This window comes from Bubalus bubalis, chromosome 4, assembly GCF_019923935.1.
Source record: "Bubalus bubalis isolate 160015118507 breed Murrah chromosome 4, NDDB_SH_1, whole genome shotgun sequence".
NCBI lineage: Eukaryota > Metazoa > Chordata > Mammalia > Artiodactyla > Bovidae > Bubalus > Bubalus bubalis.
In genome coordinates, this window is record NC_059160.1 from 75,733,543 (window position 1) to 75,805,631 (window position 72,089).

At 42.6% G+C, this 72,089-nt stretch overlaps 1 protein-coding gene and 2 long non-coding RNA genes across 4 annotated transcripts; 1 reads left to right on the forward strand and 2 right to left on the reverse strand.

The window, feature by feature from the left end:
* Positions 1–13,625: 13,625 nt before the first annotated feature.
* Positions 13,626–34,997, reverse strand: LOC123333276. 2 transcript variants are annotated; one of them, XR_006550535.2, is made up of 3 exons: positions 34,869–34,997; positions 34,027–34,138; positions 13,626–15,215 (listed from the first exon to the last, which is right to left on the reverse strand). It is a non-coding gene; the product is annotated as an uncharacterized LOC123333276 (long non-coding RNA). The 2 variants fall into 2 exon arrangements; XR_006550536.1 differs by lacking the exons at positions 34,027–34,138; positions 34,869–34,997 and adding an exon at positions 31,122–31,184.
* Positions 34,998–36,425: 1,428 nt separating this feature from the next.
* On the forward strand, positions 36,426–41,654 carry LOC123333277. Its single transcript, XR_006550537.1, has 3 exons — positions 36,426–36,573; positions 37,242–37,398; positions 41,287–41,654. It is a non-coding gene; the product is annotated as an uncharacterized LOC123333277 (long non-coding RNA).
* A 6,097-nt stretch (positions 41,655–47,751) lies between these two features.
* On the reverse strand, positions 47,752–48,626 carry LOC102390226 (myosin regulatory light polypeptide 9). Its single transcript, XM_044941604.2, has one exon. The coding sequence runs from the start codon at positions 48,609–48,611 to the stop codon at positions 48,093–48,095; it is 519 nt and encodes a 172-aa protein (XP_044797539.2). The 5' UTR covers positions 48,612–48,626; the 3' UTR covers positions 47,752–48,092.
* Between the last annotated feature and the right edge of the window lie 23,463 nt (positions 48,627–72,089).

Below are 72,089 nucleotides of genomic sequence, written 5' to 3' on the forward strand. Positions count from 1 at the left end.
GCAAAGTAATAAACTATCCTTTTCTACTCCACTCAAAATTCTGTCTCTGAGATTCAATTCCCACTGGTGTACAGAGAAGCTGAGCTTTTAGCATCACACCGTCAGGGCACATGGTGTTTCACAAAGCTTCAATTTAGTTCAGTCTCTCTGTCGTGTCTAACTCTTTGCGACCCCATGGACTGCAGCACGCCAGGCTTCCCTGTCCATCACCAACTCCCGGAGTTTACTCAAACTCACGTCCGTTGAGTCAGTAATGCCATCCAACCATCTCATCCTCTGTTGTCCCCTTCTCCTCCCGCCTTCAATCTTTCCCAGCATCAGGGGTTTTTTTTCAAATGAGTCAGTTCTTCGCATCAGGTGGCCAAGTATTGGAGTTTCAGCTTCAACATCAGTCCTTCCAATGAATATTCAGGACTGAATATTCACAAAGCTTAGCCACTGTGTATAATGATGAGATGAAGATTCAGAATTACCCTGAAGACGAATTAGAGAGAGAGGGCCTCACACTATTACTGTGACTAATACTAAGAGTAAAAAGTTTAGGTAGCAGTATCAACAACCTCAGATATGCAGATGATACCATCCTACTGGCAGAAAGCAAAGAGAAACTAAAGAGCCTTTTGATGAAGGTGAAAGAGGAAAGTGAAAACGTTGGCTTAAAACTCAACATTCAAAAAACTAAAATCATGGTATAGGATCCCATCACTTCATGGCCAAAAAATGGGGATAAAGTGGAAACAGTGGCAGTTTTTATTTTCTTGGGCTTCAAAATCACTTTGGATGATGGCTAAAGCCATGAAATTAAAAGACACTTGCTGCTTTGAAGAAAGCTATGACAAATCTAGACAGTGTATTAAAAAGCAGAGACATCACTTTGCCAACAAAGGGCCATATAGTCAAAGCTATGGTCTTTCCAATATTCATGTCCATATGTGAGAGTTGGACCATAAAGAAGGCTGAGTGCCAAAGAAATGATGCTTTTGAATGGTGGTGCTGGAGAAGACCCTTGAGAGTCCCTTGGACAGCAAGGAGATCAAACCAGTCAATCCTAAAGGAAATAAATCCTGAATATTCATTGGAAGGACTGATCCTGAAGCTGAAGCCCTAATACTTTGGCCACCTGATGCAAAGACCCAACCCACTGGAAAAGACCCTAATGCTAGGAAACACTGAGGGCAGGAGGAGAAGTGGTTAACAGAGAATGAGATGGCTGTACAGCATCACCAACTCAATGGACGTGAGTTTGAGCAAACTCAGGGAGATAATGAAGGACAGGGAAGCCTGGCATGCTGCAGTCCACGGGGTTGCAAAGAGTCAGACCCAGTTTAGTTACTGAACAACAACAAAGTGACCAGAATGTAATAAGCACTTTATAAACTCACATGTATATCAATTTAGTCCTCATAACAAGCCTATGAGGACAGTGCTAACATCCTTACGTGTAGATGAGGAAGACTGAGAGGTTAACCATGTGCCCAGGGTCACTTATCCCGACAGCAGCAGAAGCAGCAGGACCTAGACCCAGGCTCTAGGCTGTAGAGTCTCCTTTCTTGACCACAATTCTGTGCATTTAAAAATGCACAGTGATAATGACAAATACCTGCCAAACAGGGTACTAAGTGCTTTACAGATTTTCTCAATAAATTCCCACAAAGACACTATGTGGTAAGCCCAGTCCGATCCTGAGAGAAACATCAGAAAAACCTGGACTGAGGGACACTCTGCGGGATGTCGTACTCCTCAAGACCATCAAGGTCATGGAAACCCAGGGAAGACTGACAAACTGTCCCAGACCAGAGGAGGCTGGAGACAAGACAACAAATGCACTGTGGCTGCCCGGATTGGATCCCAGAATGTGAAGAGGACATCAGTGGAAAGATAGGGGAAATCAAAACAAAACCTGGAACTTCATAGTAAAGTACCAACATCCTCTTCTTCCCAGGTGGCACTAGTGGTAAAGAACCCGCCTGCTAATGCAGGAGACATAAGAGACAGGGGTTCAGTCCCTAGGTTGGGAAGATCCCCTGGAGGAGGGCATGGCAACTCACTCCAGTATTCTTGCCTGAGAATTCCATGGACAGAGGAGCCCAGTGGGCTACAATCCAAAGGGTTGCAAAGAGTCGGACACAACTGAATCAACTTAGCACAACACGGCAACATCCGCTTGCTTATTTTGGAGGATGTTCTGTGATAATATAAGATACAAATGATGGAGAACATTAACTAGAGGTCCAAGGGAAATCTACATACTGACTTTGCAACTTTTCTCTAAATCTAAAATTTAAAAAAAATTTTAAGGAAAAATCCCTATGAGGTAGATGCTGTAACTCTATTTTCCAGAGAACTGTGACCTAGAGAAAACACCTTGCCCGTGCTATTACAGCTATAGGAGGATTCATCCCAATAGGCCCCTGCTGCTGCTGCTGCTGCTGCTGAGTCGCTTCAGTCATGGGATTTTCCAGGCAAGAGTACTGGAGTGGGTTTTAGAAGCATTTAAACAGGATCGCATGTGATTCACTTAATCTCGTAGAACTTTTTTGTGGTGTCTTAGGCAATGGCACCCCACTCCAATACTCTTGCCTGGAAAATCCATGGACGGAGGAGCCTGGTAGGCTGCAGTCCACAGGGTCGAGAAGAGTCGGACACGACTGAGCGACTTCACTTTCACTTTTCACTTTCATGCATTGGAGAAGGAAATGGCAACCCACTCCAGTGTTCTTGCCTGGAGAATCCCAGGGACAGAGGAGCCTGGTGGGCTGCCGTCTATGGGGTCGCACAGAGTCGGACTCGACTGAAGCAACTTAGCAGCAGCAGCAAGGGGACCATGGCCTGATGATCCCAGAGAGGCCCTGGCCTGGCCTTGTCTCTTTTCTCTTTAACCCAGAGGGTTATATTGTACATTTATTGAATGCTTACACACTTCATTTTCTTTAATCCTCAAAACAATCCTATAAAGTATTACTACATTTTATGTACAAGGAAAATAAAGCTTAGGGAGGTTCATAAACTTGCCCAAGGCCACACAGTAACTAATTAGAACTTGAGCTTGAACTCAAATCTGTCTAAAACTAAAGCATTGGCATAACTACTCACTCCACCCTGCCTCCATGAAGCTTAAAAAATTTTTTTTGGGGCTTTAACTAGAGCAACAGTTAATATTAACTACAGATAAGAAATGTCTGTTACATTGATAGAAACTTTAAGCCGCTTCATGTAAGCTATGGCTGTCATCTGGAAGATAGTAATATCCTACTCAAAGGAGCTATTCCTAGAATGTCTACAAGTTATATTTGCCACCTTACTAACAGAGCTGAGGAGTTTTTTTTCACTGCTTCTCTTACTGTAAGAGTTAATGGCGCGGTGGTGCAGTGAGCTGGAGGCTCTTGTATTCCATGCATCATAAACACCAAAGAAATCAAAGAAAATACATTGTCTTCATTTGTTACTGAAACAAACAGAAAGTATATAACTGTTTCCAAGTTCTTGGAAGATTTTATAAAATATACAGTTAAAATACAATCTTATAACTTTATTAGCCCAGTTTTGAGAAGGGAAATTCTCTGTTGTTCCACAAAGTTTTTTAAATTCATGGTGCTCGAGACCTCTGATAAGCTCCAGCCTTTTTTTGTTTCTTAAGCACATTTGTGTTCTCTTCTGCATTATTTCTAGACAAAATGATCCTTACAGGAAGTACCTTCTTCTGCTTTTCAAATTCTAATTTCTAAGGAAACTACTAGAGAACTGTGTTTGTTTTCACATAACAGGAAATTGCAAAGTTGCAGCCACTCTATTTCTTTGCCCTTGAAGTTAAGGAAGATCCAGGGTTTACTTTCTCCGGCCACCAGGTAAGACGTATCAGTTATGTTCTTGGTTGTGCACACGTGTTCAGTTGCTTCCATCCTATCTGACTCTTTGCAACTTCATGGACTGTAAACTGCCAGGCTCCTCTGTCCATGGGATTCTTCAGGCAAGAATACTGGAGTGGGTTGCCATGCCCCCTTCCAGGGGATCTTCCCAAGCCAGGTATTGAACCTCCCTCTCCTGAGTCTCCTGCATTGCAGGCAGATTCTTTTTACTGCTGATCCAGCTGGGGAAGCCATGTTCTTGGTCAAGAAGTAATAAAGGGATCTAAGCAGTAACTTTTGACCATCTCACCTCAGGCCTGATAGCTTGTCCCAGTGCTGGGCCCACAAAGACATCTTCCATTTGGAAGCTCAGCTGGGGCTGAGGATAAAGGAGCTGGTTCACTTGGCCATCGGGTGAACAGCAAAAGGAGAGAGACAGAAATACTTCACTGCCAAACACCAAACCTTAGACCAAAATATTTCAAGTTCTTTCTTGGCAAGAAAGGTTATTTTTCAGTTGTTCTGACTGATAGTAATACTAGAAGTTGCTAACATATATAAAATTCCTACAAACATGCCAGTCAATCAGTCAGTCAGTTCAGTCGCTCAGTCGTGTCCGACAAACATGCCAGACATTGCACTAAATGGGTTTACTCAGGTGTCCTAATTTAATCCCAAACCAAGTACTATCTTCATTTTACAGATGAAGAAATATAAGGCAATGATTCAGAAACTATGTTTCTTAAAGCGCCGTTGGAGAAGGAGGAGGCAGGATCTGGAAAGGGATAGGAGCCTGAGGCGTGAGAGGCCAGCCTCCAGGATGCCCATTCCTAAATGAACCAGAGCAGTTCTGCTTTTATCTATTTTGCTTATAGATAAAAGCAAGTAAGACCTATATCTATAAAATCTAAATCTATATCTATAAAATTTAATTTTATAGATAAAATTTAAAGGACAGTTGAAACTGTCTTTTAAAGGGTTCCAAAGTATGATGATCAGTTTTATAGTACAACTTGGCTAGGCTGTAGTTATTTTTAAATCAAATACTAATCTAGGTGTGGCTGTGAAGGTATTTTCTAGATGTGATTAACATCTATACTCAGGTGATCTTAAGTATGACCTTCCATAATGTGGGATAATGTGGGTGGGCCTCAGGCAACCAGATGAAAGGTCTTAAAAGCAAAACCTGAGGTTTCCTGGAGAAGAAATTCTGCCTCAAGACTGCAGCATTAATTCCTGCCTGAATTTCCAGCATGCCTGTCCTACAGACTTTGGACTTGCCAACCCCCACAGTCACATGAGCCAATTCCTTAAAATAAATACCTCTCTCTCAATACACATGTATACCTCAGGGATACTGTGGTTTCATTTCCAGACCACTGCAATGAAGTGAATATCACAAGAAAGTGAGTCACACAAATTTTCTGGCTTCCCAGTGCATATAAAAGTTGTGTTTACACTATACTGTAGTCTAGTAAGTGTGCACTAGCATTGTGTCTCAGAGAAGGCAATGGCACCCCACTCCAGTACTCTTGCCTGGAAAATCCCATGGATGGAGGAGCCTGGTGGGCTGCAGTCCATGGGGTCGCTAAGAGTCGGACACAACTGAGCGACTTCACTTTCACTTTTCACTTTCATGCATTGGAGAAGGAAATGGCAACCCACTCCAGTGTTCTTGCCTGGAGAATCCCAGGGACAGAGGAGCCTGGTGGGCTGCCGTCTATGGGGTCGCACAGAGTCGGACAAGACTGAAGTGACTTAGCAGCAGCAGCATTGTGTCCAAGAAAGCATACATACCTAATTTTAAAATCTTATTGCTAATAAATGCTAACCATCACCAAGCCTTCAATGAGGTTTCATCATTTTGCCAGTGGAGAGCTTAACATCTTGTGAGAAATACCAGAATGTGACAGAGATATGAAGTAAGCTAATCCTGTAGGAAAAATGGTGCCAATAGACTTGCTCAATGCAGTGTTGCCACAAACCTTCAATTTGTGGGAAAAAAAAAAAAGGCCATTATCTGTGAAGCACAATAAAGCAAAGTGTAATATGACTGCCTATGTATATACATCTCAACCTTGTTGCTTTTGTCTCTGGAAAACCTTAATACACATGGCTTAAACAAAATTTCTATAGCCATGCTACTCACAGTGTGGTCTGTAGGCCCCAGCATCAACCTCAGCTGGGACTTTGTTAGAAACCTACCTTCTCAGGCCACACACCAGATTTACTCAATCAGAAACTGCATTTCAGGAATGAGGCTCAAGAGGAAGGGTATATCTGTAAACATATAGCCGATTCACTTTGTTGTACAGCAGAAACTAACACAACATTGTAAAGCAATTATACTCCAATAAAATAAAGTAAAAAAAATTTAAATTGCATTTTAAGAAGATCCCCAGATGATTCCTACACGTGTTAAAACTGGAGGGGTTAGCAGAATGCAGAGAGAATGAATCACAGTGAATTTTACCTGAATAAAATTCTCCAACATTTCAGCCTTGAGAAAAATCCACCCTGGACCTTCTAAAAAAGAATCAAACACCAGCTTGCCTCCTTTGAACTGGATGCCCAATGGCTGCCTTGTGTCAAGGTCAGCAACCCGATGAACTTGCCATTTAGCTCCAGGCCACCATTAAGCTTCCAGGCCATGTGAAAGTGGTAGGCACTTAGTCATGTCCAACTCTTTGTGACCCCATGGATTGTAGCCCACCAGGCTCCTCTGGCCATAGCATTCTCCAGACAAGAATACTGGAGGGATCGAACTTGGGTCTCCTGCATTGCAGGCAGATTCTTTACCATCTGAGACACTGAAGAGATCATTAGCCCATGAAATAGACCTGTTGGATTTTATCGAAGATAACTTCTCAGCTCGTACTGAATTTACACCCAATTTCTCATCCTCTTTGAGGAAAAGCAGCATTTGTGTGTTTTTTTTAACCAGTAGAAAAACAAATCTGAGGCTGAGATAAGTGTTAATTCATATTAAATTTCTTCCAAAAGAAGTTGTAAAATAATCATCTAAAAGACAAAGACAGGATTTCCCTGGTGGCCCAGGGGTTAGGAGACAAGTTCTCAGTGCCAAGGGCTGGGGTTCAATTCCTGCCCAGGAATTAAGATCCCACAAGCCTTGTGGCAGAGCCAAAAAAACAAAACAAAACAAAACAAAACACAAAGATATCTTGCAGGCTCAACCTTGGGTGAAATGCATAAGATTTAATAAGATTTAGAGATTTCTTTTCTTTGACTAAAATTCTGCCTCCCTGTTATCAAGCTTTGCACTCAATTACCACATGCTGCTGGAGAGAGAGAAAGCTAAATCTTAGAAAGTTAAATCTTAACAGTTTCTGCCTACCCTATCTGTGAGCCCAGAGATCCCAAGCCCAGCAATCACTTTATGTCATTCTCTGCAGCTGTGTTTTACATTATCTGCAGGCGAACAAATCACTGCCTGACCTGGATAATGTAACTCAGAATTATTTAAATCATTCCCCACTTCTGCTATAACCATTTTCATAATTCATTTAGTATTTTGAATAGGCTTGTGGGATGCCATTTTACATCCCCAGAGTCAAAACGAATGACTTAATCTGGCAGCAGACAGTGAACACCTTCATCCTCAGGTACCAAGATCCCCAGGAGAAGGGAACAGCTATCCACTCCAGTATTCTTGCCTGGAGAATTCCATGGACAGAGGAGCCTGCTGGGCTACAGTCCATGGGGTCATGAAAAGTCAGACACAGCAATTCTTCAGAGAAATTAGAACTCTCATGGCATTCCTTTTGGTGGGCAAAGGCCATCCTGCCTTGTCTTTTATGTCCTCCCACCTGTGGTTCTATGGGTGCCAAGGAAAACCAAACCTAACCCAAGCTGAATGCTGAGTTCCTGTGAATGGACCATCTTCCCTCAGTATCCTGGGGGCCAGAGAGCAGCCTTATAACTCCATTTTAGGGTGCCTTCAACATTAATGTTTCTCAACTGAGAGAGACAGTACGGCAGTGCTGCTTTCTGAAATCAGTCACACCTGGAGATTTTGGTTCAGTTGACCTGGGTTGGACACATAAATGGTGGGAAACTCTCCACAAGTGGTTCTGATAAAGTCCTCACCTTGGTTAGAGCCCTCAGCTTGATATAAAGGTGCCAACCCGACTACTAAAGTTTCCACACTAAACGTTCAGTGAGGTGGTGGAGAGGCTCCCCATGCCCATGAGCAATTCTTCCACACCAGAAGGGTGTGTCCTACAGTTCAACCCAATTCTTACTCTATCTACCTGGAGATAACGCCAGATCCCACAGATTAAGGACTCCATCCTACAAGACTGTATGTAGGGGGGAGGATGTAGGGGAGACCCCCACTCCCAACACCAGGTTGGGGGGCTGTTACCTGAATTTCTGACTGACTGTATATAAAGTCCCACAGCCTCCTTCTCACGTTCAATTAATTTGCTAGAGCAGCTCACAAAACTCAGAGACATTTTACTTAACGTATTGTTGTCACTTAGTTGCTAAATTGTGTCCCACTCTTTTGCAACCCCACAGACTGTAGCCTGCCAGACTCCTCTGCCCTTGGTATTTCCCAGGACAAGAATACTGGAATGGGTAGCCATTCCCTTCTCCAGGGGATCTTCCCAACCCAGGGACTGCACCTGCTTCTCCTGCATTGGCAGGTGGATTCTTTATCACTGAGCCACAAAGGAAGACCTTTACTTACCATACTATCAGTTTATTTTAAAAGGATGTAACTTAGGGACAGCTAGACAGAAGGGATGCACAGGGCAAAGGATGTGGGAGGGGCTCAAGGCTCATGCTGTCTGAGCAATGCCTACTCTCCTCACATCTCTGCAGGTTCACCTACCCAGGAGTTTGCTGAACCTTCTCCTTTAGGATTTTTATAGATACTTTATTACATCAGTTCAGTTCAGTTAAGTCACTCAGTTGTGTCCGACTCTTTTCAACCCCATTAATCACAGCATGCCAGGCCTCCCTGTCCATCACCAACTCCAGGAGTTCACTCAAACTCATGTCCATCAAGTTGGTGATGCCATCCAGCGATCTCATCCTCTGTCATCCCCTTCTCCTCCTGCCCCCAATCCCCCTCAGCATCAGAGTGTTTTCCAATGAGTCAACTCTTCGCATGAGGTGGCCAAAGTATTGGAGTTTCAGCATCAGTCCTTCCAATGAACACTCAGGACTGATCTCCTTTAGGATGGACTGGTTGGATCTCCTTGCAATCCAAGGGACTCTCAAGAGTCTTCCCCAACACCACAGTTCAAAAGCATCAATTCTTCGGCGCTCAGCTTTCTTCACAGTCCAACTTTCACATCCATACATGACCACTGGAAAAACCATAGCCTTGACTAGATGGACCTTTGTTGGCAAAGTAATATCTCTGCTTTTCAATATACTATCTAGGTTGGTCATAACTTTTTTTCCAAGGAGTAAGCGTCTTTTAATTTCATGGCTGCAGTCACAATCTGCAGTGATTTTGGAACCCAAAAAGATAAAGTCTGACACTGTTTCTACTGTTTCCCCATCTATTTCCCAGGAAGTGATGGGACCAGATGCCATGATCTTCGTTTTCTGAATGTTGAGCTTTAAGCCAACTTTTTCACTCTCCTCTTTCACTTTCATCAAGAGGCTTTTTAGTTCCTCTTCACTTTCTGCCAGAAGGGTGGTGTCATCTGCATATCTGAGGTTATTGAGATTTCTCCTGGCAATCTTGATTCCAGCTTGTGCTTCTTCCAGCCCAGCGCTTCTCATGATGTACTCTGCATATAAGTTAAATAAGCAGGGTGACAATACACAGCCTTGACATACAGCCTTAATGTAGTCTTTTTCCTATTTGGAACCAGTCTGTTGTTCCATATCCAGTTCTAACTGTTGCTTCCTGACCTGCATATAGGTTTCTCAAGAGGCAGGTCAGGTGGTCTGGTTTTCCCATCTCTTTCAGAATTTTCCACAGTTTATTGTGATCCACACAGTCAAAGGCTTTGGCATAGTCAATAAAGCAGAAATAGATGTTTTTCTGGAACTCTCTTGCTTTTTTGATGATCCAGCTCATGTTGGCAATTTGATCTCTGGTTTCTCTGCCTTTTCTAAAACCAGCTTGAACATCTGGAAGTTTGCAGTTCACGTATTGCTAAAGCCTGTCTTGGGGAATTTCGAGCATTTCTTTACTAGCGTGTGAGATGAGTACAATTGTGTGGTAGTTTGAGCATTCTTTGGCATTGCCTTTCTTTGGGATTGGAATGAAAACTGACATTTTCCATTCCTGTGGCCATGGCTGAGTTTTCCAAATTTGCTGGCATATTGAGTGCAACACTTTTACAGCATCATCTTCCAGGATTTGAAATAGCTCAACTGGAATTCCATCACCTCCACTAGCTTTGTTCGTAGTGATGCTTTCTAAGGCCCACTTGACTTCACATTCCAGGATGTCTGGCCCTAGGTGAGTGGTCACACCATTGTGATTATCTTGGTCAAGCATGATTGATTAATTAAATCTTTGGTCATTGAAGATGGATTCAACCTTCAGTCCCTCTCCCTTCCCTGGAGGTCAGGGAGATCAGAGGAGGGATTTCCAACACTCTAATCACGAGGTTGGTTCTCCTGGCAACCAGCCCTCATCCTGAGATATCTTCTAAAAGTCCCCTCACTACCATAAACCCAATTGTGGTGGAAAGGGGTTTGTTACAAATAAACTCAAAGCACCTTCATGACTCTGAAGCAATTTCGGGAAGTGAAGCCAAGAGGCTGATTAGTGTAACAAAAGATGCTTCTACTGCTCATTTTGCTCAGGAAATTCCAGGAGTTTTGGGAGCTATGAGTTAGGAACCATGGACGAAGACCAAATATACATATGAGAAATATATTTTGGTCATCTAAACTGCAGCTACACATTAGAATCATTTGGGGTGGAAATGAGGGGATGTTAAAAAATATGAATGTCTGTAGTAAACAAATTTATGGTAACCAAAGAAAAAAAGGGGTGGAGGAAGGATAAATCAGGAGTCTGGCATTAGCAGATACAAACTACTACAAATAAAATAAACAGCAAGGTCCTACTGTTTAGAACAGGGGAGTATAGTCAATATCCTGTCATAAACCATAATGGAAAAGAATATTAAAAAGAATATATATATACATCCTCTAGAGGAAGGCATGGCAACCCACGTCAGTATTCTTGCCTGGAGAATCCCATGGACAGAAAGCCTGGTAGGCTACAGTCCACAGGGTCATGAAGAATCGGACACAACTAAAGTGACTGAGCACACACACACACACACATATTTAACTTAATCACTTGGCTGCTTCCCAGGTGGAGCTAGTGGTAAAGAACCTGCCCACCAATGCAGGAGACATAAGAGACGTGTGTTCAATCCCTGGGTCGGGAAGATCTCCTAGAGAAGGGAATGGCAACCCACTCCAGTATTCTTGCCTGGAGAATCCCATGGACAGAGGAGCCTGGTGGGCTACAGTCCATAGAGTCACATAGAGTTAGACATGACTGAAGCAACTTAGCATGCACGCAAGCAGAGACTAATGTAATGCTGTAAATCAACTGTACTTTAATAAAAAAATTAATATCTGGATTGAACCTCAGATCAAGTAAATTGATGCTTTTGGAATGAGTCCTGGCAGGCATATTTTTTAAAGCTTCCAGGTGATTCCAATGTGCAACCAAAGTTGAAAACCATCAGGTCAGGAATTCTTTACATTATTACTTCTCAAACTTGAACAAGTGAACACTCTTGATACAAGTCTGACCCTGATTCTGACTCGGCGAGTCTGCTAGTGGAGCCTGAGAGTCTGCATTCCTAGTCAACTCCAGGTGATGTTAATGGTCCATAGACTACACTGAGTACAAAGGCATTTATCATAGTCTGTTCCTTACCCCAGTGTTAATAAATTTTTATTCAACTGAGGCCGTGAGCTAAAATATAGGATGCTCAGCTTAATTTTAATTTCAGATAAACAACAAATAATTTTAGCATTAGGATGTCCCAGATACTGCATTCTTATACTTAAAAAAAACCATCCACTTTTTATCTGAAATTCCTAAAGTTTATCTGGACACCCTATTTCTTTTGTTTTGCTAAATATGGCAACAAATTTCTTGATCTTTCTGCTTTGTTTTAATGGCAAAATGTGACAGGCAAAAGTGACAGATGTTGAGAAACTGATTTTGCTTTATGTCTATGGGCCTTGATCTTTTCAGGACTGAATGCCTGAGAATATAATGAGTATTATTCACCCTTTCTCCCAGAAGAAAGCAAAAATATGTCCACATGCTCAATGTTGTGCATACGGTTTCCAGGGTTTGTGGTCCCTGCCTGAAGCCCACCTATGAAATCCTCGAATGATCCATGGATACTGGGTGAGAAAGCCATGTTTTTCTCTTGCTCGGCAAAAGAAAGTCTTTCCCAATCACCTATGTTTCCCAGAAAGATATTTTGTGGGTCACTAACTTCACAAAATGTTTATAGATTTTGCATGAAAAACATGATTTATTGGAAAACATGGGGGAAAGGCTGGATTAAACAAAGTACGTTTCTCTATTAGAGGATCTGACAAGTGTTTCATCTACCGTATTTGGGATTCTCCCCAAAGGAGACAGTATCTAGTATTTCCCAAAAGTATTTGATCTGGGGGACTTCCCTGGTGGTCCAGTGGTAAAGCGTCCGCCTGCCAAAGCAGAGGACACAGGTTTGATCCCTGGTCCAGGAAGATCCCACACAGGAATAACGAAGCCCGTGCACTACAACTATTGAGCCTGTGCTCTAGAGCCCGGGAGCCGCGACTACTGAGCCCCGGTTCTGCAACTACTGAAGCTCGTACGCCTACGGCCAGTGCTCACAAGAGAAGCCACCACAGTGAGAAGCCTGAGCACCTCAACTAGAGTAGCCCCCGCTCACCACAACTAGAGAAAGCAGCAACAAAGACCCAGATCAACCAAATAATTTGGTCTGTAGGATATCGCCTAGGATTAGCATTATCTAAAATAAAATACTCTTTGAGTAATGTTGCCTAAATTAATCTGCTTCCTTGTTTTTCTTCTTAGAATGAAAAGCATAAATGCTCATTATGGAAAATTTGGTACAACAGAAAAATAAAATAAGAAAATGTTACTCATAATCTTATGATCCAAAAATAATAACATTTTAGCCTATTCTCTTATAAACCATGAAGGTTGATGGCTCAGGAGGTAAGTTTTCATGAGGGAAAATAGGATTTTTTAGTGTGAGAAGGAAGCCTTGATAGGCTGGAAGAGAACGAGTGGAGTAGGAAAAGATTGACTATTTGAATGTTAATGGAAATAAGTAGAAGGGATCAGGAGATAATTTTCCAATTTAGCTCTCTTACTGTAGATAAGAGATCTTATAATTAGATTTCTAAGTATCTATTCCCAGTTGCTAAATTTCTGATAAACACACTGCTGAGATCTGACCCCCCTGAGTCCAGCAATGACTCCATAATTTCAGCTTCTATTCTGTCCCCATTTCTTGCATTTACCACTTCATTTGCTCTTGAAGGCAAGCAGTATGGCTAGGTCTGGCAGTTAAGTGCTTTGCTATAACCACTGAAATAGAATTACATTCTCCACCAAAGTCATAATATCACATCTGTGAAAGGATCTTGATCTGAAATGGAACTGGAGGATATGAAATGGAGACACTCATGCATTCGCCCTCAGAAAAACCGAACTTAAGATCCAAAAGCCTGATCTACGAAGGCTGAGACTCATCTCCTAACCAGTGAACACAACACAATTACTAGTAATTTGAGCTTGCCTCAGTTTATCTCTTTATTTAGGTTGACACATCCTTTTATCATCAATGTAAAAAAAATTACTATCCTTACAACTCTTAATATTTAGCACTAAAACTCAGCACTTTCTTACAGGTTACATGCCTGGAGTGTAACAGCCACTCTGGGAAGGGCAAGAATATTGATGGGTGTTTTTGCCTTTCTAATTGTGAACAGATATTAAGTGATCTACTCAAGCAAGTGAGCGGCAGAGTTTGAATCAGAACTACCATCTTTGCTTCCACCCTCTGTGCTGTTGTATAAAGCAACCAAAGAGAACAAATTATGTGCCATGCTTCATTTTAAAGACTTTGAATAGATTTATGCTTTCATGGGAGACAGAAGAAAATATTTTTTGAGCTTAGTAAGTATAGGCATTCTTTAAGCATGGCGTTTATTTTAAAAGGAATCTCATCTCTCATTCTTCTGCTACATTCTGGGTCCCACTGCCTGAGTGTTTCAAAATAAATAATGTGTTCTTAATGCTATGAGCACAAACTTGAACTAAATGCTGAAATTTTCACTTGATAGATCTTTAGTAGGTGCTTTTCCAGGTTCTACAGGAGATACATTCAGGTATTCTGAAGTTTCTGTGCTGTTCATGACTATACCATGGCAATTCTCCAATCATTCTTTTGAGGCAAATCCTGAACAGAGTGAATTTTTTTTTTTCTGACACTTTTCCATCATGAAAAATGTTTTGAGGAACTAGCTCCAATGAGCCATGCATGATATTCACCCTGTCACTTTGTCAATAAGTATGTACTGAGCACTTCCTGCTGCCATGGAGCTGGGACACCGTGGAAAATAAGGCAGGATGCCTGCACTTAAGGACATGCTACAGAAAACAAACACAAAAACAAGGTAATTTTAGATGACGTGTGCTGTGGAAAAAGTAAAATGGAGCAACACGATGAGATACACTGACTGCGAACCAGGAGGCTGCTTTCGTTCAGGTGATCAGGGAAACCCCTCTGAGGAGAAGGTCTTTGAGCTCAAGATCTCAAACCTCCATAAAGCTCATGGATGTTCCTTTGTTTCCAATCAACACTCAGTCCAAATGTTTCTACTTCATGCAGTTTCATTTTGGGTTGAATGTTTCCAAATATTTGATATTTCCTCCTTTTGGCAAGATTGCTTTGTGAACAGCTTCATATTAATTTGATGCTTGAAAGGTAGGTTGCTGATTTATTTTGATATAGAAATATCAAATAGTTGTCTACTCCCCTTTTTCTTCTCTGTGTGTCAGTTGCATCAACAAGGAGTCCTTAAAAACATGCTTATTCCTGGTGCATGAGACTTCAGTTTAGGTGTGCATGGTTTCCTTGCCTTCAGGGAAGGAGAGCAGGCATTCAAAGAAGGGCGTTTTATTCTTTTCTTCCTCTGCTGCCATGCAGGCTTGCACAGTAGAGAAAAACTCTGTCTCCACTCCACCCCAACTCACTGTGCTGCCTCACACGTCTTGAGTGTCCTTCAGCAGGCTGCGAACTCCACAGGCTATAGAGCCCACCGCAGGAATGGCTGGGAAATGTGCAGCTTTTGAATGCACTCTTCTTTTTCACTCTGGAAGATAGGAAATATGTGTATTATAATCATCTGGTAAGTCTTTCTGAACTACATCTCTTCCATCACCACCAGTTGTATGAATGAAGAGGGAGGAGGAGGCTGAGAAGACTTCCAGGTGAACCTCATGAGTCCCACAAGACTGTACTCTCTTTTTTAATCTTTTGGCAGCACAGCACAACATGTGGGATCTTAGTTCCCTGATCAGGCATTGAACCCATGTCCCCTGATGATCATGGAGTCCTAACCACTAAACCGCCACAGAAGTTCCCAGACTGTGCTTTTCTTAATGCATGAAGAAAGTATGACTTAAGTTTGAATTGTTACTATGGATGGACAGTGAGTTAATTTTCATTTATTCAAAATTCAACTATTGAGTGAGAATACTATACTCAGGGGGCTTCCCTGGTGGCTCAGGGTTAAAGAATCTGCCTGCTGACATAGGAGGCATGGGTTTGATCTCTGATCCAGGAAGATCCCATGTGCCACACAGTAATTAAGCCTATGTACCAGAGCATTGAGCCTACGCTCCAGGACCTGGGAGCTGCAACTACTGAAGCCCACTTGCCCTAGAGCCTGTGCTCAGCAACAAGAGAAGTAGCTGAAGTGAGAAGCCTGCTCACCACAACTAGAGAATAGCCCCTAATCACTGCAACCAGAGAAAAGCCCATGCAGCAATGAAGATCCAGCACAGCCAAAAATAAGTAGATAAAAAAATTTTAAAAGAATACTATACTCAGTAATAGAGAATAGAAAGAGAAATAAAATATGGTTTGTATGTTCAAGGGGCTCATACTTTAGTAGGCAAGGCAGATTTAAAAACAGAGAAGTTATAATGAAGTAAAAGAGATGATTATGTAAAGACTTAGGCTTTACTAAGCATTGTATTTGCTTAAAATTCAATAATACCTAAATGATTATCCAAGGCTATGATAGTATTTAATAAATACTGCATTTAAAGTTATAATGAATAACTTTAAGGACCCTCTAAAAATGTTACAAACTCTCAGGAGTTCTCCGCAAATTTTTCTTTTAAGGAGCTAGGTATAAATTTGTCAAGGCTCAGCTTAGCAAATGTAGAAACTCCCTCATTGCTAGACAAGGTGACATGAGGTGGGGAAATCTTCCAAACAGAAACATCCATTGTAGACACATGCTTACCACCATAATTGTATTTTCGTCCTTTACTAAGTTTTATTCATGGCCATTGAAATATGACTTATGAACAGACACAAAAAACCACAAATGAATTTTATAGAAATACACTGGCCCTATAAATTTCAGCACTGACAAAGACCTTCGAAATCATCCTTTGCTCAGTCCACCCCTTTTCCCGACAATACATCTGAAGCCTGGACTTAGTTTAAGTGACCGACTCAGGGTCAACAGCTAGTTAGAGGCAGAGGCAGAAGGTCTGCCATCTCCTGATTTCTCTAGTTCTATATGGTAGATGGCATCTGTAAGTTGGCTGGAGATGTTTCTGTAGAATAGATATGAAAAGAATCCTTCTCAGCCCGCCCATAGAGTAAGATCTAATCAAGAACAGTAGAATCCCATGGACGGAGGAGCCTGGTGGGCTACAGTCCATGGGGTCGCGAAGAGTCGGACACGACTGAGCGACTTCACTTTCCCTTTTCACTTTCATGCACTGGAGAAGGAAATGGCAACCCACTCTAGTGTTCTTGCCTGGAAAATCCCAGGGACGGGGAGCCCGGTGGGCTGCCGTCTATGGGGTCACACAGAGTCAGACACAACTGAAGCGACTTAGCAGAAGCAGCAGGGTGTTTAAAAAGAGAAAAGTGACAGGCTAAAAGAGATGGAATAGAAGTCTTTGGCACCATGCCCTACTCCCCCTGCATCATTCCTCACTGCCCCCTCGCTGCTCCCCTGCCACCCTGCCACCCCGCCACCCCATGCCCCATGCCCCCACCCCCACCACGCCACCCAACACACATTCCATGACTCTTGGCTTCTAGGGTACCCTCACAGGCTGGGTATTCTTCCTCAGGATGGAGGTGATATTAGTGACCCTCTGAGACTAAGTCTGGACTGATACTGAGCCCCAATTCAGGTTACTTTTTCTATGTGGGAAGTTGTAACTTGAACCTGAAAGATGTCACTACAAAAAAAAACAAAAAAAAAAAAACAAAAAAAAAACACACCTCCAACTGGTTTAAGGCTTAACACCAACACACTCTCTTTCCTGTTCATGGGAGCAGGACCAGTTTCTCACTAATCTTCCTCCTCTCATTAGTACTGGCTTCATAGTCTGTGGCCAAGCCTTGCTCATCAATGCCCAATTATCCCTGATTGATCCCACATTCCAAACTAAACAGTAAGGATCTCTTTTCCTTCTCCTTCTACTCAGGATGACATAATCATAAACAAATCTCTGTAAAGTATCCCACAGGCCAACATCTGCTTTCCTTTCCTCATCTCCCAAAAGGAGGTGATCATAAACAGAGCTTCAAGAAATTTCTCCTACAACTGTTTCCATTACACCACTACTTCTCCAGTTTCAGTCCTGTGGGTATTTCCTACTGTCTGTTTATATTTGTGTTACCTAAGAAATAAACTCCTCTTAATTGAAAAACAAATAAACAATGTGTGATGGAAAAGTTCTAGACGTGATATAAATCTCACCAAATTAATCCTGTTCACAAAGATCTTCAAAAAATGGCTTTACCCTTGACCATTCTGCTTCGATTATACAGCCATCTGGAAACAGCCACTAACATTAAAGGATCTGTGTTCCCTTTTTCCCAGTGCCCATCTTGAAAACAGAATTACCTGCCTTTGCTCAACAAAAGGGGTCTTTCTAAGGAAAACTTTAAAAATCCAGACAAAGGAAATCTTTTCTACTTATGAAAGGGATTTGTGATTCTGTAGATGTGCCTGATAGTTCTACAAACCATAGATCTGTTATTAAGAAAGAAAGAAAGAGAAAAGTCAACCTGTTACATGCAACTCAGACCAATAGCAAATGCTGACCAGTGGGAGGCAGTAATGCGGTGTTCAGAGAGCAATGTATCGATGTCATACCAGCATGACTGCGTTGTTGCCTATGGGGCAAGCTCATAAACTGGCGAAAACACAGGTTCTTGATTCACACTGGTCTGGATCCCAATCTAGGTCTACCAATTACAGTCTCTGTGAGTAAGCAATATTTTTCCCCCTAAGGATAAAATAGGGTTAATTATATTCCTATCTTCATAGGGTCATAGTTAGGATTAACTGAGATGATTCAATCTAGTCACCTAGACTATCTGCCTAGTCCTGACCCTGACAGATAGCAAGTGTGCAATAAACGTTGGTTAATAAGTAAATAAGTCGACCTGGCAGCAGAAGCAGGGGTAAAGGAGGCCAGTGGGCTGCTTTTGCAGATGAACAAAAGCAATCTCTGTGCTAGGAGAACCTAAGCCAGAATTCATGTCCCAGATATGTAAAAAGGCAGGGCATGCCTCACTCACCCAATATGGCCAAAAAGGTTCCTGGCTAATTTTAAGAGTTGCTCAATCAATTACAGACTTAAGGGATAATTGGGCATCCTTTGTTTCTCTTGGCGAAATCCTATTTGGCAAGAGAAATGCTACAAAGCTCTTCTTTTTTAAAAAAAAAATATTTTAATAGCAAAAAGTGGATTACATGGATAACCTCTAAGGTTCATTTCAGGTCAAAGCCTCCTTAACAGCCCCGAGTATGTGATAAAGGAATACATTTGTGCTTTGGTGCCAGGTAGACCGGAAGGTAAGCCTGGGCTCCACCTTGGAACCTGGTCAGGATCCATCATCTCTCTGCAGCCCTGTTTTCTCATCAGTGCATAGAGCAATAGTGATACCTGCCTTACAGCATGGTTATGAGGACTAAATGAGAATGGTGTGCGTTCTCAGTCATGTCCGACTCTTTGCAACCCCATGGACTGTAGCCTGCCAGGCTCCTCCCTCCATGGAATTTTCTAGGCAAGAATACTGGAGTGGGTTGCCATTTCTTACTCCAGGGGATCTTCCTGACCCAGGGATTGAACTGGTATCTCCTGCGTCTCCTGCACTGGCAGGCAGATTCTTTACCATTGAGCCACTTGGGAAACCACCTGGGGAACCCCTCAATGAGAACATTATATGTGAAAGTATCACATGGTAGGTAATGAATAAATGGGAGTATCTCTACCCTTCCTCTCTAAAATCATTCAGAGAGCAACTGAAATCTCTCTGAACCCCCAGGAGAGCTCTTTTTTAGGGAATTGTAGCTGTGGACAAGGTTTTGCCATGTGTGTATATTCTCTATAAGACCTATTACTTAAATAGCCCCTTGAGGATGTTTTTTAGGAGGAAAGAGGATGAGAGAAGGAGTCAGTGGTGGAAACCTATGGGCTAGAATTTTGGCATTGCTTAGCTGGCTGCTCAGAGGACATCATCCCACCTTACATCCACCCAGCCACCTGCCAATTCCACAAATTTATTAAGCATCAATTCTGTGTGAGCCTTGTACATAGGGCTAAGGAGACAGCAGTGAGGAATCAATGACCCCTGTGCTTAAGAGTTCACAGTCCAGGGAATTCCCTGGCAGTCCAGTGGTTAGGACTCCATGCTTTCACTACTACAGGCACAGGTTCAATCCCTGGTTAGGGAACTAAGATCCCACAAGCTGTGTAGTGTAGCCAAAAATAAAACAAAGAGATCAGTCCACTGGGAGAGACAGAGAAAATGAAGCACCCTTCTCCATCAAAACACAGTCCAATGTCATCAGCACCAAGAGGAGGGAAATAGAAAATGCCGTGGGCATGGCAAGAGCAAGATGTGTGCTTCCTGAGGAGGCTGTTAACTGGACACTACTTTCAGTGTATTAAGTGAGGAGTAAGGAAAAATCACCGACTCGATGGACATGAGTTTGAGTGAACTCCAGGAGCTGGTGATGAACAGGGAGGCCTGGTGTGCCGCTATTCATGGGGTCGCAAAGAGTCGGACACAACTGAGCGACTGAACTGAACTGAAGGAAAAATGGATTTTAAATTTAATTTTTAAAAGAATAATAAACACTGGTTCACCCATTACACCACCTGAAATAAAATACTACAGAGGAACAGGGAAATGGATAAAGGTAGTTAAAAGGTACAAACTTATAGTTACAAGATAAGTAATTCCTGGGGATGTAACATACAGCATTGTGACAGGAGTTGACAATACTTAAAAATTGCCAAGAAAGTAGATCTTATAAGTTCTCATTATAGAAAAAAAAAATGTAACTCTGTGAGGTGATGGTTAACTAAACTTCACTATGCTGGTCAATACATACGTATATCAAATCCTTATGTTATATACCTTTAAACTATATGATGTTATGCATCAACTATATCTCAATAAAGCTAAGGGAAAAAAACTGCCACAGATACGGTTGAAACAACCCAAACATTCCTTCCTTCTCCATTCATATCTTCACACTTTAACCATATAGGTATGCATGTATGCCATGTAATTTATAGAAACTTTTGGAGAAGGAAATGGCAACCCACTCCAGTACTCTTGCCTGGAAAATCTCATGGACAGAGAAGCCTGGTAGACTACAGTCCATGGGATCGCAGAGAGTCAAGACATGACTGAGCAACTTCACTTTCACTTTCGAGAAATAAATATTCTATTAATAAAAATGTTGTTTAGGGACATTTATCTTTAATTCATTCCTACTAGTAAATGTCAAAGCAAATCAAAGTTCTGAAAAATTTTGCAAAGATTTTAGTTTTCCTTTTTTTAAATTTTTCCCCAAGTTTGCCTTTAGGTTTCTGAACCCCACACATGCAGTATTAATATTTTTAAAATTTAGAAAATAGAAAAATCACTCATTCACTGTAAATATCACTATAATAATTCAGTTTCAGAATTTCTGCTGCCTTGACAGCATATGCACACTGTAAAAATACTCAACAAAAATAGGTCTGTGCTAAAGAGGAGAGTTATTTAATTTTTTTTAATGTTGTACTCAAGAGTGTGGCCTGAGGACTTCCCTGGTGGCACAGTGGACAAGAATCTGCCTGCTAGTGCTGGGGACATGGGTTCGATCCCTGGTCTGTAAAGATTCCACACGCCGTGGAGCAACTAAGCCCGGGCACCACAACTACTGAGCCTGTGCTCCAGAGCTCACGAACCTCAACTACTGAAGCCCACACAGCCTAGAGCCCCTGCTCTGCAACAAGAGAAGCTTCTTAGAGAGAAATCCGTGCATCACAACAAAGAGTAGCCCCTGCGCGCCATATCTAGAGAAAGCCCTTGCAGCAACAAAGACCCAAAGCAGAATAAGGAAGAAGAAGAAAAAAGACCCAGCATAGCCAATAAATAAATAAAGTGTTGTCTGTTACAGTAAGCATGGGACCAATCTCCTCGATCACATAAAGCACTGGGTTTGCAGTTGTGTCTGAGCACACTCAGGGGTGGGCACCCTGGAAAGCTCTGATCTGGAGAGCACATAAGGAGGGCACCCTACCCAGACATGAGACTTAGAGACATTTTCCCACACTGCTGGATGAAAATGTAAAGGATTGGTAGAAATTACCAGACTAACAGTTACAAGTGGGAAGAGTAAAGGCACTGTTTCAGGCATAATGAGAGAAGAATCAGAAGTACAAAGAGCATGGCATGTTTGAGACAGTAAATGGCATTCCTATTGCTGGGGCATAGAATTTGAGGTGGGAAGTGACAAAATATAAGTTAGAGAAGCCAATTAACACAGGAGACCCTCTATCAGAATGTCCTACCCTACAGAATACATTTATGGAAAGGAAATTAAACAGAGCATGCAAACATGCTCAGTGGATAGAAGTAATAAATTAATGTAAAAATGTGAATGCACTAAAACTCAGCATAATTTCCCCCTAATTTTCCTCTACAATGCCAAAAATGTACTGTACTCTTCATTTACTCTATTCATCACTTATCTTGTTCACCATTTATTTACTATTGGAGCCAAATCATTAAGCTGAAGACTAAATTGAGTGTGTTGTATCTCCTAATGACTCATGTAACAATGGCACTCTCACATCCTATTTTATTGTGGCAGGAAAGTGCATGTGACCTTCCCCATGATGTTAAACACAGCACTGGAGAACCAGCCATGCTGTGAAATGGGGTTGCCTCTGTCGAGGAATACTGAGTCAGACTGGCCTGAAGGATACTTAGTTTTCTGGGACTGTACCGAGTTTGCCCAGCAAACGTTTGGAGTGTTTCACTTGGAACACCAGCCCAAGAACAAGTCTGGAGAAAGGGAATTGAAGGGAAAGGGAATTGAAGGGAAAGGGAACTGAAGAGGCCTAAGAAGGGACAGGGGAAGGAGGTCAGAGCCGGGAAGTCTTCTCAGGACAGATGATCAAATGCCAAACACAGGCAAAGAGGTTCAGTCCAGTTCTCAAACTGCCACCCAAAGTCAAAACAGAAACTTGATCCCCAAGTGCCAGGCATGTGGACACGTAGCTAGGTCCTGTTGAGAAATGATGAGGATGAGCCAGGTCATTCAACTCTTCTAAATGAAGCAAAGAAAACAAGAACTGGAAACATCCCCGGGAGAAGCAGGTCTCTGGCAGCCCCCGGGGTAGTTGAGGGGAGCGAGGTAGAAGATGACAGAGCAGAATCACATGGATTGTTCAAGAGATGCACGAAGAAGCAGGCCTGGCATGGCACAGTGGTTCAGCTCCAACAGCATCTCAAGATTTCAGGCCCGGCCCTACTTCCTGGACTCTTGTAACGGTGGGAAGTCACTTGGCCTGTACACCAGAGACACAGTAAATTGTCCTCTGAGCATTTGGAAATAAACATTCACTTGGAGATGTAAACACATTACATTAACTGCTCAGAGGTATGCAGTCAGCTCAGAAGACAAACGCTTCTGAGGCCAGCACGACTTGACCGGAGGGAGAACATTAAGAGGTCTAAATAATTGTGAACACAAGGCAAAAAGCAGAGGCAGTCCTTGACTTTCCTGCATCTTTCTGCAGAGGCAGTCCTTGACTTTCCTGCATCTTTCCTGTTTGTCCTGTTACACAAATGATACTTTCATATTTCACAGACACTCAGACCACCATTTCACGTACACACTGAATGTGCCCTTTCCCACCTCTGCTGACCAGTGGACACTTGGAGTTGCCACAAGGTGGCACTGCCTGCCAGCCAATAGTTCAGTTCATCAATGTCGCCCTTGCTGTACCCATTACTGAAAGTCATTAATGTATTTTATTGCCTTTTTCCTGAATACCTTATAAAATGAGGAAAAATTGGAAGTTGTCATAAAGGAGTGAATATGCTGCCGAAAAGGATCAAGTATCTAGTCCCTTTATAGTTACATTTCCCCGGTAAAATAATAAATTGTCATTCTCATGTATACTTTTTAATCTCTTGTGGAATTTCAGTAGGATCAGTTAACATCCTAGATACAACCAACTGACATGATCACATGCAGTTGCCTGCAAGGTCAGACCCTGGACCATGGGAAGCCCAACAGGCAAGTATTGTTTTGTGAGTCTCTTGGCAGATTTCTGGGTTTTCCTATTTGGAAAACTCTAATTTTTATTCACTGTATGCTTTTCCATTTGAATTTCTTCCAAAGAATCAAAACAGAGACAGAGTTTCAGTTTGGGAAGGTGAACATTTGGGAGATGGATAATGGTGAGAGCTGCACAATAATGTGAATGTACTCAGTGCCACTGAACTGTACAGTTAAATATGGTTATAATAGTATGTTTCACATTAAGTGACTTTTCAGTTCAGTTCAGTCACTCAGTCGTGTCCGACTCTGCAGCCCCATGGATGGCAGCACACCAGGCTTCCCTGTCCTTCACCAACTCCCAGAGCTTGTTCAAACTCAGGTCCATCGAGTTAGTGATGCCATCCAACCACCTCATCCTCTATGGTCCCCTTCTCCTCCCGCCTTCGATCTTTCCCAGCATCAGGGTCTTTTCCATCAGGTGGCCAAAGTATGGGAGTTTCAGCTTCAGCATCAGTCCTTCCAATGAATATTCAAGACTGATTTCCTTTAGGATGGACTGTTTGGATCTCCTTGCTGTCCAAGGGACTCTCAAGAGTCTTCTCCAAATCCACAGTTTAAAAGCATCAATTCTTTGGCACTCAGCTTTCTTTAGAATCCAACTCTCACATCCATACATGACTACTGGAGAAACCATAGCTTTGACTAGATGGACCTTTGTAGGCAAAGTATGACTTTTACCACAATTTAAAAAAATAAATAAAGCCCTTGAGAAACAGATGAAATAAAATTAGAATACACCTTTAGCTAAAGCATCAATTTACTTTAAAAAACTGTGGCTGTACAGAGTGCAGCATATTGAGGTCCTTTGTGCCTCACTCATAGGGGATCAAGCAGGAGAGTGGCTATCAAGTTAGTGGGGACCACAGAGTTGACTAGGACAGGTGTGGGCAATGAATCCAACAGAGAGTTGCCACGTGAGTGTCAAGTCACTTCAGTCATGTCCAACTCTTTGTGCCCCCATGGACTGCAGCCTGCAAGACTCCTCTGTCCATGAGATTCTCCAGGCAAGAATACTGGAGTGGGGTGCCTTGCCCTCCTCCGGGGGATCTTCCCGACTGAGGGACTGAATTAGCATCTCTTATGTCTCCTGCATTGGCAGGCAGGTTCTTTACGACTGATGCCACCTGGGAAGCCCCGAGGGTTGCTGACTAGGAGCCAAAAGTCAGGATCAGAAAGATCCAAGGCAGTCACCGAAGTCAAAGAACAGGAGGATCTCAAGTGAAAGATGAAGACAAAATTGGGAACTGAAACAGAGACATGCATGGAGAGGAAGCAGTGTAGGAGCAAACAAGAGGATCTAGGATACTATTCCACTAGTACAGTGAGTGGGGGTTTGCACCTTGCCAGGGTGAGCTGGCAGGTGTTTGGAGTATGTATCAAGACGGGCTGAAGCTCTAGGCTCAAGACAGACTATTAATTCCTGACTCATCAAGTTCTCATTGGATGACTGGGAGGAGAGGGGGCATTGTACAAAAGCTGGGAACTAACGTAGAGCCTCTGTCATAAGGCTAGGCTGAGGTCTGAAACTGATAGACGTCACTGCTCCTTTATCCCTGCGGGCATGGCAGGGCTGGCTGAATTTTGTTCTCCCCAAGTATGTAGCCCTATGCCTTTCTCAAGTTACCAGCCATGTAATGGGTACAGCTGCTCTCATCTTTGAGGAGCAGGTCAAAATTGAAAGGCTGACTGAGAAACAATGAAGGGAAAACTTGTGAGAGCTATTTTTTGAGTCGGAACCATACACTCCCTCCTTCTTCTTGGGGTTACAGCACCACCAGCCCTTTCATTGGGAAAATGCTCTTCCAAGACTCTGTGGGGTTCTGTAGGGGCTGCCAACCCCAGTCCTCTGCGGAACATCCAGCTTCTTACAAGGAAGGAGAGGACCAAGAATGTGCCCATCATAGTTCTCACCCCTGGCCAAATTACTGGCCCAAGGAACAGGCATGTGATTCAAGATAGGCAAGAGTCCTTCCCTGGAATTTGTAAACAAGAAAAAAAAGAAGGTCCTTTTTTTCTCCCCTTAGGTGGAAAATTATTAGAATGTGACCCTAGAATGGCTGGCAGTCACATCCCCCACTGGATGATGAGCCAAGAGCCCCCTCCGATGAAGGACTTGGCCCAACTGCTGTGATTATTGTTGGCACTCAACTTTGGGCTGTCAGCCTTCAGGAACTGCCTCAGCTACAGAGAGCCTCTTCACCCAAAGTCACCCCTGCCCTGGGCTGCCCACATTCAAAGACTGGTGGCTGCAGCAGCCAGGCCATCTCCATCTAACTCAGGACAACTCTGAGGAGCCATTCTAACTCCACAGTTTATGGGTCTGCCTAGGCCAGCATGTGGGCTGTATCACAGCTCAGCTTTCTCTCTGCCCAGTCCTGCACCCAGCTTTTCCCTTCCACAGGTGTTAATCCTGAGGGTTGTCATTTTTGTGGTTTAGTAGCTAATTTGTGTCTGACTCTCTATGACCCCATGGACTGAAGCCCACCAGGCTCCTCTGCCCATGGGATTCTCCAGGCAAGAACACTAGAGTGGGCTGCCATTTCCTTCTCAAGGGGATCTTCCTGACCCAGGGGTCAAACCCATATCTCCTTCATTGGCAGGTAGATACTTTACCACTGAACCACCAGGGAAGCCCTAATCCTGAGGTTACTCCTTAATAAACATCCTGAGCATTAAAATCTATGTCAGCGTCTTCTTTCTAGCCTGCAACACCCATCGCAAAGAGGAACTTGAAAGAATGAAGTCAACACACATAGAAAATATGAATTAGAGAGGGACAGACAGACAACCAGAGAACTGCTTATGCCATCACTCAGGGTCCAATCTTGGTATCCTGTGGTTTGATTGTGTGAGCCATCCACATTTTAGATGTTTTGTTTTAGAGTTGGGTTTGAGCTGGCTTTCTTGGAGAAGGCAATGGCACCCCACTCCAGTACTCTTGTCTGGAAAATCCCATGGATGGAGGAGCCTGGTGGGCTGCAGTCCATGGGGTCACTAAGAGTCAGACACGACTGAGCAACTTCACTTTCACTTTTCACTTTCATGCATTGGAGAAGGAAATGGCAACCCACTCCAGTATTCTTGCGTGGAGAATCCCAGGGATAGGGGAGCCTGGTGGGCTGCCGTCTATGGGGTCACACAGAGTCGGACACGACTGAAGCGACTTAGCAGCAGCAGCAGCAGAGCTGGCTTTCTAGTATTTGTGTCCTAGTGAATACAGAAACCAATGGAACAAACTGCAAGGATTACTGTGCTTTTTAAATGTTGATTAAAAACAGATGATGTGTGGAGGGTACCCAAGTGACATTGTGTCATTTATTGACCTCTCTGTGCCTTGATTTATTGTAAGTTGGTGCAAGGGAGCCGTTCTCTTTCTTCATTTAAAAATCAATGGGGGACTTCCCTCGTGGCCCAGGGCCCCATGAAAGACTCCAATCTTCCAATGCAGGGGACACAGACTTAAACACTGGTTGGGGGACTAAGGTCCCGCAGGCTTCGAGGTCAAAAAAGTTAGTGGTACCAGGCTTTGCCAATCTTGAATCAGTGACTCTTATGCAAATTCCTTTTGTTGCTTTGTATGTTGATGACATTGTGATATAAGACACTGAGATGATTTAATCAGTCTTGCAAACGCCAGTACCTATAGGAACAAGCCAGTAGCTCAAATGAAGGAAGCAGGGAGTAATGGGAACTGTGGCAAAATGGAAAGCATACACTTTGTCTAAAGTGAGCAGTGACCCAAGCATAGCTGATATGCTTCCTTAACCATATGCAAGTACCTTCCTTTACCCTATGCAAAGGAAGGCTTATCACTGCTAAAGTTTTAATTTTTCAGGAAAAATGTTAAAACTGTACTTTTATGTAAACTTTCTTTTTTTTTTGTGCGATATTGGCCATTTAAAAAATACAATGAAGGCCAAACAAAACATATCTGTCAGTCACCAGCTTGAGGCTTCATTGTATGATATTTATTGAGTGGTAGTGGATTTTTTTTCTTAAAATATTTTAATCAAAATAATACCTGAGCATAGGTCTTACTACTGCTACTGCTAAGTCGCTTCAGTCGTGTCCAACTCTGCGACCCCATAGACGGCAGCCCACCAGGCTCCCCCGTCCCCGGGATCCTCCAGGCAAGAACACTGGAGTGGGTTGCCATTTCCTTCTCCAATGTGTGAAAGTGAAGTCACTCAGTCACGTCTGACTCCTAGCGACCCCATGGACTGCAGCCTACCAGGCTCCTCTGTCCATGGGATTTGCCAGGCAAGAGTACTGAAGTGGGTTGCCATTGCCTCCTCCGAGGTCTTACTAAATAGTATACAAAAGCTTGGGGGTTCCCCAGTGGCTAAGTGGTAAAGAATCGGCCTGCAGTGCAGGAGATGCAGGAGAAACGGGTTCGATCCCTGGGTTGGAAGATCCCCTGGAGGTGGGCATGGCAACCCACTCCCGTATTCTTACCTGGAGAATCCCATGGTCAGAGGAGCCTGGTGGGCTACAGTCCACAGGGTCGCAAAGCATCAGACACAACTGAGCATGCATGCATTCACAGAAGAGCTTAAAACTAAATCAGCATTCCTCTGACCCCCTTCTCTCAGGCCCCACCCTGAGAGAGTTATATTATAACTCTCTGAGAGTTATATATTTATAACACCCTGAGAGAGTGGTATTATAAATAATACCACTGTTTCTTGACTTATCCATTTTAGAAATTATGTTTTTAATTCATGACTTAAAGAATGAACTCATTTACCATTAATTATATTTTTGAGATTTAACCATGGGTATCTTCAACTTTCTCCTAGTCATCCAGTTTCTTCCAACACTATTGAGGGCTGAATCAGTCAGGATTCGGTCAAAAACCATGACAATCATTTAATCAGAGAGAATTCAATGTAAGAATTGTTTAAAATCATATAAAATGAACTGAAAAGGGCAAAAAGAAGACTCTAACACAGAGTTTCTCAAGTTCAATGCTGTTGGCATTTTGGGCTGAGTAATTTTTTGCAGTGGGGGCTGTCCTGTGCATTGCAGGATGTTTAGCAGCATCGCTGGTGTCTCTTCATTAGATGCCAATGCACCCAGACTTTGGGCTTCCCTGGTGGCTCAGACAGTAAAGAACCCGCCAGCAATGTGGGGGACTTGGGTTTGATCATCGGGTTGGGAAGATCCCTGGGAGGAGGGCATGGCAACCCACTCTAGTATACTTGCTTGGAGAATCCCCATGGACAGAGGAGCCTGGCGGGCTACATTCCGTGGGGTTGCAGAGAGTCAGACACCACGGAGGGACTTAAGCACACAGCACACAGCACCCAGACACAGACACGCCCCCTGAATTGTGACAACCCCAAACCCCTCACCTCTGCTGGGGCTGCTTTCTGAGGGGGCACAATGAAACTGGTGCTGCAGGTGTTAGAAAAACTGCAAACTGGTTTCAACTGCTACCAGAAAAGGGCCTGCAGCTCTGGAGGAGAAACTGTGGGAATGAGGCTCTCTGGAACAGGAAGGACCCTGGGAGGAGTCGTCATTTTTCCTCCTCCAGCCTTGTGGCTGTTCTCTAATACCCCCTATAGGCAGAGCCTAGAAGCGAGCCTGTCTGCAGAGAAGAAATGTGAAGGACAGAGACACAGCTCTGGTGCCACAAAGGTGATGGAGAAGGTGGTTTGGGCCGAAAGTGCTGGCACAAGTGCCAAGCGCTGGACTAAATCTCTTGTGTATTATCCCATGTGATTCTAAACTTCTTGTGCTTCCTAATCACTGGGAATCTGAGACGAAATTGGAAAGGTAAGCGGGAATAAAGAAAGGTCATAGTAAGTGGTTTGAACTTATTTCCAAGGAAAATAGAGAGCCATTGAAGACTTGAAGCAAAGGAGATACGCATTTATAGACAACACATTGGATTCTCTGATGGCTAATCTTTCCATTGTGAATTGCTCCTTCTGGTTTTGCTCTCAGTATAACCTGATTTCCAATCCAGGGGATATTTTCCTTAAACCCCTCTAGGACTGTTACTTGTCAGAGTTCATGGCTCCCTCCACGGGGTGCTCAGACCTTCTTTACGGGCTTCTTTGTCTTTGTTATTGTTGTTTAAATGTCTGTTTCTCCCACTAGACTGTTAATGCCTCTATAGGAATTGTGTTTTATTGATAATTTTGGCCTTCTGCAGTCTAATGTATTAAGTGTTCCTTAAAGGCTTAATGGAAGGATGAACAAGCAGGAAGGCAAGAAGAAATCAAAATATAAATTTACTTGTTAACCTATACCTCTTAGACACATAATAATTTTTCATGTGACAAATACACATAAAGGAAAAATATTCACAAAAATTATGGGATGTGGCCAATGTTACGCTTAATTTAACTCCTTGAAAGATGTGTCCACCCAACTGACATACTCCAAGACACACACAGAAGTAATTCTGAGTTACAGACTAACACTGAATTGTTGTACTTGTTCGATTTCTGAACTCATTTTTCCTTCTCTCCTTTTGGACCCTTCCCACCTACAGAGTCTCAATTTAGGGCTCCCCAGTTGGGTGGTTGAGCTGATTTCTCCAGCCTCCCACTCTGACTTTCTTCACTTTCATTTCTTCCTCACAGCTCAGCAATTCTGAACACCCTCCAGACCAGATCTGACCCCAGTGCCTCTTTCCCATGGTTCCCACCAGAAACCACCGATAGGTTAAGGTGTCACAGCGAACAAAGCTTCACTTTAAAGTTAAGCAGACTGAAGTCAGTCCCACCGTAGCTCTGTGACTTTGGGAAAGTTATTCAACTTTCCTAGTCTTCCATATCCTCTTCTCCAAAGTGGCTAATAACGTCTATCTTAAGGGCTTGTTAAGAAAACTGGACTATATGTTACATGTAAAGTTCCAAGCATCAGGCCTGGTGTCTCCGGTGGGTTCCTAGAAACTGACGCTGAGAGATTTGCGTGCGGAGGTTTCATTAGGGAATGCCCTTGGGATCAACATCATGGGGCAGGAAGAAATAGGAATGGATGGAGAGGAAAGGAGTAGAATGCAGTCACAATACAGCCTAAAGCTGGGAAGGTCCTTCACAGGCGCTCTGCCCTGCCCCCATCAACCAAGGCATTGGAAGCTGACTTCCCCCAGGGAGGGAGCCATCTGTAACCTTGGATGAGCTGATGGTCCTCAGCTGAGCGCAATTCCTAGCAAGCAACTGTTAGCAGCTAACACCCGAGATTGGGGGCTGAAGCTCAGATCTGAGGCAGGGATCTGGCAGACACTGACAAATGGTGGTGTGGCAGGATACAAAAATATATTTGGTCTCCATCCCCAGTTTGGGGCACAGAGCTCCTGAAAGCCTTGGAATTTCCCGAGTGACAGGAGTATCTTTTGTTATCCTTAACAAGCCCCTTTGATCATACCTGTTGTTTAGTTGCTCATTCATGTCCGTCTCTTTGCAACTGCATAAACTGTAGCCTGCCAAGCTCCTCTGTTCATGGGATTTTCCAGGCAAGAATACTGGAGTGGGCTGCCGTTTCCTTTCTTCCCAATCCAGGGATAGAACCTGTGTCTCCTGCAAGTCTCCTGCACTGCAGGCAGATTCTTTACCAGTGAACCACCAGGAAGCCTGAGTTTATGCTAATCTGGCAATTTAGGGTGGGGCCCTAGATGTGACTGGTTCTGGGAAGACCAAATCATTAGAGTTAGAACTTTGAGCCTCACCCACCAACCTCCAAGAAGGAAGAGGAAGGTGGGGGACTAGGGGAAGGTGGGGGAGATTGAGATCTATAAAAACTCTTGAGTGATATTCAGAGAGCTTCTGGGTTAGGGAACACATTGATGTGCTGGGAGGTTGGCATGGCTCCTCACAGGACCTCCCCACAATCCCCTCACCCCATATGCATCTCTTGCCTCTGAATCTCTTCTATTTGGCTGTTTCTGAGTTTTTCTTTAGTAATAAAGTGGTAAGCACAAGTAAACTGTGTTCCTGAGTTCTGCGAGCCATTGTAGCAAACTGTGGAACCTAGGAAAAGAGTTCTGAGAACCTCTAATTCATAGCCAGTTGGTTAGATGTATGAATGGCTAGGAACTTACACCTGGTGTCTAGTCCTGTGCTTCTGAGTCTTTAAACTGTGAGATCTGCACCAACTCTGAGTAGTGTCAGTATTGAATTGCAGGACACCCCATTGGGGTCAGAGAATTCACTGGTGTCAAAGTCACCCCAGGTGGGTGTTGCGACCTGCCCACCACCACCTCTAATAAACTTGATTCTCCTTTCCTTCTGCCTCGTGTCTAGAAATTCTTTTTCAACCAGCACAGGGACCATGACAGTGGGTGTAAATAAATGTAGTAGTTTTGTAAATTGAAAGAAAAATAAAAACAATGCTAAAATGTAGTGGACATTCAGTATTTCCTGAATGAGAAAATAAATGCTAACTCTGGGTACAAAAACCTTGACCATAGTTGTTGTGTGAAATGAAGCTATCTCCTGCCGTAGCAATAAACAAGAAATGTCACAGCCATCAGCGATTTCTGGCCTCCAAGTGTGAGGCCATCGATTCTTCGGTGCTCAACCTTCTTTACGGTGAACTACGGCTCCCAAAGCTGTGATCCAGCAGATGTCGTCACCCCGCCTTGGTGACTGCTGAGGAGCTGGGGGTGGGGAATGTAAGAAGCAGCCATCTGCCACTCCTCAAGGTGATCAAGGAAATAGGATTTGGCTCCAGGTAGCTGAGGTGCATATGAAAGGAATGCATTCAGGGAGCCCAGAGGCTTGCATCTTCTCTAAGAATGCTAAATTCCTTAATTTGATATCTGATCTTTGATGTTCAGCCTGCCTGCTCCCTTTGTTGCAAACTTGTATATAGCCTGACTCCTCCTCCTGCCTCCTGGGAGCAGTATTCTCAGAAATACTAAGATGCTGTCTACCAGACTTGGGAGTCCTAAACATTCCCACCAAATAAAATAACTCTACTTTCAGGTTGGAGAGGAAATGGCAACCCACTCCAGTATTCTTGCCTGGAGAATTCTGTGGACAGAGGAGCCTGGCAGGCTACAGTCCATACAGTCCATGGGGTCACAGAGGGTCAGACATGACTGAGTGACTAACACTTTCACTTTTTGGTTGTGACTGTATTTTTTAGTCCACAGTTGATTCTATCCACTTCTGATATACTTTTAACTATACCTGGGTGGGGTTAACTCATGATGAAAATATCAAAAAGGATGTGAAAGCACTTCAATCTAAAAATGAAACCAGAGGTTACAAAATGGGAGAAAATCACACACACAAGCCTTGAGGAGAACTGAACTTAAGAGAACTGAGAGATTGATTTCCCTGTAAATACCTGATTTACAGACGACCAAGACTTATGTCCTGACAAATGAAAACCATCCAAGAATCTCTCCCTGTCCATTCTCAAGCCAGTCAATTTACCGCCTGGACTCTGGCTAGACCTCTCCTATTTGCATTGAAAGTAAAAAGTGAAAGTCACTCAGTTGTGTCCGACTCTTTGTCGGACAGTCCATGGAATTCTCCAGGCCAGAATACTGGAGTGAGTAGCCTTTTCCTTTTCCCAACCCAGGGATCAAACCCAGGTCTCCCATATTGCAGGCAGATTCTTTACCAGCTGAGCCACAAGGGAAGCCCATCCCTTGCCCTTAAATACAGCCCACCCCAAACTCTCAACAGATTTACCGGCAGCTTGCTACAGCAAGTGTTCCCTGAAGTGCAATTCCTCTGCTATTCCAGAATGAATGCAATTTCTGGTCATTTGAGCTTGCCTTTTATGTAGGTAAACAAAGTTAAAGACTGACCCCTCACAATGGAATAAAAGCTATAGTCTGGCAGTTTTATAAACACGAGCTAACTTTAAAATGCGTGTGTTTTGTCACAGTTGCAAATAACCCCTCTCAGGAGGTAATGGTAAGATGGTTCCATGGGGCTGGGGAGAGAGAGATTGAGGAAACCAAGTAGCATGATTAACTCAACTCTGTACACCTGAGACCTCTGGGCAGCAAAAGGAACATTTCTCAGTCCCTGTCCAGTGTGTGTCCCGTTCTCTGTTCAGCCCAGCTGGGTGCCATATACTCACCCCTCTGGGCCTCACTCTCCGCTGTCGCCTCTCGGCCATCTCCAGCAGCAGGGGTTTTGTATACACAGAAGAGGATTCTCAGTGTCTGCCTGTGATTTCTCAGGGCTCACCACCACCCCCACCTTCCCACCCCCAAGGGCATGGTCCCATTATACTTCTAAAGAGATTCACATTGCTCCCCTGGGTCTTCCTGCCAAAGCCAGCTGCCGCTGCTCTTGTGCAAAAGGCATACCTCCTCTTGCTTGCCTGTGAGCTCCACCTTGCTTGGCTGCAGAGATGCTGCAGGGCTTTACAGCCATCCTGTCCTTTGGCCAGCAGAGTAGAACTTCCAGGCGGCACATGACCTGCAAATGCTCTCATTTAGTCTAGACTCAGTCACAGGGATCAATTCAATAGGTAAGGAACAAAAGATACAGGAAATACAGCACAGTACCAAGGCCTGGATGAGGCAGGAGGTGATGGGTGAGTGAAAGATCACCCTGTCTCTTTCTCCAGCATCACTGTGGAACCTGAGACTAGGAACAGAGATTAAGAATGTTAAGGATGAACTAGTGTTGGTGTAGCTCATTGGGCGTGTCAAAAGAGCAAGAGGCATTCAGAATCCATGTGAGTGAGAAATTTCAGATCGGAAGATTCACCATTATTATCCAACTGAATAAAGACACTAATGTAGCCAGGAAAGTGTCAATATCCCAGGTGAAAGACGAAGGTTTGACTAACTGAAGGTCCTAAGGATATGATAGAGTATCTCAAAGATAAATTTCAATATAAAAGAGTAATAATTTCATCTACACATAGCATAAAAACATGCTACTAAATCTACTCTCAAAAGAAAACCTTTTTATACTCCACTTTCTCCTCTAGCTGATACCCCAAAAAAGCAGGCCTCAAAAGATCTATCTAGGGAATTCTCTGATGGTCCAGTGGTTAGAATGCCATGTGTCCACTTCAGGGGACTCAGATTTGATCTCTGGTCAGGGAACTAAGATCCTGGATGCCACTCTGCATGACCAAAAAAAAGAAAGAAAAAAGAATTGGAAAAATTCTGTCTATAGTCTGTCTCTAATTCCTCACCTGATATTCTCTAGCGTCCACTCCAATCAGCCTTCCCTCTCATCACTCTGATGAATCAAGGGCACCAAGGACCTCCACATGACTTAAATTAATGGCAGTTGCCCAATCAGCAGCCTTTAACGCCTTTGATCATTCCTTCCTCCTGGAAATGCTTTCCTCATTTGGTTTCTGCTACTGCTGCTGCTGCTAAGTCACTTCAGTCGTGTCCGACTCTGTGCAACCCCATAGACGGCAGCCCACCAGGCTCCCCCGTCCCTGGGATTCTCCAGACAAGAACACTGGAGTGGGTTGCCATTTGGTTTCTAGGACCCCACATTTATTTGGTTTAGCTTTTACCTCTGTGGCTTCTCCTACTCTTCTGATGGCCACATCTTTTCTTCTTGGTCCCCTGGTTGTCTCATCTTTCTGCTCAAAGACTCCCGACTTTGTACCTCCAGCCTACACCTACCCCAAGCTCTGGATTTGTATCCCCAACTGTCTTCTCTTTACTTATGTATTTCTAATAGATTTCTCAAACTTTATTCTGCTCTCTCATTCCATCCTACTTCTACCACCAAATCCCCTCCATCCAGTTTTCCCCTTCCCAAATAATTCCAATTACATTATTCCAGTTGCTTAGGCCCCAAAGCTTGAGGCCTCTTTAACCCCATCTTTAACCCCTCTCTTTCATTCATACCTCACATCCAATCTATCAGGAAATCCCATTGTATCTGCATATTTTCAAAATATATGCACAATCTGACCACTTCTTGCCCCTCCATTACTAACCCCCTGGTGGCCATAATCTCTCCCCTCTTAGTAACAACGAGGGTATTGCCTCCAAACTGGTCATGTTACCCGTCTGCTCAAAATCTTTTTAGTAGCTGTCTATTTCTCCCAGAACAAAGGGCAAATTACTTTCAGGAAACTATAATACCCTATAAGATCCTGCCTTCTGTTACTAATCTGGTCTCTTCTGTTACTATTCTCTTTACTGCAGTTCCCTTGCTTGAACATGACAAGCATACCTCCACCTCAGGGCCTTTGCACTGGCATTTCCTTTGCTTAAAATGTTCTTCCCTAGAGGTCTGTATGGCTCACCCCTCAACCTTCTCGAGCCTGTCTAAATGTCATCTCCTCTATGAGATCTTCTCTGACAATCCAATTTAAAATTATCATATCCCACCCCCTCTGTCGTCAAGATCCCAAATTCCCTTGCCCTCCCTTATTTTGTCTTTATAGTTCTTATTATATTTGATCATATCAGATACCATAAGTTATTTATTTACTTTATATTCTTTGTCTACCCTATTTTGCTCACTGAATCCCAGCACCCACAGCAAAGTCTGGTACATACAGCAAATACTGGTTTAATCAGTATTATTGAATGAATGAAAACTAGTTAAACAATTATATGTAACTATTAAATTTTAATGCAATTATTTTTATAGAACCATAATTCCATTATTTTTATGACATACCTTAAAACTAATGATTGTTATTAACTACGAATAATTATTTTCATTAACTCATTGTCACTTCACTGAAGGTTATATAATCCTTTTCAGCAGACTCCGAAGTACCTGTCCTTTCTAAACTCGCACAAGGGAAGCTCGCTATCTACACCCAAACACTGCCTGGATTTTAAATCATAATAACCAGCCTCTGTGACTCAAACACTGAAACAATATGGCTGCACACAGGGTCCTGGGATCAGGTTGCCATGGTAACCTCTGCTTTCATCTTCTCTGAGTTTAATTGTTCGGTTCTAAAATCACACGCTCTTGAGTTCAGCATGTTTCCATTTTGCCAGGCCTCAGCTGGCAGGAAATTAAGTGACAGTGTTATTATTCATCATGATTATTTCTAATGATAATTTATGTTTAGAAATATAAGAGAATATAGGAAAAGTAAGGTATTTAAAATTGCTTTTCAATCCACCTAATGCTGTTTTAAGTACTGGTTACTGGCTTTGCATATTGTTGAAACACTCTTTACTTTTTCGGCCACCCAAATACATTTCAGTCATGTTTGTGTTCCAGTGTAAGATAACTGGACGTTGCTTCCTTGGTATGAACTCCATTAGGAGACTCAGCCAAAGGAAAAAGTTGATCGAGATAGTTTAAGTTGTGGGAAGCAATACCTTAGTTGTTAAAAAGAAAAAGAACCAAAGAGCATTTCTCCAATTTCTTGATTATTTGGAAAAAATAAGATAATCAGTGCTTAAAAATAATAAATCTATAGAAGCTCAGATAATCAAAATAAATGGTGACTTTCTTTGTATAACCCCTTTCTATTTTCAGAAACATAATTACCTCTATACCTAGGTTAATTTTCCAATATAATAATGAAATAAATTTATCTCATTTTTCTGGTGGTATCTGTACTTTTCAGATCAAAGAGAGCCACTGACTCCACACTTAAATCTTAACTCAAAGGCTTAACAGATCCTGGAAGCCTAGATCAAGCCAGTGATAATGGACTTTAGAGGAAAGGAATGCAGACATGAAAGGTATTGACGAGATGGAATTTACTCATGACTGAAACACAGGTGAGTGGCTTGGAGGGGTCAACCATTGAGTTAGGGATCTAACCTCAAGAAGACGGAGATCTCCCTTAGGGGACGTGGTCCAGCTAGGTGGAGGTCAGTAGGCTGTTGCTGTTATCAAGTCCAAGCTAGCTCTGCTTGCCACACAACAGGCAGTAAGTCTACAGACAAGGTGTTGAGGCAAGGAATATTACCGCAGACCAAGAAGATGGCAGGCTAATGTTTCAAAGAACCATATTATGGGGTATGGATGCCAGGTTATTTTATATAATAGATATGTGGGGAGGTGAGGAAATAAGTAAAAAGTCCATTAGTCTTGCAAATATCTCCTAGAATGGCAAGTCTCAGGGAGGGGATGTGTTAATTTTTTCCTTTCTGTAGCCATGCACAGGTGGACAGGGTCCTGAACAAAGGCTCTTTGGTTTAATATTCAGGCAGAAGGGCAGGGTTCCCCCAGGCAGGCCATTATGGATAAACAGTTAAAGCAACATTTAAAGTAAAAGAAACAGATCTAATATGGAGTCAGAATTGGCTGTTTACTGCAATATTGTGTGAGCAGGTCAGATAAGAGGGTGAGAACTGCAACTAGATTTGGGAGTGAGCTAGACAGACCACAGGGACTCATTCAAGGATTGGTGAGAGTGGTAACTGGAGACTCGGCAAAGGCTACTTTCTATTCTGTTTTAAATACTTCTAGACAAACCCTGCAAAAGATATATACCAATTGAGGTAACCTGGGCATATGAATGGGACATGGGCCCCTAGGTCCAAGTCCTGGTCTCAACAGTCTCTAGATAGGAGGAATCTGTAGATCAGGAGAAGTGGAATCATAGGGCTCAGTCTGCTGTCTTTTACTGTATTTTAGTCAGAGCTTGGGGTTGGGGATGATGAAGAAAGGGAAAAACAGGTAAGCATTCAAATGTCCAGCTTGTCTCTATATAAGGAATCTCCTGTTGCACCCTAGCAACAGACTTCTGCATTTTATTTTTTGCCTTAGTAATAGTGTAGTGTTAGTCTCTCGGTCATGACCACCTCTTTGTGACCCCATGGACTGTAGCCCACCAGGCTCCTATGTCCATGGAGTTTTCCAGGCAAGAATACTGGAGTGGGTAGCCATTCCCTTGTCCAGAGGATCTTCTCGACCCAGGGAAAGAACCAAGGTCTCCTGCAGGCAGATTCTTTGTCTGAGCCACCAGGGAAGCCCCATTTCTTGCCATACAGTTGTCTATTGGAGGTTTCAGTATATCAGACTTGCCCTAGGGAGTTATCTTTTTTATGCCTTTTCATACTGTTCATGGGGTTCTCAAGGCAAGAATACTGAAGTGGTTTGCCATTCCCTTCTCCAGTAGACCACATTGTGTCAGACCTCTGCACCATGACCCGTCTGTCTTGGGTGGCCCATGAAATTAAAAGACGCTTGCTCCTTGGAAGAAAAGCTATGACCAACCTAGATAGCATATTAAAAAGCAGAGACATTACTTTGCCAACAATGGTCCATCTAGTCAAAGCTATGGTTTTTCCAGTAGTCATGTATGGATATGAGAGTTGGACCATAAAGAAAGCTGAGCACTGAAGCTTTTGAACTATGGTGTTGGAAAAGACTCTTGAGAGTCCTCTGGACTGCAAGGAGATCGAATCAGTCAATCCTAAAGAAAATCAGTCCTGAATATTCATTGGAAGGACTGATGCTGAAACTGAAGCTCCATTACTTTGGCCACCTGATGTGAAGAACTAACTCATTGGAAAAGACCTTAATGTTGGGAAAGATTGAAGGTGGGAGGAGAAGGGGACGACAGAGAATGAGATGGTTGGATGGCATCACCAAAGTGATGGATGTGAGTTTGAGTAAACTCTGGGGGTTGGTGATAGACAGGCAAGCCTGGTGTGCTGCAGTCCATGGGGCTGCAAAGAGTCGACACGACTGAGCGACTAAACTGAACCGAGGAAGTTATCAACACAGAGATAGAACTCAGGCTTTGGGCTTGGGTGAAGTCCTATAGGAAAAATAGATATAGTGAGAACAGAAAGGGCCAGAGGTGGAACCCTGGGGAACTCCAACATCTAGAACCAGAAAGAGAAACTGCAAAAGGAACTAGGAAGCGTTTTCAGAGAAATAAGAAGGAAAATTTGGGGAGAAATGGTGTTCTAGAAGTCAAGGAACAAAAGTTTCAAGTAGGGAATAGTGTTCCACTGGGCCAAATGATGCAGAGAGTAGCAGGGCCTGAAGAATCTGTGCATTTGGCAATTAAAAGGTGATCTTGGGGGCTTCCCTGGTGGTCCAGTGACTAACACTCTTGCTCCCAATGCAGTGGGCCTAGCCTCAATCCCTAGTAGGTACTAGGGTTCCACATGCTGCAACTAAGAACCGGCTCAGTCAAAATAAATAATAAAGAAATAAATATTTTTTTTTAAAAGAAAGTGACCTTGGCCAAGCCAAGTTTTATTCTTTTAAGATAGAGATCAATGTTTGACCAAGAGTTGAGGATAGAAATCATTGTTGAGCTGCCTGGAACTGAATAGGGATTGGGGGTGGTAGAAGAGTGGTCACAAAATTCAAGAATTTTTCTCAGTTCAAAAAATACATTTTCTGTAATATCCATGGATGGGGCGTCCCTGGTGGCTCAGAGGGTAAAACGTCTGCCTACAATGCGGGAGACCCAAATTCGATCCCTGGGTCTTAGCAGGATGGATGCTAAGTCTCTTCGGTTGTGTCTGACTCTTTGCAACCCCATGGACTGTAGCCCGCCAGGCTCCTCTGTCCATGGGATTCTGCAGGCAAGAATACTGAAGTGGGTTGCCATTTTCTTCTCCAGGGGATCTCCTTGACCCAGAGATTGAAACTGCGTCTCTTATACCACCTGCATTGGCAGGCAGGTTCTTTACCAATAGGGCCACTGGGAAGCCCTGGTGTAATATATATATATATATATATATATATATATATATAATTTATATCGAAACTGTAGATCTTAAATAATTTAATTTAATTTTTGTATATATAATGCAATATATGCATAGAGGAGGGAAGATGAAAATAAGCCAAAATTTTCACAGTTCTTGCCGTAGGATAGTGAGTTTATGGGTGTGCCTCCCTTTTTCTTCTGTTTCCTTCTTATTCAAATGTTTAGTATTATGTTCATGTTACTTTAAAAGAAAAACTATTTTAAAGATAAAAAAAGTATAACTTGCAATGTAGTCACTGGCAGTTACTCCAAATGAATAAGGAATGACAAGGATTGTTTTCAACCTTGTTGAAATTTTCACTTAGGTATGTTACAATATAGATGATTTGCATTTGAACACCAGCTAAAAATATAGGACCCTGAAACCATAAACATACAGGCTTAAAACAGTAAGCTCTTAACCCTGCTGTATTTTAGACTCACGCAGATCTTTGGAAAACAAAATACTGATGCCCGGACCAATTACATCAGGATGTTCCTCTGGGGGTGAAGCCCAAGCTTAGGTGTTTTGCTTTAAGCTCCCCCCAGGAGCTTTTTCATGCAGCCAGAATTGAGAAGAGCTAGTTTAAGTTGCATAACAGGACCGTGTCTAAAATTCATTTCATTGCTTTTTCTCCTCTCCACCCCCATTATTGGATCTGGTCAAGTCACACTAATACACTTTCAAAGCATCCTATACCATTCTTTCTATCAGTCTCTAACTGTGGACATATGTATTTACATCACTTTTCCATTCGTGTCTGTTTCCCCTACTGATGAGTCAGGTGATAAAAGGGACTCAGATGTAAAATGAGTTCTAAACCAGTTCCACAGTGTAGGTAATCAATAACCATCTGCTGAATAAACAAATCAGGGTCAAAATATTTACAGATTAGATGATGGGTGTGTTTCACACTCAGGAGAAAACTGTCCCATTTTCCTTCCCAAGTGGGCCAGGCTGGCCTGAGAGGAGAAAGAGAGCAGAGGGAACCTGAGTAAGGCTGAAGCTGGATGAATCACAAATGAATGGAATACACATCCAGGTTTGCTGAAGTTTGGGGTTTACCAGACACAGGAAGCAATTTCAGAGAGAGGTGCGAAGATCTCCCATCCCCAAGGCTGAGAGGCTGATTCCCAAGGTCAAATTCCTGAGCGGAGGGGACAAGAAGGATACCTATGCTGTCCAGACAAGTTTCAAAAGGGCTCTTGGAACTCTGAGATTCTATGCCACTTATTTAAACAGTAACTGTCAGGTCAAAAATTTGGAAAGACTACAAGAAAGTACAAACTTTTTGTTTCATGAATAAAATGCCCAAATCAGTGAATTGATGTTGTGTTTGTAAGATCCATGCTTCCTGAATGTGCACAACTAAGGGGAAAGATAGATTGAGATAAATGATAAATATGATGCCTTACTTAAAGACCATCTTAAAACTGTAGTAGCTTCCAAAAATATAGTATGGAGGAGTGTGTTATGTAACTCTCATTTCTAAAGCAACTTAGATATGTGATTGAGCGTTCAAAATAGTCAGTGGTTCAACAATTCAAAGGTTGATTCTAAATACATTCACGTATCACTGCAGATATTGCCTATCTAGATACAAAGACAGAACTCACTAAAGAATGTCAAGGACACATGAAGAACATTTCACAGACTGTAAATGAGGGGACAGTTTTGTCTTTATCTTTCTATAACCACTTACTTTTTTCATTTAAGACATTTGCATCATTTGGCACAGAAGCTTATAAATTAAAAAACCAATTAGCAAAGACACTTGAAACAAAGCTTTTAGAATTGTTTGAGAAGGGAAAAAAGTGTAAAAATTCATTTTTGCATACACAGCTAGAAATGAGAATTCTATGTACATTTTTGAGAGTCAAAAAGGATCATCATTTTCTGAGAACTTCACTGTATAGAGTATTTTTAATGTGGAATTGAAGCGAAGACAGGATTTTATCATTTCTAACTAGCTCAGGAGAAATTACTTGCAAAATGAAAGGCTTTCTCATTAATTACAATTCTGGTTTCTTGATGTAAAAATCAAGGATGTAAATCAGTGAAGCAAACCAAATGGGATACAGAGGCAATTCCTTTAATCAAAAGAACACAACAATAGAACAAAGAGTGGGCAGGCACTAAGTTACCTGATTCCTTGAAAGACTGTTAGTATGATACAGTACACACAGGAAAGCGTTCTTCCAATACCACAGATGTCCTTGCTCACAAAAAGCTTTCATACTGAAGCAAGGGACAAAACGGAGTGTCTTTCTTCTGCTGAAGTATGCAGTCTGGGTGGATGTGTGACTGATGCTTTGCACCAGGCATACTGGATGTCACCTGATCTGTAGTTGCACACCCCACCTCTGGCACTTCTTTCTGAGCCTTCTGTGCTGCTTGCCCAAAGGCTTGCCGGCGACAGGAACCTCCAGATCTGCTTGCTTGCTGCCTGCTCTGCCCCTGTGTTTGCCACCAGCCTCTCCGCAGTGTGCCTGAGCTTGCGGCTGGCTTCGCGAGCAGCCCCATCAGCCTACTGGCCTTGACAAGAGCCCACAGGGACCGGCGGAACACAACGCTCCAGCAAAGCTTGGAGTGCAGATGTTCGCCAGGCATCTCTATGTGACATCTATCCGCTCCCAAGCTGGATACCACCAAAGAATGAATAACACAGATGCTGCTGCTGTAAGAGCGAGCCAGGCAGAAGCAGGACAGAAGACACGCCTGGCAAACACCTCAGTAATTATGTATCTGTACCTGATTATCCTTACGCATAAGAAAAGTAGTCCTGGGTGTGAAAGGGGACACCTGGATGTAATGCTAGTTTGAATCGTGGGTCTTCCATTAACCAGTTATATATATGATCCTGGGCAAGGAATTGATATAATTTCTTCATTTCAGGGTTACTGGAAGAATTCAATGAGACCCCTCCAGAGCTGTGGCAAGAGGCTTATGCTCTCCCAGACCACCTCTCAGGGGCTTTGGGTCAAACTGGTCTAATCCCATCTTTCCCCAGTTGTCCAGTTCACAAGCCTCAAGGCTCCAGTTCTCATGAGTGAACCTAGTACTGGGAGTATTCTTGAGCTAATTCAACACATATTGTGCTATGTGCTTAGACGCTCAGTCACGTCCCACTCTCTGTGACCTCATGGACTGTAGCCCACCAGGCTCCTCTGTCCATTGGGATTCTCCAGGCAAGAATACTGGAGTGGGTTGCCGTGCTCTGCTGCAGGGATCTTCCCAACCCAGAGATCAAACCCAAGTCTCCCACATTGCAGGCGGATTCTTTACCATCTGAGCCACCAGGGAGTGGGTGGCCTATCCCTTTTCCAGGGTATCTTCCCAATCAAGAATCGAACCGGGGTCTCTTTGCATTGCAGGTGGATTCTTTACCAGCTGAGCTACCAGGGAAGCCCATATTAAAGGCTCCTGTTATGTTGCAGAGGAACTGAGCAAAATGTGTACGTTTCCTGAACATATAGAATTTACAAGTCAGATTAGAGAAATAAACATTGATCAAATAATGATGCTAGTGAAAGAATAACAAGCTGGAGAAAATGCTGTGAAAAAGCAGCACAGGATGCTCTTGGAGTCAATATCAAGGATACTAGGGTTTCAGGGAAGGATTTCCCACAGAAATGCCCCATAAGCAGAGAATTGAAGGATAAGAAGGAATTAGCTGGATGAAGGGAAGGCTGGGGAAGAGGTGGCAAAGAGTGTGGCATTAGGAACTGAAAGAAGCCAAAGTGGCTAACTTAACTTGGGGACCATGTTTGGGAACTGGGCTCTTTGCTGAGAGCAATGGAAAATCACTGAAGGGCTATAAGCAGGGTGACAGCAAAATGAGATTTGCATTTTAAAAACTCCACTGGATACTGTGTGAATAACATATTGGCCAGATGAAAGAGTAGAAGAGGGGAGACTAGTCTGGAGGCTCTTGCCATGATGTGGCAGGAGCTGCTAATGGCCCAGCCTGCAGTGCACAGTGCACAGGCTGAAGGCTGTGGTGACAGGGTTGAACAAGACAGGCTGGGTCTATGCCTTTGTGGAGCTTCTAGTATTCACAGCAGGGGTGAGTACTGAGTTCTATGAGTGCATGAAGCAGAAGTTCTAGAATACCCTGCTGACTCTCTCCTTTCCTGAGCCTGGAGCCTGGCCTTGAGACAGCCCTTCCAAGAATAAGCCCTGTTCCCTGAACCATCAATGAAGTTGATGGTTCATTGATAAATCAGTTTGATGATGACTTCTTGTTGGATTTCTCTTTTAAAATTTTATCTATTTGAAAAAGTGAGTACCTGCCAAATATCAAACTGGTCCAATTTCTGTATCATAGTTCTCTTTTCCAACCCCAAGCCCAGACTAGAACCTACTGACCACCCAAACTTTTCAGTTAGAACCTCAAACCATCACCAAGCAGGTCCTCAGAATCTGACCCACCCCAGTAAGGGTTCTGTGCCAAATGCCAGACCTCCTCCTGGTTAGACCCTTACTGAATTCCACTCATTCCCAAGATACAGGAGCAGCTCTCCTCTAGGTTTCTTTGTAAACTCTTAGTTCCAGCACTAGAAACTTGTGGAAAAGAGGGTAATTATACATCCTCATCTTGATATATTAATGACAAGTTTTGCTGAATTATTTTTATCATGGTGAAACTGTTATAAAAATCTTTGCTAATGTACACAAAGGCAGAGAAGAGATACTGCTTTTGAAAAGCACTCAAACAAAATATTTGATATTCTTTTCTGCAAAGACAAACCATTGTGGCTTTCATTTTAGGTTTCAGAATGTAAAAAGAAAAGGAGATTCTGACCAAAACCCTGAACTTATGAAAATTACCAAGGAATGAAAACAGAATTTTAGAATAAGTGGTTGATATGACTTTTCCACCTGTACCATTCCACGTGGTAGAGTGCATAATGAAAGCAACTATGCATGTTAACAGTGCCTTGCCGAATGATAGTTTGTGTTGATGGCATCCTCACATCAACCAGTTCAGGTAAACAATAATGAGAAGCTTCAAGAGGAAAATAGGAGTCTGGTTCAGTTAAAATAATGATTAATTCACAACTGCAATACACACCTTGGAAAGTTTCACATAAAGAAGCTGGCTAGCTGTGCAGTAGGACGTACTGGGCCTATTTATCTCTGAGTTGAACTGTATCAGTGATGTGGGGTGTGGGGTACTGACTCTATTCTTAAAAGACTTAGGTCTTCCAGAACTGAGTTTTATAATAATTGGTCTTTACAATTGAAAAGAAATTCTTACACAAAAATGGGATCCATTCTTGTCTGCAAAATGGAAAGACAGTAAAATCTACTTTGTAGATTGTTGCAATACTTTGAGATAATATATATAAAATCTTATCACAGAGCTTGGCACATAGCAGGCAGTTGGTAAAATGTAGCTTGTTTCTGAGACTCCCTTTCCATCTATCCTCCCACTGTGGTCAGAAGATTCCTTCCTTAAACATAATTGCTGCTGCTGCTGCTGCTGCTGCTGCTGCTAAGTCGCTTCAGTCGTGTCCGACTCTGTGCGACCCCATAGACAGCAGCCCACTAGGCTCCTCTGTCCCTGGGATTCTCCAGGCAAGAATACTGGAGTGGGTTGCCATTTCCTTCTCCAATGCATGAAAGTGAAAAGTGAAAGTGAAGTCGCTCAGTCGTGCCCGACTCTTTGTGACCCCATAGACTGCAGCCCACCAGGCTTCTCCGTCCATGGGATTTTCCAGGCAAGAGTACTGGAGTGGGGTGCCATTGTTTGCCTTTTTTGGGGGGGGGCATAATCACATCTATCCAAGGAGACTTCCCTGTAGCTCAAATGGTAAAGAATCTGCCTGCGAGGCAGAAGACCTGGATTTGATCCCTGGGTTGGGAAGTTCCTCTGGAGAAGGGAATGGCAATTCACTCCAGTATTCTTGCCTGGAGAATTCCATGGACAGAGAAGCCTGGCAGGCTACAATCTGTGGGGTTGCAGAGTCGGACATGACTGAGCGACTAACACACACACACACACACACACACACATCTATCCAAGAGAAGTCCCAATGACTCAAGAGGTAAAGAGTCTGCCTGCAATGCAAGAGATGCAAGTTTGATTTCTGGGTTGGGAAGATCCCCTGGAAGAGGAAATGGCAACCCACTCCAGTATTCTTGGCTGGGAAATCCCATGGACAGAGGAGCATGGTGGGCTACAGTCCATAGGGCCAAAAGAGTTGGACACGACAGAGCATGCACATGCATGCATGCATGCAGTCACTTATCCAAATGTATCTGCCTGGTCTAGTCACTCTCATGCAAATGATTCTTACTTATTCTAGCCTGAGTTTCCTCCCTGGCCTGAAAAGTCCTTCTTTTTTACCTCTGTCTATCCAAATTCCTCCCATGTTTGCATTTGGGTGGTTGGTTGGTTGGTTTTTTAAACCCACTGCAAGTCCTACTTCCTTCTTTAGAGGAAGCCTTACTCACTGACCTCCCTATGTGTTTATAAGGCACCTACAGGTAACCTGCCAGAGAAGGCAATGGCACCCCACTCCTGTACTCTTGCCTGGAAAATCCCATGGACAGAGGAGCCTGGTAGGCTGCAGTCCATGGGGTCTCTGAGGGTCAGACACAACTGAGCGACTTCACTTTCACTTTTCACTTTCATGCATTGGAGAGGGAAATGGCAACCCACTCCAGTGTTCTTGCCTGGAGAATCCCAGGGATGAGGGAGCCTGGTGGACTGCCGTCTGTGGGGTCGCACAGAGTCGGACACGACTGAAGTGACTTACAGCAGCACAGGTAATCTGCACCTCACAAACCATACCAGAATTTCCTATGTGCTAATCTCCTCACCAACAGATGGTAAATCTCCTAGTTCAAGGATAGTATCACAAACTAATCTGTGTCTACCATGGTTTTCAGTAAAATTTTGACCATGTGACAGACTCTTACATTTCTGTTAATGGACTCACCATAGAGTATTCTCTCTTCATGTTGACTTTACTTGATTAGTAAGTACTTGTAATATTCATGCTTTCATTGGAGTTGAAATATAGCTTTCAATAAAACAGAGGTAGAATCGTGTTTAAAGTCAACTGCAACTGCAGTTTCTATCTATTCCTAATAAAAAATTAGATTTGTGAGACTTAAAAGTATTCCAATAGCTTTTTTTCGTTCCATCCTTTTCCTCCAATAGGAATAACTTAAAGCCATCCAAGGCCTAAAATAAATGAATGAACGTGTGCATGAATGAAAGAAGTAGAGGGATTATGAACAAGAATTCAGAGCTTCTTACCTGCAAAAGCTTGGAACATTTGATTAACCATATAGAAAATCTTTTAGAAAGAGCTGGCAGCAATCTTCTGCTAGGCTTCCTTATTATTCTAAAGGGATAAGATATTTCCACAACAATTATTTGTAATCTAGTTTATGATATTCTTTTTTTTTATCATAAAGTTTAATTATGGTTCAGAAAAAATTGAGTGAATAATCTTCTCTGAAAAAATATATTGACTCTGTAGACTGCAGTTACTGGGGGCGGGGAGGGTAGACGGCAGCTGGTAAGTTAAATTACCCTATTTTCTACTCTTAAAATGACAAGAAGTCCCACATCCAGTCTGATTATAGAGATAGATGCATGTGCCCCAAATGGCTGAGAATAAATACAACAAGAAAGGCAGAAGCTGTAAAGCTAAGGGCATGCAACAGGCTCTAAGAGAAAGTCTCAGAAATACCCAGAGTGGCAACAAGGAACGTTTGGCTGGAGTTTGAAGTTCTTTTTAGTCGTCTTTGTCTTTCGCTCCATGCTTAAGGATGCGTGTGAACTCGATGTAATTGAAATTCCCCTTTTTATCAATAGGTGCTTCTCTGTACAGCTCGTCCACTTCCTCATCTGTAAATCGGTCTCCCATTGTGGTCAGCAGTTCTCTCAGGTAATCCTCCTGAATGGTGCCAGTTGCTTCTTCATCAAAGCAAGCAAAAGCATTTCTGATGACATCTTCTGGATCTGTGCCATTTAACTTTTCACCAAACATTGTGAGAAACATGGTAAAATTTATGGGACCTGGAGCCTTGTTCATCATGGCATCCAGATGCTCATCAGTTGGATTTTTTCCCAGGGAAGCAAGCATGTCATGCAAGTCTTCCTTGTCGATGAACCCATCCCTGTTCTGGTCGATCATGTTAAAGGCCTCCTTGAACTCCTGAATCTGGGACTGGTCAAACATGGCGAACACGTTGGAGGTCGCGCGCTGCGGGCGCTTCTTGGTGGTCTTGGTCTTTGCTCTTTTGCTCGACATGGTGGCAGTTTGTGATATTCTAAAGCATCTCCAACATCTCCAAAGCAAATTAATTTTAATTTACTTACTGGTTTAAAAATAAGTAGAGTCCATTTTAAAAGTAAACTAAAAGCTTACTTTTAGCAAAATGGAATAATAACCCCTTTGTCTGATCACAAGAATGCCAAGCCTTATAGCTCTATATTGACTGAATAAAGGTGTATAATATGGTGCATGCAAAATAAAGGCTCTGTGCAAGAGAGAGTGCCAGGCTAAAGTCAGAATCTTTGAAGGGTGAGCTAACAACATCTATGGCTGACAGAAATAAGGAGTAAGTGAGGGTTCCTCAGTTGTAGATAATCCAGATTTGACGGGAGAGCAGTTATCTGTGGTCAATAATTATCAAGTAGAACCCCAGAAATCAAGTAGCAAGAAAGAGTGCCATCACAAGAGAAGTGGGTGAAGGGACTCTGACCCTGGAAACACCTCTCAATTCTGATTGTACTTTGAACCACCTGGGGAGGGTTAAAAAAATCATATCAGGCTATCAGTCCCATAGATCCTGATTTAATTGGTCATCGGGGGATCCTGAGCATTGTGGGGGGGGTGTATTTTGTGTGTGTATTTTGCTCTGTTTTAAAATTTCTCAGGCAATTTTACTTGGTAAACAGCATTGAGAACCAGTGGTCCAGGTTAGTTGCAACATGCTTAATTTTCGTGTTAGTCAATCAGTCATGTCCAACTCTTCGTGATTCCATGGACTATAGCCCGCCAGGCTCCTCTGTCCATGGAATTCTCCAAGCAAGAATACTGGAGTGGGTTGCCATCTCCTTCTCCAGGGGATCTTCCTGACCCAGGGATTGAACCCAGCTCTCCTTCATTGCAGGAAGATTCTTTACTGTCTGAGCCACACACACACATTAAAAAAATTTAAAAAGAGTTAAAAAATTAAATAACTGATATTTACCAAAGTTATGGCCCAAGATAATGACGATTGCAGCTAACATTTATTTATTAGGCATTTACTCTAAAATTATTTCTGACACTAAAATCTTAGTATTTACTGAGAGGTTACCATATTCCAAGTACAACAACCCTATGGGCTGTATGTTTTATCATTATCCCTATTTTTCAGATAGGAAACTAAGACACGGAGAGGCTAAGTAACTTGCCCATGGTCACACAGCTAGACAGTAGTAGAGCTGACAAAGGAAACCACGTCTGTCTGAAACAAACCCTGTCTGGTAACCATCCCATGATACTGGCTCCTGATGAGTTTTATCTAAAAAAGCAACCATCTTTTCTAGCACTTAGTCTGAGTATTTGATGGATAGTGTTATCCTTTTCTACTTAAATATGCAAAACCATAGAATCAGCAAGGAATCTCAATCCAAAGTCTAGCAATATATGCAGAAAAACTGAGAATGAATTGTGCATTTAACTGAGAAAATTTCTGATGGACACTATTTCTTTTACTATGGCATAGAAACACTTACAATATATATTAATGATCTAGTATCTATTTTAAATTCATTTGTGGGTCAGATTTTTATTGTTCTAAACTAATACCTCTTCAAAATGAGACTCCCAAGTTCTATCCTAGCAAGCTTACTTCTGACAAAGACATTGAAGAAATGATGTTCAAGAAGAGGCATTATTTACTACCTTCCTTCCCCTCTTACATCCCCTCCCTCACAATACCCTCCCACCTAAACTTGGAATTAATCAAAATGTATCTAAATTCTAAGATCAAGTAGCAGTGGGAAAAGTGACTTACTTTCCAGATCTGAAAGCCTGACCTCTATCTTTTAACCCGTGTTAGCCTTTGCGATCTAAAACAGATTCCTTCCGTGATTTATTTATGTGATTTAAGGATTATGATTGAGATGTTAATATCAGCTGATGACTCTCTTGAATGCCACCAGAGAATTCCCATTGCTGAGTAGTCAGTGGTCTGTTTCAATCTAAAAAGTTCCACAGCAGGAGCCTTAATCAGACTGAAGAAGACGAGTGTCACTACCACTTGCTTAGTAACATGAATCAGCACAAGAATTGGTTTGGACATAATTCAGATAACAAACATATGAACTGTTTTCCTCCTAGGGGAGCTGAGCATACACAAAACCATAATGTTTTCATGGCTGATACCTGATAGGTTAAGCAAAGTATTTACTATGTAGTTTGAGTATTTCTAAATTAACATTGAATTTGCATTATTTTATTATGTTTTAAGAAATATGCGGGGGGATTTTTCAAGTCATTTTGATCGACTTATGATTCGAGAAGGATGATTTTATATGCTTCTGGCCTTCTGGCCAATACTTTGATAGGCTGACAATCAAATCTGACTTTGGCCTGGTTTCTAAGCAAGACTTTGGGTGCGCTGCTACTGCTAAGTCACTTCAGTCGTGTCCGACTCTGTGTGACCCCTAGACGGCAGCCCACCAGGCTCTGCTGTCCCTGGGATTCTCCAGGCAAGAACACTGGAGTGGGTTGCCATTTCCTTCTCCAATGCATGAAAGTGAAAAGTGAAAGTGAAGTCACTCAGTCGTGTCCGACCCTCAGCGACCCCATGGACTGCAGCCTACCAGGCTCCTCCGTCCATAGGATTTTCTAGGCAAGAGCCCTGGAGTGGGGTGTAAATACACTGTGTCTCTTACTGCCCTCTATTGGCTGGAGTGAGGACTGCTGGCTGGAGTAGAATTCAGTAACCTAAGATTTGTTTCTAAGCAGATGTGCAAGACACTTCATACAGGTCAACTTCCAGAGCAGTCTGATTGTAAAATTTGACAGTAGGATTAATTGGCGCCCACCACAATTATTTCTAGGAATGAACCCATAGCAAAATACCTGCACATGCATTCTTTTCATTTCACAAAAACCTCCTCACCTTGCAAATAAGAAGCAGAAGCTAAATTCCACACATCACCAAGTAGTTTCTCCCTCATATAATTAAAGCAAAGGTGGAGATTTTTCTACACCGTATTTCTTCTGCTTACTACTCCTCACTTTTCTAGGTTAAAAGAAATCTTTGGTACCCACTCGTCTTTCACAACGGAACGTCACTAAATATTTTTTAACGATGATAGAAATAGAAGCAGAGGAGATTGTATAGAGGTAACAATCAGGAAAATAAAGGCACAAATAGTTTAAAGTGATTATCCAATGGGTGTGGGGCTGGAAATGGGGTGAGAAGGGAGACAGAAGACTTTTACTTTGATTTTAGACTCTCTTGCTATGTATTAGTTTTATCACTATCTTTCTAAACTTCCAAGTCTTTTATAAATAGTTTAGTTCAGAGACAGCAGAAGAAATATTTCTGTGCCTGGGTAGTGACAGGGTGCTGTGGCGGGTAACTTAGTTAGGGTAGAACAGCTGCTATAAAAAAAATTAAGCCCCAAATGGACAATGACCCAGACACCATAGAAGTTTACTTCTCTCTTTCAGAGCAAGGCAGTTCCAGGTGAGTGAGGTGGGACTGCAAAAATAGGAGGAAAGGGAGGAAGATATGCTGTGTTACACATAGTCATTCAAGAACCCAGGCTGGCAGAGGCTCCACCATGGTTTTTAGCGTCGCCTGAGAATCAACACTGAGCGGGTAGGACGGGAAAGGACATGGAGAACTACGCATGCGAGGATTTTTAGGGGCCGTTACTTCTGCTCACATTACATTGATTGGAATTCAGTCAGTTGGCCACACCCAACTAACTGCAAGGGAGACTGGGAAATATGGACCAGCTGAATACTGCAAAAGTAGAGAACCACATGGAGCTCTGCTTAGCAGACAGGCATTCTAACCCAAAGGATTACCATATATACTTCTAGGATCCCTGTTTTTGGGGAGGGACCCATAGTCAAGTTTAAGGATACTAGGATAAAACCCAAAGACAAGATGTAGAACATCGTCTGTGGCACATCCCCACCTCTGAATTCAGCTAAAGTTGAATGGTTCCCATGCTCACTGCCTGTGTGCCACCTGGAGTGCCCCTGTAACTCTCAGTTCTGCCTCTGGGATTTTTCTGAAACCACAAGAGTTTCCTCAACTAGTGCAGGGCGGTCCAAAAGTATAGAGGAATTAATACCCTGGGGACAAACCTAAACCAATGGTGGACAAAGCAGGTGGATTCTAAGGTACATCTTAGGTACATTCTAAGGTACATTCTTGGGTTTTCATGGTTTCCAGTGGAGCTGAACCCAAGACCCTCTGCACTAGTACCTAACCCAATAATGTACTACTTATGAACTTTTTCCATCTCTGTCACTCTCTGCTTGTGCTCTCTTTCCTGCTTCCTCAGGTCACCTCCCAAATGAAACACTTGAACTCAAGACAACTCACAGTCCCAGGCTCTGCTTTTGGGAAGAATGACCCAAATTAAGACAGAAGAGGAGTTAAAATGCTTGCCTTCAGCTTCTCAAGAAAGCAAACTCCAGGAATTTAGGAACCCACTCTGTGACAGGATTGAGGAAGGATTTGTTCCCTATTTTGGAATCCTAGGCTTGAATCTGCAGAGGTTATTGCTGGTTCAACTTGCAAGTGTACTGAACAGATACCTGACTTACTCCCAAACAGTTGATAACATTCTCTAACAGAGGGAAGTGTACGCTTGAAAGAATAAGGTCCCTTGGGGACTGCAAGAGCCACATAGTCTAGGCAATTTGTTTGCAAGGAACAGAAAGCCTTTCAGGGTGGCTTAAGGAAAGAGTTTTAGTATGAGAATACAGGGGACTTCCAAAGCACTCAATTGCAGTAAGTGTGGTCAGACCACACAGTAACTGGAAATCACTGTACAGCTATTTGCTGTCTCTATCTATCCAGGACAACATGTTCTCTCAACTCTGCTCTATGTCCACTTTGGTCTTTGAAGTCTAGCTTCTGGGCATGGCTCTCAGTTTCTTAGTTTCTACCTTAGAATTATATTTCATGTGGCTTTGCACTAAAAAAATTGCACCAACTGTGGCCCAAACACTATGTAACCCTAATTTAGTGCCTACCTCTTCATCTGGAGTTTAGTGTATGTGGGGTTTGAGGAGATGGAAGCCAAACTAGAAAAAGAAGATGGATGTGGCAGGAAAATTGAGGTGGACTTTTTTTGGGGGGGGAGGGTGGCTGCGAGGGCTTCTCATTGTGGTGGCTTCTCTTGTGGAGCATGGGCTCTAGAGTGTGCAGGCCCGTAGAGTATGCAGGCTCTAGAGTAGTTGTGGCACACGGGCTTAGTTGCCCTGCAGCACGGGTGATCTCGGACAAGAGATCAAACCTGTGTTCCCTGCATTGGCAGGATTTTTAACCACTTGACCACCAGGGATTTCCCAGGGTGGGTATATTTTTGATATGGAAACTAGGGTACAGCGACCACAGCAGAAGAGATCACTTTAGTTATCACAGGCCAAAGCAAATTAGCATGGTAGCTGGAGAAGGTCTAAGATTAAAGAATTAAGACTGGAACTGGATGATGAAAGGAACAGAGGCAAGTTATGGCACATGTGTTAGAGAGCAATGGTGCCATGCTACAACAGGTATGTATCTGTGGCTACAAGTAATAGAAAGACCAAGTCTAGCTTAAACAATAAGAATATCTAATTATGTCACCTAAGAAACCTGGAGATAGGCTATTTAAGAATTGGTTAATAAAGGACGTCAAAGATGTCACCTCTCTGGGTTGGCTTCTCTGTCATTCTCTGGGTATTACCCTAAGGGTCAGAACACGACGGCTGTAACACCAAATGTTTCCATATGAAAGGCAGGGACGTTTTTATTTTTTTAGTAACTGTCCCTTTTATCAAGAGTTAACCCTTCTTCAGATATTCACAGCATCCTTCCCTTCAGGTTTCATTGCTCAGAGTAGGGTCACATACCTAATCTTTAACCAATTACTTGCAAAGGGAAATTCCACTATAGCAGGGACTTTATCTGTCTTATTCATTGTTGTATTCTTAGAATCAGAGAAGGCAATGGCACCCCACTCCAGTACTCTTGCCTGGAAAATCCCATGGACGGAGGAGCCTGGTAGGCTGCAGTCCATGGGGTCACTCAAGTCGGACACGACTGAGTGACTTCACTTTCACTTTTCACTTTCATGCACTGGAGAAGGAAATGGCAACCCACTCCGGTGTTCTTGCCTGGAGAATCCCAGGGACGGGGGAGCCTGGTGGGCTGCCGTCTATGGGGTCACACAGAGTCGGACACGACTGAAGCGACTTAGCAGCACCAGCAGCATTCTTAGAATTGAGAATGTTTGGCACATAGTAAACAATCAACAGATATTTGCTGCATGGTTGAAAAGGTCATAAATTTACCACGATTGGCTTGGACCAATCTGTGACTTGTCCTCTGAGGCAGGGGCCAGAGCTTATCTTGCCTTAAGCATATTGCTTCCCCATAACCACATCCCATTCAGCTTTGACCATGCACGCTTGGCACGAAAATTATTAAAAGATGCATCTTTGAGACCAAGAGGTCTCAAAGAGTCGGACACGACTGAGCAAATGAATTGAACTGAACTGATGATTATCTTCTTTAAAACTGAGGTATAGTTGTACAATATTATGCAATTTTCAGGTGTACAACATAGTGATTCACAATTATTAAAGCCTTTACTCCATTCATAGCTATTATAAAATATTGGCTATATTCCTTGTGTGTGTATTAGTCACTCAGTCATGTCTGATTCTTTGCAACCCCCATGGACTGTAGCCCACCAGTCTCCTCTGTCCATGGAATTCTCCAGGCAAGAATACTGGAGTGGGTAGCCATTCCCTTCTGCAGGGGATCTTCCCAACCCAGAGATCGAACCCAAGTCTCCTCCATTGCAAGAGGATTTTTTACCATCTGAGCCACCAGGGAAGCCCATGCTTGTAATATATTCTTGTAGCTTATTTATTTTATACATACTAATTTTTACCTCTTAATCCCCTACCACTATCTTACCTCTCCCTTCTTCTGTCTCCCTACTATTATCCAGTAGTTGGTTCTCTATATCTGAATCTGTTTCTTTTCTGTTATAATTACTAGTTTCTTTTATATTTTAGATTCCACATATAAGTGATATCGTACAGTATTTGTCTTTCTCTGACTGACTTATTTTGCTTAGCATAATACCCTCCAAGTCCATCCATGTTGTTATAAATGGCAAAATTTCATTCCTTTTTATGGCTGAATTGTATTCCATTGTATATCTATACCACATCTTCTTTGTCCATTCTTCTATTGATGGAAATATGCTTCCATATTTTTGCAGTTGTAAATAATGCTGAAAAATATTGGGGTGCATGTATCTTTTCAAATTATTGTTTTTGTTTTTTTCAGATATATGCCCAGAAGTGGAATTGTTGGATCATATGATAGTTCTCTTTTTAGTTTTCATGAAATCTCCATGCTGTTTTGTATATAATGATCTTTTTAAGTATCATCTTGACTAGACTATGGTCCCCGGTCATTCAATCAGGTATTAACCTAGATGTTATATAACCTAGATGTAATATAACCTAGATGTTATAGTAAAGTCTTTTTGTAGACATGATTACAGTTCATAGTCAGTTTCTTTTAAGTAAGGGAGATAAGCTAGATGATCTGGGTGGACCTGATTCAATCAGTGGAAGGCCTTAAGAGCAGAACTAAGGCTTTCCAGATGAAGAAGAAATTCTGCTTGTGGACATCTGTTCTAATTCATGCCAAGAGTTCCATCCTACACTTCCTGATAGCATGCCCAGTGGATTTAAAACTTGCCTGGTAGATCCCCGTTTCATATTACACAATTTCTTGCAATAGATCTCTTAATATATAAATTTACTGGTTCGACTTCTCTGGTTGAAACTTGACTAATATCACTGCATTGTGGTAAACAAAGATTTTTTTAATTGCAAAAGCACTACTACAAAAGAAAACATTGGTAATTTGGACTTCATTAAAATTCTTTCAGGAATTCCCTGGCAGTCCAGTGGTTGGGACTCAGCGCTTTCACTACTAGGGCCCTGGTCAGGAAGCTGGGATGCCACAGATCCCACTAGGAAAAGATATTCATAATACATATTTCTGTCAAAATATTCATGTTCAGAATATGTAAATAACTTCTACAAATCAATAGGGAAAAAAGTAAATAACTAAAAGTGGACATAAAATTTGAATCAGCATTTCACAAAATAAGATACCCAAATATCCAATAAACATGAAAAGATACTCTGCATCATTACTCATTTGGGAAATGCAAATTAAAATCACAATGAAATACCACTAGACACCAATCAGAATGGTTAAAATTAAAAGGCTCAATAGTGTTAAATGATGGCAAGGATTTGGAGGAACTGGGATGCTTACCAGAGAAGGCAATGGCACCCCACTCCAGTATTCTTGCCTGGAAAAATCACATAAACAGAGGAGCCTGGAGGGCTGTAGTCCATGGGGTCGCTAAGAGTTGGACACGACTGAGCGACTTCACTTTCACTTTTCACTTTCATGCATTGGAGAAGGAAATGGCAACCCACTCCAATGTTTTTGCCTGGAGAATTCCAGGGATGGGGGAGCCTGGTGGGCTGCTGTCTATGGAGTCTCACAGAGTCGGACACGACTGAAGTGACTTAGCAGCAGCAGCAGCAGCAGCTAAAACTAAATGCATCTGAACACATGACAGAAATTCCAGTTCTAGGAATTAACCCAAGAGAAGTGAGGATATACATCCACTAAGGACATGAGTAAGAAGGTTCATCACAGCTTTATTTGTATTAGCCAAAGTGGAAGCAATTCATTGCCCATCAACAGAAGAATAGATAAATTGAGGTATATTCATAAAGTAGAATTATTTTATTTAGCAATAAAAAGGGACAAACTATTGTTCCTTTTTCATGATGAATTTCATATCTATGAAGTTGAGTGAAAGAAACCAAATTTAAAAGCATACATATGAGTCCACTTATACAGAGGTCAAGAATTGGCAAAACTAATCGGTGATGATAGATTTAGAATAGTGACTACCCACCCTTCCTCTCCATGGGATTGGGTGCAGTCTTGGAAGAAGCAGGAGAGAATATTTTGAGGTGCTGGAAACTTTCCAGATCTTGATCTGTGTGGTAATAACACAAGTATAAGCAGATACAACAATTCATTGAGCTATGCACTTGGAATTGGTGCTTTCAGTATATGGATACTATCTCTCTATAAAAGTTAAAAAAAAAAAAAAAAAACACTAGGGGATTCTCGGAGAAGGCAATGGCACCCCACTCCAGTACTCTTGCCTGGAAAATCCCATGGACGGAGGAGCCTGGTATGCTGCAGTCCATGGGGTCGCTACATGTCGGACACGACTGAACGACTTCACTTTCACTTTTCACTTTCACGCATTGGAGAAGGAAATGGCAACCCACTCCAGTGTTCTTGCCTGGAGAATCCCAGGGACCGGGGAGCCTGGTGGGCTGCCGTCTATGGGGTCGCACAGAGTCATACATGACTGAAGCGACTTAGCAGCAGCAGCAGCAGCAGCAGCAGCAGGGGGTTCTAGTCCCAAGAACTGTTGGGTAAAATGAACAGTATCTACCACAGCCACTTCAGGGGGTCATGCTTTCTCTACATTGTGCTGTGTGCTTGCTGTACTAAGTTGCTTCAGTCCTGTCTGATTCTATCCGACCCTATGGACTGTAGCCTGCCAGGCTTCTCTGTCTAAGGGATTCTCCAGGCAAGAATACTGGAGTGGGTTGCCATGCCCTCCTCCAAGGGATCTTCCTGGCACAGAGATCAAACCCAAGTCTCTTATGTCTCTTGCACTGGTGGACAAGTTCCTTACCACTAGCGCCACATGGGAAACCCCTCTCTGCACTACCTGAGTACATTTCCCACTGGGTCTTTGAAAGAGAACTGTGTGAGAAACACTTTCTCAGGACATCTACCTGGGAGGCTGGTGGGATTTGGAGTCCTGGGAGTTCAGAATTCTAGTTAATATTCCTCTGATCATTACTTGAAGTGGTACAACAGGGTATAAAAGGAACACGAGGGACCAGATAAGATCTTAAGTTTAAACCTGTTGCCTAAAATTCAATTTAGCAAATGTTATGGGAGGCTTGAGTTTTTACTGCCAGAACCAATAATGAAGATAGATCTAGAGACATAATTATTTATGGTTGGCACAAATAAGCACACCTTTCAGTTGACAAATGGGAACTGAAGAGCTCCTCGTGTATTTCATTTGGTTAGAAGGCTTAATTTAAATAAAGCACCAGGTGAAGACCTTCTGCTATCAAAATTATTCCAAGTTTGTCCTAAGTGATGTCCTCTAAAACATAGACCCATCTGTTTGTTAAACGTTCCATTTAAACCTGATGTCTATTTCTTCCTTATTTCAGACTGAGGATTTCTGGATCAATATTTTATTCAAGTTTTAAGCATAGATACGCCACTATTACCTAATAGAAAAAAGTTATCAATAATAATAGACTGTTTGTGTGTGCTAAGTTGCTTCAGTCGTGTCTGGCTCTTTGAGACACTATGGACTGTAGCCAGCCAGGCTCCTCTGTCCATGGGATTCTCCAGGCAAGAATACTGGAGTGGGTAGCCATTCCCTTCTCCAGGGGGATCTTCCCGACCCAGGGATTGAACCCGGGTCTCTTGCATTGCAGGAGGATTCTGTACCTTCCGAGCCACTAGGGAAGCAATAGACGATTAGTAGCATCACCTTCTTGGAACTAAATGGGCACAACTAAAAACTTAAATACAGTAAATGCAAATTCTTTACCATTTGAACCACCAGGGACACCCAAATGAATGAGTTGGTTTTTCCTGTTTGCTTTTTAATCTATCTTTCCTCTGCCTTTAACCCTGAACTAGAATGATTCTAGGTTAAGCTTCCTGAGCACAGCATTGACTCCCAGTTGTTGGTTCTTACATAAAAGCTGCATTATATCACCATAGCAAGGGTCAGTATCTGTTTTCTGACAGATCTGTCTCCTGGCAAACCAGATAAGAATGTTGAAGGGCCTAAAGCAGGACTATGTTCTCCTCTCTCCCATGCTTTCTTAAACTGTTCTTTGACAGAAAACCCGTAGATGACCTGGGTACATTCCTCCCTGCTGGAGACATGAATTAGGAATGGCTTCAAAATTGCTCAAAGTTGGAATTTTCATGGTAGCATTATGCCCTTTTTCCTATTTCTGTAATGAGTGATCAGTAAAGCCTCTTGGAAAATTTTCCTTGCTAAGTTACCTCATCTATACATGATGATGAAAAAACAAAACAAAACTTCAGGGACTTGAATTTGCTCATTTATTGAGAGACCAAAATAGGTTCTTAAGAATGATCCTGTCTTGGTTATAGTTACTCCTTTGGTGAACCTTTGAGATGAGGAGGGTGTGGGAGATTGTAATTTACAGATGTGGCTGAAATAACATTTTTGTTCCCAAATGCTCTTCTAAACTCTACCACTTCCCCATCAATACCTCCTGGAGTTTTTATCCCTGCCTCTTGAACGTGGGCAGACCTTTGTACATTGCCTCAGTGGATGGACTGTGGTAGAAGTGACAGTACGTGGTTTCCAAGGCTAGGTCAAAAAAGGTAATATGACTTCTACCTGACTTTCTCTCTCTCTTTCTGCCCTTCTCCCTCTCCCTCTTTCTTTCATTCTGAGCCACCTTGTAAGAAGCCCAGCTAGCCTAAAGCCATGCTGCTGGAGAGACCATATGCAGAAGCTACATAGAGATACAGTTACACAGTTGCACAGGGACCCAGCTGTTCCAGCCTCAAGCTGGATGAGTCTCCTCAACCTGATACCAGACGTGTAATTGAGCAGACCATCAAGTGATTCTAGCCCCAGTCACTATCTGCAACTGCATAACTGCCTAGTTAAGCCCATCCAACACCTATAACTATGAGAGATACTAATAATAACCAGTTTTATTTTTAATTAATTAATTAATTTTTGGATGTGCTGGGTCTTCGTTGCTGTGCATGGGCTTTCTCTAGTTGCAGGGAGCAGGGGCCACTCTCCGGATGTGATCTGCAGGCTTCTCATTGCAATGGCTTCTCTTGCTGTGGAGCATAGGCTCTAGGTGCGTGGGCTTCAGTGGTTGCAGCACACAGGCTCAGTAGTTAGGGCCCACGAGCTTAGTTGCTCTGAAACATGTGGAATCTTCCCAGCGCAGGGGTCAAACCTGTGACCCCTGCATTGGCAGGCAGATTCTTTTCTATTGCATCTCACCAGCAAAGTCCACCAATGTTATTTTAAGCCACTAAGTTTTGGGGTAGTTTACTAGGCAGTGATGGGCTTCCCAGGCAGTGCTGGTGGTAAAGAATCCACATGCCAATGCAGGAAACACAGAAGACTTGCATTTGATCCCTGGGTTGGAAAGATCCCCTGGAGGAGGGCATGGCAACCCACCCCAGAATTCTTGCGTGGAAAACCCCATGGACTGAGAAGCTTGGTGGGCTACGGTCCATAGGGTTTTAAAGAGTCAGACATGACTGAAGCAACTTAGCAGGCACACATTAAAACACAGCTTTAGAAACACTTTATTGAATTTGTTGTAAGAACATTATTAAGGACACTGTTTACTATATTACTTAATGTCCCAGGTATAAAACACCATATCAGAAAAAAAGTTTTAGAGCTAAGTTCCAATAAAATTAAAAAAAAAAAAAGTAGAATGTTTTGCTTTTGTAGTCAAGAAAAATTATGATTGACCTTTATTTTTTCAGCAGAAAATTCAAATTCTCACCTGTGGCTCAGCTTAGATAATTCTGTGGAACCCTATTGCTTATATAATTTACTCCGCTCCACTGACTTGTTTTTGCCTAATAGATGTTTCTAATGATCCTATTTATTATTTATATTTTCTAATGGATCATATGTATTCTTGTAAGCTTTTCCAAACACTTACAGAAGAGGAGAGAATAGAAGTAAAGTGAGAAGAAAATGAATATATATGTAAATTATTCTTCTGAGACCTTACCAGGCCTCCCACAGGTCTCGTTTAATGATTTATTCATTTACCTCACAAATATGGATTAAACATCTACTATGAGCCAGCTTGGAGTAGGAAATGGCAACCCACTCTAGTATTCTTGCCTGGGAAATCTCACGAACAGAGGAGCCTGATGGGCTACAGTCTATGGGGTCACAAAGAGTCGGACATGACTTAGCGACTAAACACAACAACAAGAAATGAATCAGGCATCGTACATAGGGAGAGTATGGGCTAAAGCAATTATCACACACACACACACACACACACACACACACAGAAATAGCATGCCTGAGGATGGCCTGGAGGTTTGGGTGCCAACAGCATCGGGCAGCAAATTCAAATAGTGGCCTACTCGATCCTTCCCACAAATGGGCCCAGGGTAAGGGTGGGAGAAGGCGATGGCACCCCACTCCAGTACTCTTGCCTGGAAAATCCCATGGACGGAGGAGCCTGGTAGGCTGCAGACCATGGGGTCGAGAAGAGTCGGACACGACTGAGCGACTTCACTTTCACTTTCATGCTTTGGAGAAGGAAATGGCAACCCACTCCAGTGTTCTTGCCTGGAGAATCCCAGGGACGGGGGAGCCTGGTGGGCTGCCGTCTATGGGGTCACACAGAGTCGGACATGACTGAAGTGACTTAGCAGCAGCAACAAGGGTGGGAGTGGGAGTGAAGGTAGATCTTTGGTGAATACGCCTTTTCAGTTCTTGGCCAGGAACGTCCAGAGGCTACCATCTCAAAAACACTCTTTCCAGTTCTGGAGAAGTCTTTGCTAAACTTGCCTTTAGACCTGGATTGCCACATCTACAGTGACCAAGTCCTTTACCCACCGCAAGACAACACTTGTAACTGGTTTGTCTCACTGCTGCCAATTATACTTTACTGATTTGTTTGACTCCTCCTCCGGTCCTCTGGTCTTCACTGGTGGCTCAAATTGTAAAGAATCTGCCTGCAATATGGGAGACCCAGGTTCAATTCCTGGGTCGGGAAGATCCCCTGGAGGAAGGAAAAGCTACCCACTCTAGTGCTCTTGCCTAGAGAATCCCATGGACAGAGGAGCCTGGTGGGCTGCAGTCCATGGGGGTGCAAAGAGTTGGACACAACAAACTAACGCGGCTAACACCTGCGCTGGTCCTCTGCTATCTTCATTTGCACTGATTGCGTCAACTTTTGCATCTGTCTCTCAGGATACACCTGCGATCTCTCAGCTTCTTGTGCCAAGGATGACAACAAACCTAATCTTCCTTGTCAAGCTTAAACCTTCACGTTCTTATCCATTTCATTATTTCTTTTTTTTTTTTCCTTTTTTTGGCTTGTCCATGCTGCTGCTTCTGCTAAGCAGCTTCAGTCGTGTCCGACTCTGTGCAACCCCATAGACGGCAGCCCACCAGGCTCCCCCGTCCCTGGGATTCTCCAGGCAAGAACACTGGAGTGGGTTGCTATTTCCTTCTCCAATGGCTTGTCCGTGGAAGCCTATTTATTAATTTATCCTCTTTCTTGCATTAACGTTTATTCAGGATATTGAATATAGTTCCCTGTGTTATAGAGTAGGACCTTGTTATTCATTCATTCCCTATATAAATAGTTTGCATCTCTTAATCCCCAACTCCCATTCCATCCCTCCTCCTCCTCCCACCTCCCACTTGGCAACCACGAGCCTGTTCTCTGCGTCTTATTTCATTATTTCTGACAGCATTTCCATGAATGTTTCTACATTTTTTTGGTCTCGGTTTTTCTTTGCTAGTCTTTGCCAGCAGGGGGCTCTGTACTCTTGTCTCCAGGCATTCCCTCTATCACTTGAGATATTTTGCAGTCTAACTCAGTGAAACTAAGCCATGACCGTGGGGCAACCCAAGACGGGCAGGTCATGCTGGAGAGATCTGACAGAATGCGGTCCACTGGAGAAGGGAATGGCAAACCACTTCAGTATTCTTGCCTTGAGAACCCCATGAACAGTATGAAAAGGCAAAATGATAGGACACTGAAAGAGAAGCTCCTCAGGTGAGTAGGTGCCCAATAGGCTACTGGAGATCAGTGGAGAAATAACTCCAGAAAGAATGAAGGGATGGAGCCAAAGCAAAAAGAATACCTAGCTGTGGATGTGACTGGTGATACAAGCAAGGTCTGATGCTGTAAAGAGCAATATTGCATAGGAACCTGGAATGTCAGGTCCATGAATCAAGGCAAATTGGAAGTGGTCAAACAAGAGATGGCAAGAGTGAATGTCGACATTCTAGAAATCAGCGAACTGAAATGGACTGGAATGGGTGATTTTAACTCAGATGACCATTATATCTACTACTGCAGGCAGGAATCCCTCAGAAGAAATGGAGTAGCCATCATGGTCAACAAAAGAGTCTGAAATGCAGTACTTGGATGCAATCTCAAAAATGACAGAATGATCTCTGTTCATTTCCAAGGCAAACCATTCAATATCACAGTAATCCAAGTCTATGCCCCAACCAGTAATGCTGAAGAAGCTGAAGTTGAACGGTTCTATGAAGACCTATAAGACCTTTTAGAACTAACACCCAAAAAAGATGTCCTTTTCATTCTAGGGGACTGGAATGCTAAAGTAGGAAGTCAAGAAACAACTGGAGTAACAGGCAAATTTGGCCTTGGAATACGGAATGAAGCAGGGCAAAGACTAATAGAGTTTTGCCAAAAAAATGCACTGGTCATAACAAACACCATCTTCCAACAACACAAGAGAAGACTCTATACATGGACATCACCAGATGGTCAACACTGAAATCAGATTGATTATATTCTTTGCAGCCAAAGATGGAGAAGCTCTATACAGTCAGCAAAAATAAGACCAGGAGCTGACTGTGGCTCAGATCATGAAGTCCTTATTGCCAAATTCAGACTGAAATTGAAGAAAGTAGGGAAAACCACTAGACCATTCAGGTATGACCTAAATCAAATCCCTTATGATTATACAGTGGAAATGAGAAATAGATTTAAGGGCCTAGATCTGATAGATAGAGTGCCTGAGGAACTATGGAATGAGGTTCGTGACATTGTACAGGAGACAGGGATCAAGACCATCCCCATGGAAAAGAAATGCAAAAAAGCAAAATGGCTGTCTGGGGAGGCCTTATAAATATCTGTGAAAAGAAGAGAAGTGAAAAGCAAAGGAGAAAAGGAAAGATATAAACATCTGAATGCAGAGTTCCAAAGAATCGCAAGAAGAGATAAGAAAGCCTTCTTCAGCGATCAATGCAAAGAAATAGAGGAAAACAACAGAATGGGAAAGACTAGGGATCTCTTCAAGAAAATCAGAGATACCAAAGGAACATTTCATGCAAAGATGGGCTCAATAAAGGACAGAAATGGTATGGACCTAACAGAAGCAGAAGATATTAAGAAGAGATGGCAAGAATACACAGAAGAACTGTACAAAAAAGATCTTCATGACCCAGAAAATCACGATGGTGTGATCACTGACCTAGAGCCAGACATCCTGGAATGTGAAGTCAAGTGGGCCTTAGAAAGCATCACTACGAACAAAGCTAGTGGAGGTGATGGAATTCCAGTGGAGCTATTCCAAATCCTGAAAGATGATGCTGTGAAAGTGCTGCACTCAATATGCCAGCAAATTTGGAAAACTCAGCAGTGGCCACAGGACTGGAAAAGGTCCGTTTTCATTCCAATCCCAAAGAAAGGAAATGCCAAAGAATGCTCAAACTACTGCACAGTTGCACTCATCTCACACGCTAGTAAAGTCATGCTCAAAATTCTCCAAGCCAGGCTTCAGCAATATGTGAACCATGAATTTCCTGATGTTCAAGCTGGTTTTAGGAAAGGCAGAGGAACCAGAGATCAAATTGCCAACATCTGCTGGATCATGGAAAAAGCAAGAGAGTTCCAGAAAAACATCTATTTCTGCTTTCTTGACTATGCCAAAGCCTTTGACTGTGTGGATCACAATAAACTGTGGAAAATTCTGAAAGAGATGGGAATACCAGACCACCTGACCTGCCTATTGAGAAATTTGTATGCAGGTCAGGAAGCAACAGTTAGAACTGGACATGGAACAACAGACTGGTTCCACATAGGAAAAGGAGTATGTCAAGGCTGTATATCGTCACTCTTTTTATTTAACTTATATGCAGAGTACATCATGAGAAACGCTGGATTGGAAGAAACACAAGCTGGAATCAAGATTGCCAGGAGAAATACCAATAACCTCAGATACGCAGATGACACCACCCTTATGGCAGAAAGTGAAGAGGAACTCAAAAGCCTCTTGATGAAAGTGAAAGTAGAGAGTGAAAAAGTTGGCTTAAAGCTCAACATTCAGAAAACAAAGATCATGGCATCCGGTCCCATCACTTCATGGGAAGTAGATGGGGAAACAGTGGAAACAGTGTCAGACTTTATTTTTCTGGGCTCCAAAATCACTACAGATGGTGACTACGGCCATGAAATTAAAAGACGCTTACTCCTTGGAAGGAAAGTTATGACCAACCTAGATAGCATATTCAAAAGCAAAGACGTTACTTTGCCAACAAAGGTTCATCTAGTCAAGGCTGTAGTTTTTCCTGTGGTCATGTATGGATGTGAGAGTTGGACTGTGAAGAAGGCTGAGTGCTGAAGAATTGATGCTTTTGAACTGTGGTGTTGGAGAAGACTCTTCAGAGTCCCTTGGACTGCAAGGAGATCCAACCAGTCCATTCTGAAGGAGATCAGCCCTGGGATTTCTTTGGAAGGAATGATGCTAAAGCTGAAACTCCAGTACTTTGGCCACCTCATGTGAAGAGTTGACTCATTGGAAAAGACTCTGATGCTGGGAGGGATTGGGGGCAGGAGGAGAAGGGTTGACAGAGGATGAGATGGCTGGATGGCATCACTGACTCGATGGATGTGAGTCTCAGTGAATTCCGGGAGTTGGTGATGGACAGGGAGGCCTGGCGTGCTGTGATTCATGGGGTCGCAAAGAGTCGGACACAACTGAGCAACAGATCTGATCTGAAGAGGGCTCCCCTCCCTATTCTAAGGTTGGCAAATATGGTTACTAATCATATTACCCTAGTATTGAGAGTCCAAAGACCATGATGTTTGGTTTGCTAATGAGAATATTCATAAATATTTTGTAGTTAAATAATAAATATCTTTTGGCTTCTCCAAATGCTGGGTTCTAGGTACTTAAAAATGAAAATAAGCTTGGGACTTCCCTGGTGGTACAGTGGATAAGAATCTGCCTACCAACGAAGGGGACAAGGGTTCAATCCCTGGTCCAGTAAGATTCCACATACAACTGAAGACACTCCTGAGCCTGAGCTCTGGAACCCAAGCGCTGCAACTACTGAGCTCAACAAGAGAAGTCACCACAACTAGCAGCCTGTGCACCACAACGAAGAGCAGCCCCCACTCACTGCAACTAGACAAAGCCCCCACACAGCAACGAAGATCCAGGGCATTCCTCCCCCCAAAAAAAAATAATTCTAAAAAAAGAAAGAAAATAAGCCTGTCCTGTACAGGCCCTTATCTATGGAGTTTTAACTAACTGCAGTACTCTGAGCTAAATTTAAATAGATGCGAATTGCTTTTTTAAAAAAATATTCATATGCTGTCTTCCATTTACCTAATAAGAGATGCATGCTCTCAGCTAATTTCTCTAACAAATCACTGTCATAAAGTGTGAGTACTCTTCCTGGCAAATAGTCCTCATGGCTGCCATTTTTTCCTCAATGGTGCATGAAAAGGAATAGAAATTCCCCTTCTGCATATAGGAAAATCATCAAGGAGGTGACTTTAGTAATTGTTCACATCACTGAGCACTCTTTGCTTAAAGTATCAGTGCTACAAAACGAAGCTACATCCAGATGATGATGGCCCCATGAATTCAATACAACCTTGAAGGCTGAGGTCATCTCACATCAATATGGTACATTTCATCTCTTGTTCTAGCCCTCCATTAACACCATCCATCCGCCCTCCCCCTAACATTTTGTCAAAGAAATATCCACCTCTAAGAACTGCTGTGTTGGCTGCTATTTTGAAGGATATGGCTCAAAAAGATACAATTTTTCATCTTCTTGTCCACTTGGTTGGGTGTATTAGTTACATCTTAGAGCAATACGCCATGCTGTGCTTCTACAGAGAAGAACTCGGTCTATCCCATAGCCAAAGTGGATTTTATACATAACTCACTGCATTTCACTACACAGAACACTTTCTTTCACAGCAGCTGGTTCCATGTTTGCTATTTATCCATACCTTTAAGTACCACCATTACCCGCATCAACTGGACAGTACCTGAAGAAGATATAAGCCACTAGAGAGAGCCTGCAGGAAATCCTCCTACTTGCCAGAAAGCAACCTGTGTTTATTAACACTGAACATCAAGGAAATACAGTGAGTGGAGGACATCACCGTCTAGTTATTTTTCTAATGCAAACATATTACCTGCCCATTATAAAACTGGCATTCCTCCAGGTCTTGAAAAACCTTAACCTCATGGCTTACTCTATCAGTTAGAGCACTTTGCATTACAAGTGACAGGAAATCCAATTTAAAACCATTTAAACAACAAAGCCAAAGCCTTTGGTACATCTTAACTCAAAGATCCAGAGTGAGGGTTGGTTCTAAGAAGCCGGAACCAGCAGTACAAATTATATCATTAAGATCTGGGTTTTCCTCTCTCTGTCTCTCCACGCAGTGTTGACTTCATCCTCAGCCTCTGCAACAAGGTCCTCAGTAGTTCTAGAATGCTCTCATGATGACAAGATGGCTGCAGCAGTTCCAGCACATTCCATCATATCACATCACCCAGCAGATGCAAGCAGTTCGCCAGGAACTGAGAGGATTTCTTAGAAGCATATATTCCTTGGATCTCATCAGCTGTGACTAAGATATACGACCATCCCTGAACAAATAACTGGTACCTAGGAAATAAGATTGGAGCTTTCTACCCCAAAGGAAATCAAGATGTGGAATGGATTTGGGGCAGTGAAACAAAGTCTATGCAAGTATCTTACTCATGTGCATTTACCCTATCTTCTACAATTTTCATGCTACCTGACACCAAGTAAAGAAATCCTTGCATCTCTAAACTGATAAAATTTTTCTCCTTTCTACTCAGGACGTCACCTTCCACGAGTTATCTCGTCTACCTCCAAGGCCTTAAATAACCTCTGTGACGATGCCTCTCAAAGTAGTACCTTCAGGCCAGACCTTTCTCTTGAATGTTAAAGAGATATGCCCAACTGTCTACTAGATATCTACATTTTTTTACTCAAAAGCATTTGAAACTCTTCTTTTTAAAAAATCCATGTGCTTTAAAGATACATGCTAAAATATTTATAGAAGAAATGATACAATATTAGGAATTTGGTTCAAAATATTCCAGTGGAAAGAGGGGGATGTGTGAGTTTAGCTTAAATCGGATAGATGAAGTGGTTATTGTTGAAGTGAAAGTTAAGTATCCATGACATTACCTACTATTCTTTCTACTTTGCATATGTATAACACTTTTCATAAGAAATTTTAAAGGCACCTCAAACTTGACATGAATATGAAAGTTAAAATATGGTTCCAGCCATACCAATAAGACTTCAAATAACAGTGGCTTTACAGGAGAAAAAGTATTTCTCTTTTATGTAAAAGTCTGATAAATCACTCCACAGTGTCAGGGGCCCAAGTTCCTTCTATCTTATTGTTTCCCTATTCCTACGGTGTTCTCTTGGACTTCATGGTCCCAGATGTAATATCATATTACATTTCAACCAACAAGAAAGAAAAGAGGAAGGGAATATGCCACTCCTTTTAAGAGTGCAACCTAGAAATCACAAACATCACTCCCTCTCAGATCCCATTCAGTTCAGTTCAGTTCAGTTGCTCAGTCGTGTCCGACTCTTTGCGACCCCATGAATCGCAGCATGCCAGGCCTCCCTGTCCATCGCCAACTCCAGGAGTTCACTCAGACTCATGTCCATCAAGTCGGTGATGCCATCCAGCCATCTCATCCTCTGTCATCCCCTTCTCTTCCTGCCCCCGATCCATCCCAGCATCAGGGTCTTTTCCAATGAGTCAACTCTTCGTATGAGGTGTTGGAGAAGACTCTTGAGAGTTCCTTGGACTGCAAGGAGATTCAGCCAGTCCATCCTAAAGGAGACCAGTCCTGGGTGTTCATTGGAAGGACTGATGCTGAAGCTGAAACTCCAATACTTTGGCCACCTCATGCGAAGATCCCATTACCTAGGTCTTAATAAATTAGCTGTAAGCAGGCAGGGAAATACACCGTCTTCCTGGGTAGTCATATGCCAAACTAAAGAATTCTAATATTAAGAAAGACTTCTCTGAGGGGCATACTGAGGGGCAATTAATAGTCTTTGGCCCATTCTGTCCCTCAAGTCACCCAAATATCCACATGCACCTTTCTTTTTATGTATTTATTTCCTCTCTAGGGGCAGACACCACCAAAGTCCCATCTAGTTTCTGCATCCAGCTCAAAGTTCACAATCTCTGGTTAATTCTTATTCTTATTTATGACATCCACTTATAATTCCTTATGGTCTGGAGCCTCTAAACTAAAAGAAAGTCACCTGCCTCCAATCATCCTGTTATAAATTGTAAAACAGGAATAGGATATGTGTGTGTGTGTGTGTGTGTGTGTGTGTGTATATATATATATATATATATATAGAGAGAGAGAGAGAGAGAGAGAGAGAGAGAGAGAGAGAGAGAATGAGTAAAGAGAAGAATGGGAAAGAGGGAAAGACACAGCAGCCTCTGGTTCATTCCAACCATCAAATGCTGCAGATTAGTAATTGCAGAGATTCCCTGCCCTGGTATTGGAGTGAGTCTCTAGGTTATCCCATATAGCAGTTGCTATTATTGCTGCCTGGGGGATGTGGAGATCTCTCTTCTGAATCCTTGCCCTTTACTCTCCATGACCCAAATTTTACCCTATGGGAGATTCTTTCTGTCCATTCTTATCTCTGGTTACATCTAAAATAGTCTTTGTAGAATGTGCTATACTTGGGGCTGCTTAGTTTTCAAAAGGAATATCTGTGCTACAGGCTTGGGGGCTATTGTGCACATAATTACACAGTCAAAGGTTTCTGCTAGATATTTTTAAGCTGAAGACTGATCTTTTATCGAAAAGGCATGGAAACAGATTCTCCCCTGAAACCTCCAAAAGGAATACAGTCCTGCCAACACTTAGATTTTAGCCCAGTGAGACCCATTTCAGTCTTCTGACCTCCTGAACTCTGATTTTGGAGGTTACCTTTAATTTTCTGAGTAACATATTTAACGTATATAGCAATATAACATATAATCTGTATCTACCTTTGTCTGAAGTTTTTCAAGAGTTCTATCATAATGCAGAACAGAACCTTAGCACAAGCTATTGTATTCTGTATTTTGCCCCAGGCCTTCATCACCAACAAAGATAATCTAATACAATGTGCTAATTTTACAATGGAGGAAGGTGACTTGCTCCAGATCATAATTAGAAGGGATGCATTTTGTTTCCTTTTTAAAAACCGTTATCAAGTTCTACAAAGTGGCGAACATAGGAGGTAACACTTCCTCATTTCTTTACATTCTGTGCTACACATTCTTCTTGGTCTCTCCAGATCCACTTTCTGCTCTCTACCCTTTTATGGTACATCTTCCACCCTCCCAGTTGGCTTCATTCAATGAGAGGCTCTACCAGGAGATCCAAGGTCAAGAGAGGAGAAATAACAGGTATTTACTGCCTAGGCTTTCTCTGCTGTGTGCCTCTACTGAAGGCTACAGCCTAGCAAGCAGTCTTCTCTTAAAAGTTACAGATTTCTCCCTGAGCTTTAGCAACTGATTGCTCTCTTTGTCCCTTCAGGCTTGCCCTACAGTGCTTCATCATCCTTAATTAGTTTCTCTTATCCCTGCCCATGTTCTCATAAATGATTGCTCAATTAAATTCTCTATTTTCCCCAGTGAGTGCGGCATCCCTTTCCTGCTGGGTTCTGGCTGGCACATATTCCCAGAGAATTCCAAAGGAATATCTGTGCTTCTAAGGATTACCAGCTCCCCTACACCACACTGTGCATATACTTTCTAATTTGAGTTGGTGCTTATAAAGCATTTATCTCAGGGGTACATATTACTAGATGCTCAATAATTGTTTGCTCTTTCCCATTTCTCAGGTCTTCAACCTAGAACTCCATTTGAGGTAGATAGTACTAATATTATCCTTATTTTTTTCAACAGATCTCATTGAGGTTAAGTAACTTTTGCCCAAAATGTCACAGCTGGGTCTCAAATGACAGACAGAGCTGGGTGTCAAACCAAGATCTGTCACATTGCAGGCTACCATACCACTTCTTATTACAACATGATGGAATTTTATTTACATTTGTAACACTTGTTACTACCTACTACAGTGGTCCACACACAGTAGTTGCATTAAAAATATGTGTTGAGGAAATACCCTGGTGATCCAGTGGTTAGGACTTTGTGCTTTCACTGCTGAGGGCCCAGATTCAGTCCCTGGTCTGGGAACTAAGATCTCTCAAGATGCAAAACAAAAAAAGAAAAAAAAAATGTGTTGAATAATGGAACGAATAA

Coding starts and splice junctions, on each gene's coding strand:
- LOC102390226 (XM_044941604.2), bottom strand. CDS start 48,611: ATGTCGAGCAAAAGAGCAAAGACCAAGACCACCAAGAAGCGCCCGCAG.